The sequence below is a fragment of the Balaenoptera musculus genome, chromosome 17, assembly GCF_009873245.2.
Source record: "Balaenoptera musculus isolate JJ_BM4_2016_0621 chromosome 17, mBalMus1.pri.v3, whole genome shotgun sequence".
NCBI classification, from domain to species: domain Eukaryota; kingdom Metazoa; phylum Chordata; class Mammalia; order Artiodactyla; family Balaenopteridae; genus Balaenoptera; species Balaenoptera musculus.
In genome coordinates, this window is record NC_045801.1 from 13,771,184 (window position 1) to 13,843,272 (window position 72,089).

A 72,089-nucleotide genomic window follows, 5' to 3' on the forward strand; every position below is an offset into this window, starting at 1 on the left:
AGAAGAAGTAAAACTGTCACTGTTTGCAGATGACATGATACTATACATAGAGAATCCTAAAACTGCCACCAGAAAACTGCTAGAGCTAATTAATGAATATGGTAAAGTTGCAGGATACAAAATTAATGCACAGAAATCTCTTGCATTCCTATACACTAATGATGAAAAATCTGAAAGAGAAATTATGGAAACACTCCCATTTACCACTGGAACAAAAAGAATAAAATACCTAGGAATAAACCTACCTAGGGAGACAAAAGACCTGTATGCAGAAAACTATAAGACACTGATGAAAGAAATTAAGGATGATACCAACAGATGGAGAGATATACCATGTTCTTGGATTCGAAGAATCAACATTGTGAAAATGAGTATACTACCCAAAGCAATCTACAGATTCAATGCAATCCCTATCAAATTACCAATGGCATTTTTTACGGAGCTAGAACAAATCATCTTAAAATTTGTATGGAGACACAAAAGACCCCGAATAGCCAAAGCAGTCTTGAGGCAAAAAAATGGAGCTGGAGGAATCAGACTCCCTGACTTCAGACTATACTACAAAGCTACAGTAATCAAGACAATATGGTACTGGCACAAAAACAGAAATATAGATCAATGGAACAAGATAGAAAGCCCAGAGATTAACCCATGCACCTATGGTCAACTAATCTATGACAAAGGAGGCAAAGATATACAATGGAGAAAAGACAGTCTCTTCAATAAGTGGTGCTGGGAAAACTGGACAGCTACATGTAAAAGAATGAAATTAGAACACTCCCTAACACCATACACAAAAATAAACTCAAAATGGATTAGAGACCTAAATATAAGACTGGACACTATAAAACTCTTACAGGAAAACATAGGAAGAACACTCTTTGACATAAATCACAGCAAGATCTTTTTTGATCCACCTCCTAGAGTAATGGAAATAAAAACAAAAATAAACAAGTGGGACCTAATGAAACTTCAAAGCTTTTGCACAGCAAAGGAAACCATAAACAAGACGAAAAGACAACCCTCAGAATGGGAGAAAATATTTGCAAATGAATCAACGGACAAAGGATTAATCTCCAAAATATATAAACAGCTCATTCAGCTCAATATTAAAGAAACAAACACCCCAATCCAAAAATGGGCAGAAGACCTAAATAGACATTTCTCCAAAGAAGACATACAGACGGCCACGAAGCACATGAAAGATGCTCAACATCACTAATTATTAGAGAAATGCAAATCAAAACTACAATGAGGTATCACCTCACTCCTGTTAGAATGGGCATCATCAGAAAATCTACAAACAACAAATGCTGGAGAGGGTGTGGAGAAAAGGGAAACCTCTTGCACTGTTGGTGGGAATGTAAATTGATACAGCCACTATGGAGAACAATATGGAGGTTCCTTAAAAAACTAAAAATAGAATTACCATATGACCCAGCAATCCCACTAGTGGGCATATACCCAGAGAAAACCGTAATTCAAAAAGACACATGCACCCGAATGTTCATTGCAGCACTATTTACAATAGCCAGGTCATGGAAGCAACCTACATGCCCATCAACAGACGAATGGATAAAGAAGTGCTGGTACATATATACAATGGAATATTACTCAGCCTTAAAAAGGAACGAAATTGAATCATTTGTTGAGACATGGATGGATCTAGAGACTGTCATACAGTGTGAAGCAAGTCAGAAAGAGAAAAACAAATATCGTATATTAATGCATGTATGCGGAACCTAGAAAAATGGTACAGATGAGCCAGTTTGCAGGGCAGAAGTTGAGACACAGATGTAGAGAATGGACATATGGATACCAAGGGGGGATAACTGCGGTGGGGTGGGGATGGTGGTGTGCTGAATTGGGTGATTGGGATTGACATGTATACACTGATGTGTATAAAATTGATGCCTAATAAGAACCTGCAGTATAAAAAAACAAACAAAACAACTAATACTAAACTTTCATTGGGTTATTTGTATGGAAATATGTTAATATAAATGTTTTAGACATTACATGAAATTTCTAAAAATCTTATATTTGTATTTGTATGGAAATATGTTAATATAAATGTTTCAGACATTACATGAAATTTCTAAAAATCGTATATGTTCTGGTCTAATGTTATAAGTAATAATCCTAGTTATTACTTTAAAATGTATATCTCAGAAATAAAAAAAAAATGACATATAAAGGAGAAGCATTATAGCAGTCTTTGCACTAGGTATAAGGAAGAGAGATGAATAAATCATAGTCTGTGCCCTCTGGGTTGCTCAAGCATGACCTCCAGGTTCCATTTTATCTTTAGCTTAAAAAGCTCTATGGTCCAGTTATTAAGACTATAGGTTCCAGGGTCTAATCTAGGACACTGTTTAAAATCTGGTTCTGCCATTTACTTAGCAGTATAGCCTTGAGAAAGTTCTTTATCTTTTCAGCTATTCAGGAAAATGGAGACAGTATTTACTCCAAAGTGTCAAGGTGAGATTAAATTAGACAGTGCAGGTAAACTGCTTAACACAGTGCAGGTATATAATAAATCATTACTACTAGTATTATTCTTATTCTAGGATTTGTTTATCAATGGAGACACCACTGGTTAGGGCTGGATAATTCTTCTTTGTGCAAATCTTTCCAGAGTGTCCCTGCCCACTAAATACCAATAATGTCCCCCAAGTCAATGGAACAACCCAAACTGCCCCCAGATATGTTCAAACATGGAGAGAATACTATTGTTGCCTTCTCGTTGAGAACTACTTAGATAGCAAACTTCTTAAGGACTTGATTATTTTTGTGTTCTCAGTCTAACACTGTGACTAGCACATAACTCAATAAATACCCTTAACAGAAATGAGTGGAGAATGAATAAAACAATATGACTTTATAAATGTGCTTGAAATGCCACCATTATATATTTATAACTTTTCTTTTGTATATCATTCTATTAAATTTCTATAATCCCTCATTAAATTGCAAATAGTTCTGAGGGGAAATACTCTCAGCTGTTATTAACTAACATCAAGGTGGGTGGATGCCAGCTGTGACAAATGCCCTGCAGGAGTAGTTTACAGGACAGAGAAAATGGAGATGGAACCGTGTTCAAGTATACATTCAAAAATGTAAAGCTTTGTATGGCCTCTAACTGTGCCTCTGCAAAAGTCTGTGCACAAAAATAAGAAAGTGTGTGACAATGGGAGCTCAATGGGAGACACGTCTCTTACCTCCCGCTTTATTTTAAAAGAAATTGAAACCCAAAGTCCTTTTGCATCTATCATCTGTTTTCTCCTTTTTCTTTCTTACAGGAGAACTCCACATCCCATATTTCTCTTTCCTCAGCAATCAGTCTTCCTGAGAAATTAATCTGAAATTCTCTTCATTATTTATTTAATACCTGGTTTTTAAAATTTATTTATTTTTTATATTTATTTCTTTTATTTGCATTTTATTTTATTTTTCTATACAGCAGGTTCTTATTAGTTATCCATTTTATACATATTGGTGTATATATGTCAATCCCAATCTCCCAATTCATCCCACCACCACCACCCCCTCTTGCTTTCCCCTCTTGGTGTCCACACGTTTGTTCTCTACATCTGTGTCTCTATTTCTGCCTTGCAAACCGGTTCTTCTGTACCATTTTTCTAGATTCCACATATATGTGTTAATATACGATATTTGTTTTTCTCTTTCTGACTTACTTCACTCTGTATGACAGTCTCTAGATCCATCCACATCTCTACAAATGACCGGATTTCATTCCTTTTTATGGCTTAAAATTTGTATGAAAACACAAAAGACCCCAAATAGCCAAAGCAGTCTTGAGGGAAAAATACAGAGCTGGAGGAATCAGACTCCCTGACTTCAGACTATACTACAAAGCTACAGTAATCAATATGGTACTGGCAGAAAAACAGAAATATAGTTCAATGGAACAGGATAGAAAGCCCAGAGATAAACCCACGCACCTATGGTCAATTAATCTATGACAAAGGAGGCAAGGATATACAGTGGAGAAAAGACAGTCTCTTCAACAAGTGGTGCTGGGAAAACTGGACAGCTACATGTAAAAGAATGAAATTAGAACACTCCCTAACACCACAAGCAAAAGTAAACTCAAAATGGATTAAAGACCTGCTTTTTTTTATTAGTCAAATTCTTATCATAATTCCTTGAAAACTCATTCCCCAGGAACTTCAAATATTTTTGTCCTCAACCCTCTAGAAGTTAGTGGTCTCATGAGTACCTTGATTTTCTTTCCAGCTCTCCCAAAGCACTTTACTCTGAAGAACATATCCATTCCCATAGCCTCAACCATGACAACTTATCTTTATCTGAGTGTTTATCATCAAAATCACCAAATTCACAAAGTTTAATTCTGTAAAAATATTTACTACAAAACTGACAATTTATAAAAATTAGTCTCCACTTAAACATCCCTCCCTACTTAACACAAAGATCTCCTAATCCATTGAGACAACTGAGGCAGCATTCACTGGTTATCACCTGTAAACCTCTATTAGCACCATGAAATACAAGAGCAAATCTATTTCAGAATAGAATTGCACATCTTGTAAAAGATGCAGGATTTCATGATGTCAAAGCACAGTTCAAACACTTGCAAAGCCACTCATATGAGAGGATCTGGAAGAGTTACTCCAGTGAACAAATGAAGAAGATAAATTTACAAGGATGATGATACAATAGCGACTTCAAAGACTTCACAGAAAATGATTTGAATATCAAAAAATTAAGATTATTGGGGAAAAAATGATGAATCCTCACATACGTTTTGCACATTTTGCCCTCTTCATAACTGTGTTGTAATGGTAAAACAGAGAGCTTGAATAGCCAAAACAATCTTGAAAAAGAACAAGTTAAACGTCTTTCAAGCTTACCACAAAGATACTACAATCAAAACAATGTGGTATTTGTATAAATACAGACAGCTAGACCAATGGAATAGAATTAGAGAGCCCAGAAATAAACCCTCACAATCACAGTCACTTGATTCCTGATGAGGGAGCCAAGACCATTCAATGGGAAAGAAGACAGCTTTTCAAAATGATTTTGGGAAAACTGGATATCCACATGCAAAAGAACGAAGTTGTACCCTTACCGTGTACCATACACAAAAATTAACTCAAAATGGATCAAAGATCTAAATGTGAGGCCAAAAACTATAAAAGTCTTAGAAGAAAACACAGAGGAAAAGCTTCATGACATTGCATTTGGCAGTAATTTCTAGCAAATTTAGGGGAAAAAAATTTTTCCTCCACATTCTTGGGATCCCTGGCTGGGTTTGAAAATTAAACTGACCAAGACAGAGTAACAGTAGAAAGCATACATATTTATTTAATATAAGGAAATCAAGATCTGAAGAAACAGTTAAACCTGAGTATTTTTATGCTAGGTTTGATGAAGAGTGTCTAGTCATAGAGAAATATAATAGGGCAAGGAGTATGAGGTGAGTATAGTAAACTGGGGGAAACTTAGCAAGGCCTATTTGGATTTTTGGTGGCATCCCGTTGTCTTTGGAGATAAGGATGCTCCTTTGCTTCATATAGGGAAACCACTTCTCACATAAGGACTTTATGACCTACTTCAGGGGTGAAAGGTTAGGGGAGGGTCAAAGTAACCTTCCTACTTCTGCTGTTTTGTCAAGATCCTTCAACTTAAAAGATTAAATATGCCAAGGTGCCATATTTTAGTGTAGCATGTTCTGAACCCCATCAGATATGACACCAAAGGTACAGCCAACCAAAGTTAAAATAGATAAATTGGACTACATCAAAATTTAAAACGTCTGTGTATCAAGGACACAATCAACAGAGTGAAAAGACAACCCATGGAATGGGAGGAAATATTTGCAAACCATATATCTGACAATGAGTTAAAATCCAAAATATACAGACAACTCCTAAGATTCAAGAACAACAACAGTAACAAAAACAACCTGATTCAAAAATGAGTAAAGAACCTGAATAGACATTTCTCCAGAGAAGATATATGAATGGCCAATAAGCACATGAAAAGATATACAACATCTCTAGTCATTAGGGAAATGCAAATCAAAACCACAATGAGTCTCTTGCTGCAGTGACACGAGTGGGAGCACCGGGACCGCAGGCTTAGAGTGACAGTTCTCGGACTGTTTTAAGAAATGGCAGACAAGCCCGACATGGCGGAAATTGCCGGCTTCGATAAGGCCAAGCTGAAGACGATGGAGACGCAGGAGAAGAACACCCTGCCAACCAAAGAGACCATTGAGCAGGAGAAGCAAGCGAAGTGAAATTTCCTAACAACCTGGAGGATTCTCCACCCCCATCATTTTGGAGACCCTAGTCATGATGTGGAGGAAGAGCCACCTGCAAGATGGACACGAGCAACAAGCTGCACTGTGAACCTGGGCACTCCGTGCCGATGCCACTGGCCTGTGGGTGTCTGAGGGGACCCTCCAATCGGACTGCTAAATTCTCGGTTTGCCCTGGGCTATTATAGAAAATTATTTGTATGATTAATGAAAATAAAACACACCTCGTGGCATGGAAGAAAAAAAAAAAACCCACAATGAGACATCCACCTCATACCCATTAAGGTGGCTACTATAAAAAGAAAAAGGAAAAAAAAAAAAAAAAGGAAAGAACAACTGTTGAAAAGGATGTAAAGAAATTAGAACCCTTGCACACTATTAATGAGAATGTAAAATAGTGCAGTCACTGTGGAAAAGAGTATGGTGGTTCCTCAAAAAATTAAAAATAGAATTTCCATATGATCCACCAAGTCTACATTTGGGGATACACTCAAAAGAATTGAAAGCATGGTCTTGAAGAGATATTTGTACACTCATTGTCCTAGCAGTACTATTCACAATAGCCCAAAGGTGGAAGCAACCCAGCGTCCACTGACAGATGAATGGATAAACAAAATGTGATGTATACATACAATAGAATATTTTTCAGCCATAAAAAAGAAAATTCTGACACGTGCTATAGCCTGTTTAAACCTAAAAGACATTATGCTAAGTAAAATAAGCCAATTACAAAAAGACAAATATTGTGTGATTGATTACACTTATAAGAAGTATCTAGGTAGTCAAAGTCACAGGAACAGAAAATACAATGGGGACTTCTCTATCGGTCCAGCGGTTAAGACTCTGCACTTCCACTGCAGGGGTGCGGGTTCGATGCCTGGCCGGGGACCTAAGATCCCACATGCCCTGAGGTGCAGCCAAAGAGTAAAAAAAAAAAAAAAAAAAAAAATACAATGGTGGTTTCTAGGAGCTAGGGGGAAGGAGACATGGAAAGTTGTTGTTTAATGGCTATGTAGTTTCAGTTCTGCAAGATTAAAAATTTCTAGAGATTGCTTGCACAACAATGTGTTAAGTATATACTTAACACTATTGAGCTATACACCTGAAAATGGTTTAGATGGTAAATTTTACGTTATGTGCATTTTACCACAATTTCTTTAAAAATATCAAAAAGAGTTCAGGGGAAACAATGATAAAAATCTAAAAGGACCTTGAGTTCAGACTGCTTGCCAAAAGAATCTTTAAATTTTCACTCCACGTTGACGAGCCCAAGACTGGCTTCTTGGGGGCTTTCCCTGGTGGCGCAGTGGTTAAGAATCCGCCTGCCAATGCAGGGGACACGGGTGAGCACATTCTTATGTCACCACCATGCCTATTAGCATTAGACAAATAGTCTCTAAATTTTAATCCTATACTTCTATTTGTCTGTTTATTGGTTTAAAAATATAGTAATTTATGTATAAATTAAATATATGCATTACTGTACTAATAAATCTTGATTCTGTCACATATCAGCTAATTGTTCCTATGCCAGTTTCTTAACCTACCTTTGCTTCAGCTTCCTGATTCTTTAAATGGGAACACTAGTAAATATATTAGGTGTTGTGAGAGTTAAAATAATTAATATATGTAGAGCATTTATAACAGTACCTGGTAAACAATAAAATGTATAAAGTACTAAATATAATTAGGGTTGTATCTATAAGAAGATGCACAAAAATAAACTTTAAAGAAAATGAGAAATATGAGTTAAATTTTATTTTAGTTTACTTATTAATGACAAACTTTTCTGCCTTACCTAAAAATATTATTAATATCACTAATTTTAGCAAGAGAAATATGATTCAACATGTTCCATTGTTTTTGAAAGTCTGGATATAACATTTTGTGATACAGTGATTTGATGGACTGGTTCTAAATTTATTTTGGTTTTTGATTTTAATAACTGCCTAGTTGAAAAATATACTTCACAAAGAAACCCAGGTCCTTGTGGAAAAAGTATACTCATATATAAGTGTTGATATCTGATCAATAAATTACCATCTTCTATGATGTTACTCTTTTTTTACAAATTAATGGAAGGTATTTAATATTTGTATTTTTCACAAATGGTCTTAAAACCTATCTAAAGTCTTCATTTGGAAGATTTTTAAACAGATTAGAAAATTCAGTTTCACAGCCTTATTAATATTGAAATATGAGAGTTTTATAGGTAAAATAAATTAGTCAATCTCAGGAACAAAAATCGCATAGTGATGGAAATATTTTTAAACATATGTTTTCCAAATGATTTCTCCAAAGCATAAGTTTTCTTCAAAAAGCCGTTATTTTCTCATTTATGGTCAAAAACATCACTTTCACTTCAAAAACATTGGTTAAATGGGTATATTTTGTCAAAAAAAAAAAAATGTTGCTAGATAACATATCACCAATAGCCACTGTTTTTAGCTCATGACATATCTGAAAAAGAATCCAGACAAGGAGGGGGCATGCTGCCCTTCCATTTTTTTGTTGTTATTGTTGGCTTTAATTATTAGGATCATTTTGACCAGCAGTTTCTTCACAGGAAATATTTTAAGTCACTTGTACATTTTAAGAGTGTTAATTTACCATAATCAGTAATGTAGTGCATAAATCCATTTCACCAAGAATATATAAGCTGTAATATGTCACTGTATGTTCAGATGAGGTAGCCACCACCAACTCTGAGTTATAGAGCTCTCATTCCTCTTGCAGACCACGTAACACAGAATCATCTGCCTTACTGATTAAGTGATGGAGCCAGTATCAATCATATTAAATACTAGTAAAGCTTAGTACGTTTCCATTTTCTCAAAATAAAATCTAAATAGAGATTGAAGTTCTAATATTTTCTTCAGCCACCTCAAGGGATAGTCTTGCACATCCCTAGAATGTACACACCCTATTTTGCAAATGACAGCACTAAGCTGTCTCATGCCAACAGTGCCACCACGTGGTTACGAAAGAATAATATGATTCATGTTTTTTCTCAGACCTCTATTCTTCCCATTAAGGAGACGCAAGCACTAACAGCTTTCCTCTCTGTCCTTCACTATCCTTATTATCAAACTCAAACATATTAATACATACACACACTTTTAAACTCCATTTCTCTCTTGTTTCACCCTTATATTCCCCCATGAATGTTCCTCTTCCCCACTCTTTTTCTTTTCTGTGAACTGAAACATTACTCTAATTATTCCTTATAAGCATAAAGATAGTTACTAGTCATACGCCAGAGATAGAAACTATCCATTTTCATCTAAAATTAAACAATAAGTACCAGTATTCTCAATTTCAAAAGTTTTTGTAGATTTTTAGATGGCTCCTTCAGAATTAATATTTTTCACTTAAACTTCTACCCACATCTTCCTCTTCTCCTAATTGTATCTGTTTGCCTTAAGCATTAGCATTCAAAAAACATGTTTCCATCTTTTTCCTATTCAATTTTGATATCATTCTGTTTCAGGAGTTTCCGGTTCCTGGCAAGATGGAGTAAGCACAATCCACTCTGCCTCTCCCACTAAATGCAGCTGTAAAACCTGGACAAGATGTGTGAAGCACCTACTTGAGTACCCTGAGAAGTAAACAGTAATGTGAAGATTGGGAAAGCAGACCACCATCTGAAGTACCACCAAACCAAAAATTACCAAGTGGCAATTTTTTCATTCTTTTTTCCTCTGGTATCTCCCAGCCTGAGCACAGTGCAGCCTGAAACCCAGAAATTAGTATCAGCACAAACAGAGAGCTCCAGAAGAAGCCCTTAGATCTGCCTCAAGGAGTGAAAAGAGAACTCTAACACTGAAATAAGAGAGTGTGTAAATTTTCCTCATCTTTTTTTTTCTTTTCTGTCTTCTCACACTTCAGACCCTAAGCAATGCGATGGTTGTGGTAGCAGCAGCCCCTTTGGGAGACCACTGAGTGGGTAGAGTGTTGGGGGTCCTTCTCCTCTAATCAGTGGAGCTGTAATTCCAAGAAAGTGGGGTGACTCCCCCTTGATTTTTACTCTCTCTGTCCTCCAAGCAGTTGGCCCTGGATGTGTATGTACATAGTCACAAATATGTGCAGCAGGGTAGGATTAATGAAAGCCTCAGCTTTCTAGCTAAAGAAGCAAAAGGAGGACACCCAGGGAACAAGTATCTGTAGATTGCAAAGGAAGGAGACCAAGAAAGTGACCCCATAAAGCTACTCATGAACTCCTAGATGTCACCCCTATCTGTCCATGCCTGGATGTGATCTTAATCAGCATTTCAAAGAATTTAAGAACCAAACATCCGGACAGGCAGCTGCCTACATCACAGGCTGACCCCTGGGTGGCACACATGTGACAGATCTAATTAGAACTGCAAAGTCTTTAAAATCTGAACTGACGTTGGAACTATAGCCCGCAGAAGGCAGATTGGAACTTGTAGCCTGAACCTAACCAGGTCAATTGCCTAGTAAAACAAGAATATCTATGTTTTCAATAGGATTTAAATGAGGTCAAGAGTCTCCCAATGTAACATATGAAATGTGCAGGATACAATTCAAGATTACTCAGCATATGAAGAACCAGGAAATCCTCAATCCACATAGGAAAAGACAATCAACAGACAGCAACCTCAAGATGACACAGGGTTATGATCTCAATTGTGTTCCCGCAAAATTCATAGTTGAAGCCCTAACCACCAGTACCTCAGGATGTGACTATATTTGGAGATAGAGCCTTTTAAAAGGAGATTAAGTTAAAATAAGGCCATTAGGGTTGGCTCTAATTCAATCTAATCGCTGTCCTTATAAAAAGAGGAAACTCAGACACACAGAGAGACACCACGGATGCCTATGTACAGAGAAAGACCACATGAGGCACAGTAGGAAAGCAGCTGTCTGTCTGCGAGCCAAGGAGAGAGGCCCTGGGAGACATCAAACCTGCTAGCATCTTAATCTTGGACTTCCAGCCTCCAGAACTGTGAGAAAATAAATTTCTGTTGTTTAAACCACCCAGCCTATGGTATTTTGTTAGGGCAAACTAAGCAAAGTAATACACACTGATAATATAACTTTCTGGCAAAGACTTTAAAACAGCTGTTTTTAAAATGCCACAACAAGCAATAGCAAATATTCTTGAAACAACTGGAAAAATAGAAAATCTCAGCAAAGAAAAAAGAATTGAATGGAAATTTTAGAAATATAAAGTACAATAACCAAATATATATATACATATATATATAAACTCACTAGATGGACTCTGAGATGACAGGGAAAACAGTGAATCTAAAAATAGATCAATAAAACTCATCCCATCTACACAACAAAAAGAAAAGAGATTGAACAAAAATTAACAGAGTCACAGGGACCTGTGAGAAAAAAAAAAAAAAAAAGTCCTAAAATTAAGGTCACTTGAGTCCCAAAAATAGAAGAGAAGCAAGATGGTGCTAAAAAAAAAAAAAAAAAAAAAAAAACTGGGCTTCCCTGGTGGCGCAGTGGTTGAGAATCTGCCTGCCAATGCAGGGGACAGGGGTTCGAGCCCTGGTCTGGGAAGATCCCACATGCTGCGGAGCGACTAGGCCCGTGAGCCACAATTACTGAGCCTGTGCGTCTGGAGCCTGTGCTCCGCAACAAGAGAGGCCGCGATAGTGAGAGGCCTGCGCACCGTGATGAAGAGTGGCCCCCACTTGCCGCAACTAGAGAAAGCCCTCGTACAGAAACAAAGACCCAACACAGCCATAAATTAATTAATTAATTAATTAATTTAAAAAAAAAAATTGAGGAAATAATGGCTAAAAATCCCCAGATTTAGCAAAAGACAAACCTACAGATTCAATAAGCTAAGCAAAACTCTTATAGGAGAAACTCAAAGAAATCCATACACAGGCACATCATAATTAAACTTTGAAAACTAACAAAGAAAAATATCTTTAATGCAGCCACAGAGAAACGATGCCTTACCTATAGGAGAACAATTCAAATGACAGATTTCTTAACAGAAACCACAGAAGATACAAGAACTGGAGTTCTTAGAAATGATACCAAAAGCATGACTCATAAAAAAATTATAAGGTGAACTTCATTAAAATTAAAAACTTTGCTCTGCAAAAGACATTATTAAATGATTGAAGAGACAAGCTACAAACTAGAAGAAAGTATTTTCAAATTAGATATCTGACAAGAGATATGTAGATATAAAGAACTCTCTAAATTCAATGTAAATTTTAAAAACCCAATTTTTTTAAAAAAATAGACAAAAGAACAGATACTTCCTTAAAGAAAATACAGTTGTGGCAAATATGCATATGAGAAGATGTTCAACATAATGAGGCAGTAGAGAAATGCAAATTTAAAGTATAAGATGCCACACTACATACCTATTAGAATGGCTAAAATTTTTTTTTTTTAATTTTAATCAATAATAAGCACTTGTGAGTATGTGGAGCAACTGAAACTCTTGAATATTGCTGGTAGGAATGGAAAATGGTACAGCCGCTCCGGGAAACAGTTTGGCAGTTTCTTATAAAATCAAGCATATATATATTGTATGACTCAGTAGTTCTACTCCTGGACATTTCCCCTTGAGAAATAAAATATTGTATTCACAGAAAAACCTGTATATGAATGTTTATTCTCAATTACCAAAAACTGGAAACCCAAATGTTCTTCAACCGGAAATTGGATAAACAAACTTTAGTATATTCACACGATGTAATACTACATAACATTAAAAAGAAACAAACTATTGATACAGGCAACAATACGGATAGATCTCAACAGAATTATGCTGGGTGGAAAAAAGCAATCCCCAAAGATTCCATTTATGTAACCGTCTTGAAGTGACGAAATTACAGTGATAAAGAATAAAACAGATCAGTGGTTGTCAGGGTTAGGGAGAGGGCTGTGATTTTAAAGGAATATCACAAGGTCGTTTTGGGGGGCACTGTAACTATCCTGTATCCTGATTATAGAGGGGGTTACATAAATCATACATGTTAAAATTCAAAGAACTATATACCCAACAGTCAATTTTCCTCTATGGTAATTTAAGAAATGAAATTAATCAATGAAAAGTATACTCTTCTGTTTTATTTAGCTATTCATTTGGTAACATTATTACTTTTCCAAAATTTGTATTGCCAGTTATCAGTTACATTGTTGGAAAAATGAGCCTTTGTCAACTAGCCTAGAAAATCTAAACACAACTTATCACACTAGTTTTAGGGGAAAACATATTTTGAGTTTCCATCATTACTTGACAATGAAGGATAACTTCAATGCAGAAGACAGAGAAGCAAGATGAGGGCCAAGTGAAGACTAAGAGGAAGGTAGGCAAAGAGAGTGGTGCCAGAAGAGCATAACCAAACAAGGTGAGCAGGTGTGGGTCCTCCAGGAAGAAAGGAGAGATTTCCTAAGAGGGAAAACATCACACCTGAAGGGAGTTTGAGCTTTCAATTAGTGGCTCATTTACCTGAAAGCGATTGAGGAGAACGTTGCAAAAAGAAAGAGACTGATCTTTCCAGTCACCACATTTCACAATAGTTTGACTACTCTCCCCCACCTGTTCTAGCCAGTTCAGGCTGCTATCACAGAACACCACAGACTGGGGGGCTTCTAAACAACAGAAATGTATTTCTCACAGCTCTAGAGGCTGGGAAGTCCGAGATCAAGGCTCCAGTAAATTCAGTGTCTGCTGAGAGCCTGCTTCCTGATGCATGGAGGACACCTCACTGTGTTTTCACCTGGCGGAAGGGGTGAGGGAGCTCTCTGGAGTCTCCTTAGAAGGCCACTAATCCATTCGTGAGGGCCCTGCCATCATGACCTCATCACTTCCCAAAGGCCCAGCTCCTAATACCATCACCTCCACGGGTAGGATTTCAACATGGATTTGCGGGAAACACAAACTTCAGTGGTTATGGTAAATTCTAGAGATAATGTTTTTTTATCTCAGATATATAAACATATATATATATATGCACATAGACACATAATACATATATTATGTGCAGTTAGGAGTGCAACATATGAATTTTGGGGGGACACCAGCATCAGTAGTTATGGTAAATTCTAGAAATAACCCTTTTTTTTTTTACCACAGATACATAAACATATATATACATATACACATGTACATGCATAATATGTACATATATTAGGTGCAGTTAGGATCTCAACATATGTATTTTGGGAGATCACAAACGTGAGGAGTTATGGTAAATTCTAGAAATAATACTGTTTTCCACAGCTACATAAACGTATATAGGCATATATACATATACACACACATATATATGCACACACACTGTACATAATATACATCTTACGTGCCAGGTGGGTGAGGACGACAGGGCCTGGCCGCGAGCAGAAGCGCGGGAAGCGCGCGGAGGGCCTACCTGTCCCGGGGATCTGAGGGGAGGCGCCTTCTGCAGCGGCTGTTTCAAGGTGTGAGCAGACGCTTGGGAAGAAGCAGCTAATCATTCGGGCGAGAAGATTCTTAGGACGCGGTCTGGCGGTCGTGGTCCAGCCCACAGTCTGGCAGGTCCTTGAGGGCCCGAGCGGAGAATCTGACAGAAACGTGCATTTTGTGACAGGGGTTGTTGTCTAATTCGACGTCGCCGCGGGAACGGCCAACTGCGGCTCCGGCCCGGAAGACAGAGCAAAGCGCTGGGAAAATGGAGCCGATCTCGCAGACCGTCAGCTTCTCGCGGCACCTTGAGGCGGGATCATCCAGAGGTCGTGACCTCAGGTTGACCCGGGAGCTGGACCCGGAAGTGAGGCTCCTCGCCCTCCCCTGGCCTTGGAATGCCCGCCCACAGTTCCTTCCCACAGTGGGAGCCGTTTTCAAGGACGCAGCTTTGAGAGAGTGGGGTGCCATTGAGACCCTTTGGATGGTGTAGGTGACTGGACCCCGTTAAAGCCTTTCTATAAACTTGAGATTCTGGCGAGCAGGCGTGGAGATCTGCTTGCAAGGATGAGCAAGTAGCATGTTATCATCGTTTGTATAAATAAAAATATTTTTAGTTAAAAGAAAAATATATATATATGTAATTAAAATTACGATAAAAGTTGACATTCATTACAAGCCTGTCACGGATCTAAAATATGTTAAGTTCACTGACACTCTTCCATTCAAACAGTGGAGTCTAAATCCCTTCATCTTGAATATGGGCTGGACTTAGTGACTGTTTTTCAACAAGTAAATGTGGTGGGGGTGATGTTATGTGACCTCAGAGGTTAGGTCATTAAAAAGATACACCCTGTGCCCTCCCCCCCCCCACACCCCTACTGTTCTAACGGGGGGGGGGGGTGGAGACAGCCACATGCCATGAGGCTTTTCAAGCAGCCCTGAGGAGAGGCCCACCTGGAGAGGGACTGAGGCTTCCCATCAACAGCCAGCACCTGGGTAAGCAGACCTGTGTGAGATGGCCACGTTCAAGGTGAATTCTCCAGCCACAGCCAAACCTTCAGAGGTCCAGCCAACATCTTATTGCAGCCTCATGAGAAACCCCACGCCAGAACAGCCCAGCCAAGCTGCTCCTGAATTCTGAAGTCACAGAAACGGTAAAGGATAATACATAATTATTGCTGCTCTAAGCCACTAAGTTACACAGCATTAGATAACTAATACAAAGCCTATAGGCATCAGGTTTCACATACATTATCCTATTTAATTCTCATAAAGTAGAACATCTCATTTTACAGATGAGGAACCTGCTGCCTGGAATTATTGAAGAATTTATCACATGGTCATGGGAGCTGGTCCACAGCCCAGCTGGGCTTTATACTCAGGATAGGTTATGTAGGTCATATGACTGCATGTCAGGCCCTGGGGACACAGTCATGGAAACTGGTGAGTGAAGTGTTGATCAGAGGGAGAGGCTCCTGAACAGGAGAAGGGGAAACATCATCAAGTTCAGTTGGAAGAATGGAAGGAGCTAAATTAGCAACTTCAGTAGCAACTCTGCAGGTCAGGTTGAACTTGAGGGTAAGGAATGAGAATTTGGCAAAGAGAAAAGCAAAGAGCTAAATTAGCAACTTCAGTAGCAACTCTGCAGGTCAGGTTGAACTTGAGGGTAAGGAATGAGAATTTGGCAAAGAGAAAAGCAAAGAGCTAAATTACCAACTTCAGTAGCAACTCTGCAGGTCAGGTTGAACTTGAGGGTAAGGAATGAGAACTTTGGCAAAGAGAAAAGCAAAGAGCTAAATTAGCAACTTCAGTAGCAACTCTGTAGATCAGGTTGAACTTGAGGGTAAGGAATGAGAACTTTGGCAAAGAGAAAAGCAAAACGAGGTGAGAAAAATAATATAAATAAATAAAATTAAAAAAAAAAAAAAAAAACCAAAAACGGTTATATCCTTTTAATAGCAAATGAGAGGGTAGCCAGGGACACAGTAGGAATCAGTCAAAGTGGAGTAAGAGTCTCTATCAAAGCTACACTGCTCATTTTCTGTTACTAGTTGCCCTGGCAATAGGATCCCCACCTTATTGTAATGATATTTAAATGAGAAAAGTGCATGATACTCACATGTGTCTAGTTACCTTCACCTTCTCAGGAGGCCCGAGTAAAATTTGGGCAGAGTTTTGTCCCAGAAAAAGAATTATACCAAAAAAGGAAACTTGGAGAATATGACTCATGGTCTGGGGCTCAGCCTCCCAGGAAGATCTTCCAGATACCCCTGATCTGTTTCTTTCCCTCATAACGCTGGTAGGAGTCAGTGTTAAGTAATAAGGCTTGCAATTTTTCACGTCTGGTGCATTCTGGTTTTAATCTAAAGGAAACCCTGTAAATCAGGGCCCCAGCCTGCCCAGCTGCTCCCTCCCAGAACTCTGTGTAAGGGATTAGAATCCTACAGGTGCCCTGCTGTTTGGACAGCTCTGCCAGCTTTGACCATTTCTGAGAGTCGGGCTGGCCAAAAAGAGTATATTTGTTTCCTAGGGCTGCCATGACAAAATACCGTAAACTGGGTAACTTAAAACAACAGAAATATGTTATCTCATAGTTCTGCTGGAGTCTAGAGTCTGAAATCAGGATGTCGGGAGGGCTGTGCTCTCTCTGAAGTCTTGTGTAGGGGATCATTCCTTGACTCTTGCTAGCTTCTGGTGTCTTTCTGGCAATCTTGAGTGATTCCTGACTGCCAGCTATAGCACTTCAACCCCTGCATTCATTGTCACATGGCCATTTTCTCTGTATGTGTCTGTGTCTTCTTATAAGGACACCGGTCATATTGGAGTGGAGCCCACCCTAATGACCTCATCTTAACTAGATTACATCTGGATTACATCTGCAAAGAAAAAAAAAAAAAAGTAAGGTCACATTCTGAGGTTTTGGGGGTTAGGATCTCTACAGGAGAATTTGGTGGGGTAGGGGCACGGTTCAACCCATGGCGGAAAGGGAGTAGGACCCAGAGTCAGTAGAAATAGGCCAAAGGAGAAATGACCCAAAATGAATACCCCAAGGTGATCCACACTTTATATACACCCACCTGCACCCCCGTGAGAGTCCTTCTTCCCTTAGCTCCTCACGTCCCTTGCAGTCCTCACAACACTACAGTTAATCTAAGAGATAAGGTGCCAGGCTGCAATGGTGAAGATTTGGCTTGGCAGGACTCTGCCTCTGGCTGAATGTGTGACTTTTCCAAGTTGCCCACCTGTGCACCTGATCAGTGACCTTCGGATGAGTGTCCCTCAAACATACAGCAGCTCGTTGAGTCACTTGAGCTTTGGTCAGGCATTCATGCTGGGCAGGAGTTTCATCAACACAGCAGACAGGTTACTCCCTAGACAGGCTCTGGGTCTCAGGTGTATTTTCTAGCTCCCATCATCACATCTGCAACTGATCCTTTAGGAAAGGGGATAGGCAAAAGGAACTCTAGTCCAAAAATGCTTAGGGGACAATATGGAAATGGCATGCGTCACTCCTGGTCACATTCCATCGTCCAGAATCAGCTACATGGTCACACTCAGAAGCCAGGGATGCTGAGAAACGGTTTCTAGCTGGGTGGCCATGTGTCCGGTTAAAAATCAGGAATTCTATTATTAAGGTAAAAGGCCAGAATGAATATTAGTGAAAAACTGTCTGTTGCATTCTTTATACATGTTTTTTATATTGTGAACTTCTTCTGTGCCATAATTTTTGAAAATTTTATTTTAACATTTGCATAGTTTTCAACCACATAGTTTTATAATAACATATCATTATTTTCCTCTTGTTAGACATTTAGTGTTAAACTTTTGACATTATAAATAATGCTACAAAGAACAAACTCACCGATCTTTGTGCGATTCTCTGATTATCTCCTTATGATAATCTCCTGAAAGGTTTTCTTGAGGCCCCTTGACCCAGGTCTTTGATCCAGGGACCAAATTAGCCTGAAGAACTGCTGATCTAGGTCATCTTTGAGAAAAGTGAGTTTCCTATGGTCTTAGCACATTCTGCCCTTCCCCCGGGCCACCTTGCTTTGTCCAGCTCTTCTTCTAGGCCCAGGGCTGGCTACCAGCAGCAAGCTACTTACTTGGGAGATAATTTGTAGCCAGATGCGCCATTGCTAGATGTTTTCAGAGGGTTTGATTTGAAGGGTTTGCCTTGAAATTGTGTCCCGTGCATCCTTACTATTTTTACTCATCAACTGTATTTGCACACTGCTTTACAATTTGCAAGATGCTTAACTACACATGACCTCATTGGCTGGATCCAACAGTGATTTTTCTGAAACACAAATCTGATACTACCACTTTCATGGCTTAAACTCTTTGAAGAACCCTTGGCATTCTCCGATTCAAATCTAAATTCCTTAATGTGATTTATAAATCTCTCTGACTGACACATCAATTAGCTTTTACCTAATAATAATAATAACTTAATGGATGAAAACAAAAGCCATTTATTTAGATCATGATTCTGTGGTGCTTTGAGCCAGTCTCAGCAGGGCTCACTCATGCATCCATGGGCAACTGCAGGTCAGCTGTGTGACTCTGTTTCTGGAGATAGCTGGCTGTAGACTGGGGTGACCAAGAAACTGCGGCAAGCATCTCTCTCATCATCCATGAGGTTACCCTGGACTTATTAAAATGTCATTGTAAGTTTCCAAGAGTAGCAAAAAGCTTCCATGTACAAACATTTTTCAAGCCTCTTCTTGTATCACATTTGTTCATTTTTCATGGGCCAAAGCAAGTCCCACCGTCAACTCAGAGACGGGAAAATAGACTTCCCCTGTTAATAGGAGGAAAAGAATCTGTGGCCATTTTTACCATCTACTACTTCTTTCTCGAGTCTCATCTCTTTTTGTCCCTACTTTCATCTCTATGGACTCTGTTCCAGCCAAACGGAACTGTTCACAACTCCCTCACCCTGCCTTGTTTTTTAGGCTTTTGCTCATGCTAATACCTTTCCTGCTCTGTCCTCCCACTATTTACCTAGCCAGCTCCTGCCGGTCCCATCCTGGCGGTCCTTTCCAACAGGAAGCCTTCTCTCATCTCCAGCTCCCTGTGCTTCCTCTTATAATGCTTACCACACTCTGTTACAAACATCTGTTTTCTTGTCCATTTACCCCACAAGACTGTAAGGTACTTGAGAGCAAGATATGTTTTCTGATGCATACTTGGTACCTAGTGTCATACAGTAGGAAGCACAAAGCTATTTGTTGGTCAACTGATCAACTGCATATGAATGAAAGAAAATAGATGTAGGAAAGCCTTTTGCAAATCTGCAGACAGATACTTCACAATGATGGAATCTTTGGGCTGGAAGGGACCTTAGCTTGTCTATGCATAAATCCTTAGAATAACATTGATAAAAATTGCTTCTAAGTCCACTGCGCACATCCCTTCTAAGGGATGAGAAACTCAGCTCTTCATCACAGATAATTCTATTGCTGAACTGTTTTCAGGCTTGAAACTTTTTCTCTCCAGTTGAACCCAAATCTGTCTCCCAGTAACTCCTACCTGTTGCTCAAGACCTTCCATCTGAAGCCTCAAAGGTACAGTTAATCTGTTTCCCATGCATCAGGCCTCTTCATCCGAGATCTAGCAACTGTTACTCTTAGTGTATTCTCACAACCCTCACCATCCTGGTGGCCTTCCTCCTGGCATGCCCAAGTGTGTGTCTGTTTTTCTTGGAAAATGACATTCAGAACTGGACAGGATATTCCCCTGGAATTGGGGGATGCACCTCTTGGTAAACCATTTGTCAAGACCATGATGGCAGCCACGAAGTTTAGGAGTGCTGGGAATTGTAGCTCCCACAAGGATGGAACTCAGCCCCAAATCAAAACATTGGGATGACTTTTCTAAGAAGTGTGTTTAAACTCTACACAGGCACTGGCAGGAGGAAAACCTGAATCTTTTTTACTTGTTCTTGTCATTCGTATCCAGGTCAAGGCCCCCAAAAGGCCAAATTTGCCAGACTTCAAATACCTCTGATAAAAAGAGGGAAGGGGTGTTGAGGTGTGTTCCACCATGAATAGATCACAAGCTTCGGAAGGAAACAGACATGGACTGGACAACAAAATGCTTTAGATGCCTGTGTTAGGAAAGGGAGTTAATCCCCTAGGGTTTGCATTTCCTCATCACCTCCTGGGCTACTGTTAGGATCGTGTGTGTGTAATTAGAGCTAACATTTGTTTGGAACTTGTCATGTGTCAAGCCGAGTGTGTACACACATTTTATACATTTTAACATGTGCCTACCTCTATCAAGAAGGTTCTGTTATTATGCTCATTTTGTAGAAGAGGAAACGGAGGCTCAGAATGTTAAAGTGATTTGCCCAGTGTCACAGAGCAAGTGAATGGCAGTGCTGGGCCATAAACCCAAGTCTTTCCAGCACCAGACTACAGGCACCCAGTGAACCCTCAAGCCATGTTGGTACCTGCAATTCCACATCAAAAGTCAGAGGAATGGGTGATTCCTGTCCCTAGATGGTGACTGACGTGAGCTGCTGCAGCTCAGGGACCACAGGGCTCACACAGCCACCGTGCTCAGCCCTCAGTGGTAAAAGCCTGGCAAAGATGCTCAGCTCAGAACAATATGCCATCAGTCTCTTGGGGTTTGGCAGCAGTGACCAGTTTTGCTGCTATATTGGCACACTTTCCCAGAGATAAAGTAGAAAGCAGGAAAAAAAATTTTTTTAAGGGAAAAAGAAAACCCACCCCTAAGTGTTATTTTGCTAACAGCCTCAACTTTGTAATAAATAAAGACTGCGGGCTTCCCTGGTGGCGCAGTGGTTGAGAATCTGCCTGCCAATGCAGGGGACACGGGTTCGAGCCCTGGTCTGGGAAGATCCCACATGCCGCGGAGCAACTGGGCCCGTGAGCCACAAGTACTGAGCCTGCGCGTCTGGAGCCTGTGCTCCGCAACAAGAGAGGCCGCGGTAGTGAGAGGCCCGCGCACCGCGATGAAGAGTGGCCCCCGCTTGCCGCAACTGGAGAAAGCCCTCGCACAGAAACGAAGACCCAACACTGCCAAAAATAAATAAATAAAATATTTTAAAAAATAAATAAAATAAATAAATAAATAAATAAATAAATAAAGACTGCAAGTGGGAAGAAAATGCATAAAATGAAAATAAGCTGAGTGAATCATGGAACACACTATGTATAATATATAAATATTCATGTTAAATTACCTTTTACTCCAATTCCTGGTTCTCCTGTGTACACTTAGGGCTGAGTGGTTTTGTTCGGGAGGGCTTAGTTACTGACACAATTGCGTGTCACTTTTAGGAGAGCATGAGGAATAACTAAGAATGATTCGCACCGAGTAACGTCAAATCCCAGTGTAAGCCCCAGGAGCTCAAGCACCCTCTCTGCCTTTGGCAAGGGAACAGTAATCCATCTCTTGGTCCTTCCCAGTCAACGGAAACTGAGCTGAGGGAGAAAACAGGGAAGAAAATCCTTAATCTTAGCAACAGCAGGATCTGGTATTTTAGCTGTGGAGCTTAAAGAAAAAACAAAACGTAACAAAAAGCCTTGTTGAAAAGTTCAAGTCTAGGTAAGCAGTTTCTGAAAGAGTCTTTTGTATGAGTGGGGAGATGGGCTGTGCGGGCAAGAAGGAACGAGGGCCAGGCAAGGAGGGGCCCTGCTTTCCTGCCCGGGAGGGGGTGGGTTCCCTTCCTGTGGGAAGAACGTGGCTGCGTTGCTAAAGGCTGGTACAGACTGTCACGGCGCTGATGGGCAGGCCAGCAGAGGGAGGCCAGTGTGCCTGGAGGCTCAGCTGGCTCAGGGGCCAACATTCTTTCCTTTGTTCAGCTCTGGCCTCCCAGTGACCTTGAGGTTAAACTGCAGTCAAGCCCAATGGCCATGATAACATGTATCTTACTCCTCTATGCGGCCATGAGCTGCTTCCCACCAAAGGCAACATTCTAAATGTGAGCTCTTGGAATTTCCAGACCGAGCGATGAGTCGGAATCTCACTCTCTAAGTTATCCCAGCTTGTCCCTACCTGGGAAAGGTATGGTGTGTGTAGTTTGTGTGTGAGTGTGTGTATTTATACCATGTTAGGTAATGGTCTGCATGCCAAAATGGATCCTACATAAACAGTTTTATATATAAGAACAGAATGACTTTAAAGTGTTAAATCTGGCTTTTTCCTGTGCCTCATGGACATAAATTCATTACATCAGCCTTTCCTTCAAACAGGGTCTATAGTCCATGGAGTTAAAACTTTCTAAACTTTCTATAGCTCTGTGCATTTACTCCAGTTAATTCAATAAGTACTTCCTGAACACGTACTATGAGGCAGGAATGCCCACAGCCAGTGTAGAGAAAAACAGAGGCTCTGCAGTCAGACTGGATTCAATTTCTGGCTCTGCTACTTGGACCTTTGAGAACTTAGGTTAAAAAGTTGAAACTTTTGGTGCCTCAGTTTCTTCATCTGTAAAGTGAGGGTAACAATGCCTCAAAGGGCAACTGTGAGGATTCATTAAGATGCATATAGGACGCATAGTAAAACAGTGTCTGGAATCCAAAATTCTTTGCAAGTGTTTGCTGGTATTAAATCTCAGATGCTACCTGCAGAGAGGGCACCTCCTGACAGGGAGCATCTTGGCAAGTCGAGGCCCCATTTCCCACCCCTCCAATAACCCAGAGAACCCTTACTCTTTCAAGAACCACTGCTTTAGTGACTAGTAGCTTAAATCACATTTTCTTCATTATAGCATGGTCACATGCTACCAGAAATGGCAAAGACAAGATGATAGGAGTGCAGAAAGTGCAACAGGGTGCACGAAGTATTTGAGCATTCCTCAGAGAGGAGAAACAAAACTTAACTTTCCTTTTATACCAAAGGAAGCACAGACTTATTACCTGGGCTTGGGTGGGGACCATGTATATAACCCTCTATTACTCCAGACAGGTCCTACTTCATGTGCTCAGCCCTCAGTCATTGACAACTATTTCACTTTTGACCTAGAAAAGAGAAATACTAATAATCTTAGCTAACTTTCGTTAAACACTTGATGCCAAGAACTGTTTTAGCCCTTAATGCCATTTCATTGTTTAATCAGCTGAGCCACACCGTGGACGAGTTTGTGCAGGATGTTTGACCTACACAGCCATCCCCACCCTCCTCCATTTTGCTCTCTGCCCTGGCAGGCTGGTCTATACAGATTATATTGCCTCCTCTCATGTCCTCCAGCTTCTAGTTGGGTTTGGCCAGCAGGGAGCCTTAGGAGAGCAGAATTTTGGAGAAAGGAAGGAAAGTCAAGTCAAATTGCCCGCTGCCTTCCGTAAAGTCATTTCTGGTGAACTAAGGTCATAACTTTTCTGAGACCTTTTTTAAGAACCACTTCCCCATTTTGGTTCCTGCTCCTTCTTTCTCCCCTCTTTCCTAGCGGCTTAGGAGTGGCTTAGCTCTGTGCTGTTAACCTGGGTTCCCTCATTATCTAGGGTGGTTCCCTAAACCTTTCACACATCTATGATTTCTCCTTTTGTGAACACATCCTGTTTGAATGATCCTTATCTGAGTGCAGTACCTATTTCCTGTTGGGATCCTGATACACAGATACTATTATTATTCTCATTTTACAGATGGGTCTAGGGGGGTAAAGCAACTTGTCCAAGACCTCATAGCTAGTCAGTGGCAGAACTGGATTTCAAAACCAAAACTGTCTAAATCCAGAGCCCATGTTCTTAACTGCTGTACTGTAGCAGTGACAAACAGTTCTGGACAAGGCAGGCCAGCTGGGAAGCCTGGGAGATGCAGCCTCAAGCAACACCTCATGGAAACCTGCAGCAGGCAGAACTACATAGTACAGGCAGTTTGAATACCTGTCAACTTCTTTATCAGGCAGGGGGCTAGCGCATGTGAACTGGGGGTGAAAGATGAACATCCTCGCTGGGTCTCCTTGTCCTGGGCAGAAAACATCTGCTGGTGCAGAGAGGCTGTGTGGAGCTGTCAGATCTCACTCACATTCAACTCTTGGCTGGAAATCACACTCCAGGGCGCCTTTGGCCTTTCTCTAATTGTCCTGGCCAAACCGTGAGAGTCTCCCACTGGGTCAGAGTCTTATTTAAAACAGCCAACCAGACCAGGACAGGCAATGATTGATTCTTCATCCAAAAGGAAAAGCAAGGCTACTTTTGCCCCTGAGCATCTAATTCATTCACTAGACCCCAGGAGAATTCATAGCGGGAACTAACTGAGGATGTCATTTGCATCTAAGCAGGACTGCCCTCCGCATGCTGGCTTCCATCTTCCATCTCAGGAAGCTCAATGATCTTTATTTAATGCTGCAATACTGAGGCTTCCTCTGCAGAGTGAGGAATTTATCATCTCAGGCTTCAGATTAAACAGAGAGAATTTTTTAGCTAAAATAGTTACGTATACACATTTCCATAAATGGTTTTATGATAAAATAAGAAGTCTACTTCCTCTGCCTAAAGCATTAAAAAAAAAGAAAGAGTTTAAGCAAAGACTCTCAACCATGCCTTCTTCCAAGGAGTTCTGTTGTCTCTTGTCTCTATCTTGGCCCTCGCTGCCCTGAATCGTGTTTACAGGTCACCCCCTGCACCAGAAAGTGAGATCCTTGTAGGCAGATCATGTGCCTCTTTCATTTCTGTGTCCCCAGCCCAGCACAACACCTGGGACACAGCAGGCACTCAATAGATATAGTGGGATGAAGAGACACATGGATGCCCCCAGAGCACCCTGCAAGGACTGTCATCAGAGTGTATTATCCAATTATATGTTGACTCATCAGCCTCATCCACAAAGGCAGACACCATATTTCATTTAATTTTATACCTCCTATGTTTGGAGCATCATGACTGCTCAAAACATGTTTTGCAGAAAAGTTGGTAACAGAGATGTAGCAAGCAAGAAATACAGCTTCATTAACACTTGCCCTCCTGCATTCCTTGGAGATACTTGTCCAGCTCCTTGGGTTGGTGTCTATGGGCTAAATGGTTGCAATTATATGACATTCCGGAAAAGACAAAAATATGGAGTCAGTAAAAAGCTCATTGGTTTCCAGGGTTTCAGGGGAGGGATGAATAGACGGAGCACAGAGCATTTTTAGGGCTGTAAAACTATTCTATGTGATACTGTAGTGGTGGATACATGACATTATGAGTTTGGCAAAACCATAGAGTGTACAACAAGGAGTAAACTCTAAGGTAAACTATGGGCTTTAGTTAATGTATCAATATTGGTCCATCAATTGCAACAAATGTATCACACTAATGCAAGATGTTAATCACAGAGGAAGCTGAGGAGGGGGAGGAAAGGGGGTTTATGGCAACTCTGTACTTTGTTCTTAATGTTTCTGTGTATCGAAAGCTGCTCTAAAAATGTAGAGTTTGCTAATTAAACAAATTCTGCATCTTAGATGGTCACTCAATATCTAAAATATAAGAATAGAGGGGCATTGGCTCAAGTAGGGGGTGTAGCCCACCCCCCTCCACTTTATATCCACAAACACATCTCAGGTCTCATTTTCCTTCTCTTGGGTTCCTGAGTCATTTGAAAACTTCTCTTGTTTCCCTCCCCCACCCCGCAGCTCCCACCTCCACTCCTGGCACCATAAATGTACCCTGAGTAGCTTGAACTAGCTCCTGGCTCTGTTGCCCAACCTTGAAACCCATGGATTCCTCTTGCGTCTTCTCATGGACCTCTGCACAACTTGCCTGATTTAAACTTTTTCTCATTTTGGCTTGTCCACTGCATTCAATGAGAAATCCCTGTTTGGGCCCAACCATCTCCCATAAATTCCCATTCAGGACCAGTGCGTAGGGGAGATGAGATAGCCAAGGAATGCAGGGAGAAGGGAACATTAATTCTAAACTGGCTATATGTGAAGCCAGACTGTTTTCATATTCCAAAGTCACAGCCGAGACTCCTCAGCAATCCTGCTGATAAACACACCCTAACTGCCAACAAAGAATCTAAAAGAGAACTAAATAACCCCTTAAATAAAATAAATAAAATAAAGGTTAAATAAAAGTGGTGACACCACAATTACTGGCCAATGTTTGCTGGGCAGAAGGGGTGCCTGTGAAACGCCGCAGGGCACCAAGACAGGGAGGAGTGGCACCAAGTAATGAAGTGCTTCCGAGCAGGAGTCGTGTCTAGAAGGTTTCTGAAATAAGCCACGGCTGCACCAGCTAAGGCTCCTGGGAAAGGGGAACAAACTCGCTCTTTGGCAGCAGGGAGGCGAGAAGCACAGCATCGCCATGGCTACCCAGCAGAGCCTCCCTCAAAGCCTTTCAGGAATCTCTACTATTTGTGGAAACTGGGTAGCATTCCCCAAAGGCCAGCGTTCCTCCACTCTTCTGCACTTTCAGTGGTTGCCTCTCAACTTTCCTTCGATCCAGTTAAAAAGCAAGAGTGGGCCCTTACACTCCGCTCATGCTGGGGACCCTCAGTGACACTCAGGTGGAATGCCTCCATCAGAGACCCCTGCATGGCCGAGGTGATCCCAGTGATTTCTGTTTGCCCCAAATCCCATATATTCACAGATCCCGATGTGGAACTTTGTTAGCATGCTCTTAAATTCCTAACAGGATTGGAGGAAAAAAATAGACCCTCATTGATGTGACTGATGTGCCAATTAAGGACGCAAGTCTTTCTTCTTTTGCTTTCTGTGTGCTGTTTTCCCGACACAATCTCAGAGGGAGGTGAGTGACAAGTAATGTAATCTCTATTGTATATTTGCCACAAAGAACACTCAGTTAGAAACCTTCCCATGGGGGCCAGCAGTGGATGTTAATCTGCATTTTTTCAAAGAAAATAAGGAAAATGTGTAGATTGGTTTAATAAGGTAATGTTTTGGAAAACAATAGAAACTGATTTTTAAACTAGCTTAAGTTCTTATTAAATCCAGACTCTCCCAACCACCTAACAAAACAAATAAATCAAAAAAAAAAAATTCTAAAAAGAGAGCCTGTGAGGTTTTCTGTTCAATGGTCCCCAACACTGCACATCTATTTGTCTTTTCTGGCCACTATATCTCCATTATTCCAGAAGGGAATCTCCATTCACTTTTAGAATGGTGTCTCTAAAATTGCTCCTTCTGCAACCTCTCTCCAAATATGAGGGTCTACTGGGAGCTGCCAATGATCGTATCCCAACTGCTTAGGCTTGGGGTGAGCATCTGACCCACAGCAGACCAATCAAAGTTCTTCCTAGCTATTTTCAGAATAGAATTAAAGAGGAAAAGACCTGTTTCCCTTTAGGTGGGAAGCTGAAGAAGTGATTCCTGGATTACAGACTTAGGGGAAGTAGTTTGTGTAAAGGAATGAAGGTGACATGCAGAGAAAGGCAAAGACATGATAAGGAGTACCCTGCAGACATTCAAGTCCTTGGTCTAGGGTATATGTGGTAGATTGTGATACAGTAATGGGCCCCAGTAAGCCATGCCTCCTTGTATACACAACCTTGCACAGTCCCATTCCGCATTGATTCAGGTCTTGACCAAGTGACTTGCTTTGGCCAGGAGGACATCAGCAAATGCAATGCAAGCACAGGCTTAAAAAGCACTTATACGTTGGGACCTACCCTTTCTCTTGCAGCTTTCAGAACTCAGTCACCATGTGAAGAAGCCCAGGCTAGCCTGCTGGAGACAGATGGCCCAGCCAATAGCCAGAAACAATTGCCAGCCATAAAGAAGACCATCATAAACCATTTGGTCCCAGTCACGCCACATGTGAGACACCAGAGATCATCAGAAGAACCATCAAGCTGAGCCCAGTCCAAAACGATGACTCATAGCTCACAGATGAACAAATGAAGTGGTGGTGATTTATTTCACCAAGTTTTCGAGGGTTTGTTTCTCAAAAATAAATAATTTGCTGCTCTCTGAAACTGTTCTACCACCACATGAAGAAGGTGAATGTAGGGCAAGAAACCATGTAGAAAGAAAACCCCAGGTGTCCCAAACATCCCAGCCATCTAGCTAAGGTCACAGCAGTAACACTGTGTCCAGGTGACACCACATGGAGCAGAGATGAGTCTCCCAGATGAGCCCAGTCCAAGTCGTCAATCCACAGATTCATCATCAAATAGATATTTGTCTGAACTTAAACTTTAAATTTAAAAAGTCACTAGGTTTTGGAGTGGTTTGTTATGAAGCAAAAGCTAACTCATACAGCCTTCTTGAAGCCACTCCACTCTTGCTTTTCTCATAAAGGCAATTTATTCCCCATTCTGCCCAATTTGCTGTGCATGATTATTAAGTGCTTTCCTAATATCCAATCACTTCTTTTCCTTTGACTACAAAATCCTCATTTTGTGTAGGGAGGCAATGTACCCAACTAACCACTCACTCTATCCATTTCTCTTGCAGCTAGATATGGTTATGGGACACAGTTGAAGCCTTAAAGAAGGATATGAACAACTGATGAGATGGACCACACCCCTTCCATTTTCCACCTTCTTTCTTACTAGAACACAGATGTGATGACTGGGGCCACAGCAGCCATTTTGAGTAAATGAGTAAAAAAAAAAAAATTGAGCAAATGAGTCATGAGTAAAAAAAGAAAATAAAAAAGAGATGTCAGACCTGATATTGTTGAACTTCTAAAGCAATGCCAGTGACCACCTAACTCCAGAAGTGTTATTGTACAACAAAATCAGAAACTTGGTTCCAAGACACCTGTGTAAAGTGAGCTTCTGTTACACACAACCAAATACAATTTTAAATGAGTGAAGTTAGATTTTTGTCACTTGTGACCGGAAGAGTCCTGACTAGTGATTGGGCCTTTCCTCTGGGGAGTCCTCTGGCCACGTCTGAACTCTACACCTTAAGGTGCACTGCTCCCCCTTACTCTCTGATTTGCCTGTAGACACAAAGTCATTTCCCTTTTTCCCCTTAAAATAGATGAGATAGGTGGATAGTTCCAAAAAGTATTTTATTAAAATCCAAACAAAAACACAAAGGAAATAATTACAAGAAATATAAACAGCATGTAATTGCCCTATTCCCATGTCTGACCCTAAAATCACCAAATAAGCTTTAAGAGCCCCTATTCTAATCTCTTTACTTTATGGCAGTAGTTCTCAAAGTGGAGCCCCCAGACCAGAGTATCAGCATCCCCTGAGAACTTGTTAGAAACACAAATTCACAGGCCCTAGCCCAAACCTACTGAATCCGAGCCATGGGGGTGGGGTTAGCAATAAGTGTTTTAACAAGCTCTGCAGGAGATTCTGATGTAGCCAGTGTCTGAGAGCCCCTACCTTAGCATAATTATTTGCCAGTTTCTTGTAGGTAATTAAGCCCTGTCTCCTTTTCTTCCAGGCAGTGTTGGGTAGAGCCAAAGGTTTGGAATCAAAGAGTACTTGGAGCCACATGTGACTCTGCCATATTATCAACAGCTGTGACATCTTGGGCCAGTTGATTAACCCCTAACTGCCTGGGGTCTTAATTTCTTCACAGGTAAAATGGGATATTACTTGTTAGGATTATTTAAAGATTAAATGAGATGAGACCAGCAAAACACCTACTCACTGTCCGGCTTCATGCAGTACTAAACAAAGTCAGCTAGTTCTTTTAAAGTCTGCATCTCAGTTATGCAGCCACAGGTCAGTCCAGCAAGAAATGTCTGGTGTGTACACTCATCTTATTTTCAAAAAAAAAAAATATATAAGTTCCCTAAATTCAGTTCAAATCTCCCAATACTTATAGCTACTCCCACTTCAGCTAGGTATCGAGACAAAGAGTCCAGCTTATTTCTTAACTGATTTACTGGAATTACTGACACTCATCACTCCCTGGTGGTTAATCTGGCCTTTCCTGGCTGGGGCTGGAGGAATTTCCCTCCTCTAGGGCGTTTCCATCCTCTTCACCTCCAAGGGTCTTCCATCAATCCGCTCCTCTCCATTGAACCATAAACAGCCTCCAACCGTATCATAAATACTCTCAGAATTAATCACATTCAGAAACAATCATTCACTCACAGGAACCAATTCAGAAACATCGGAGTGTAAGACAGACACGGGAACATTGTTTTTGTGTGTTTTTCTTTTAACAGTTTATTGTTTTGAATAAGGAATCCATATCCATGATTAAAAGGTTCAAATATTATAAAAGGGAACGTAATGCAAAGTTACTCTCTTTACCAACTCTGGCACTTAGATCCCTACTCAGAGGCAACCATGCTTATAAGCTTTTTGGGTAAACTTACAGAAATAGTCTATATGTGGAAAAATCACGGGAAAAAAACATGAATATATATATTACATATCTCATCCTTTGTTTTCCATAAAATGTAATACATTATACACACTGTCTGCACCAGGAATATGGAAAGTATGAATAATAAGACTAATTAGAGACTTTAATAATCTGCAAAGTCCTACGTAGGGGAAGCCTGAGAGTCGGGGTGATATTACCTGCAACATGAAAGAACCTTATCCTGTCTCTTGTATCTCTGGCTGCACACAGATGCTCTCTTGATGGCTGTATCCATGCGTGGGTGTGCACATGTGCATGCATGTGTGTCTGGCCTTACTCTCCACACAACTGTGGCCACACACATCTTTGGGGATCAACCTGTTTTCTATCCCACCAGCCTGTTCACTCATCAGTCTTAGACTGGACTTCTGATACCTGGGTTGAATTGCCCCTTGAAGCCCTTGTAATAGTGACTGGCTCTCTGTTAATTTTTCTCATGCCCAAGTCTGTGTGGCAACATCTCGATTTACTGGGGACTCCCACTTGACATTGCTCAAGCCTTAAAGCCCAGCGTCCCGGGCTGCTCACCTTCTTCTCCTGCACTTCTGACACCCACTGACAAGCAGCCTGTGGGATCCTAGTCCATCCCTCCCCCAGTTTTACAAATGGGAAACATGGGGCCCAGGCCTAGGCTCAGGGAAGTCCCCAAAGGAACATGGAGGACCTGGGATCGTTACTCTAGCATCAGCTTGGACAAAGTGGGGTTGGACATCTAACAGTAGTAGGTTTGAATCCTGGCTTCATTACATGAGAGCTGTGTTTTCTTGGCTCTGGACCCTCAGTTTCAATATCTGTAAAGTGGGATAATAATAATTACATATAGATTAATTAGAATTATTTTTAAAATGGCAGAACACCAAATAGTAAATATTATAGGATAATGATAATTTTGCAAAATTTAAGTTACATTCCTGTATTTCTTAAAGAGGTTCACCCTCAGAGCTCCAGCTTTCTTATTTCTGTAAACATTTTTAGCACATATAGAAAACTTACACATAAGGGATATAAAGATTATCAAGACTCTGCGTTTGTCCTCTAGAGGTGTGGTGGAGACAGCTAGCCAGTTCCTAGAGCTCAGTAAGGGCTTCCTTCCCAGGAAGTGTGATGAGAAGCTCTGGAAACTAAGAGCACTTTATCTACCTGCTGTTGACAAAATAAAGGGCAGAGGCAGGTCTAGGGTGGGTATGACTGCTGGACCAAGGCCAAGATGGGCTGAAATGGGAACACATGTTTCCTGGCATATTTCCTCAATCAGCCTCAGGGATCACACAGTTACTCGCTTCCATCCCAGCTCCTCTCCAGGATTTTCCAAATACTATAGCCCCGTGCCACTTTCATTTCTGAGCTTCCAGATGTGCAGGGACAGAAGAGTCCCCCTCCTCTGCCCCCAGGCATGTCCTTCCACCTTTCACATTTGGGCCCCAGTGAGACCTCCAGATAAAGTCTCTTAAAATAAGCCTCTGAGGATAATTTGTCAAGCACACGATTCAGCAACAGGGCAGGGAATCTCTCCTGACTTCTGCAGATAGGGGCTTACATCACAGCATGAAATTTGTTTACCCTTATCTTAGCACACAAGAACAAATTATCCCGTCAGTTATAAATCCATCAGCCCTGCTTCTGTGGGTAGGTTTCTGCGTAAATCTCCAGCAAACTCTACTTAGCTGACTGTTCACTTTGGTTTGCTGCCTTTTCCTGGCTCCGTGCTCACAAAATTGTCAGTCTCACTAGAGGACACACTGGCTTTTATCTGTAGACAGAAGAAAAGAAAGAGAGCAACCAGAGTCACTGCTGTCACAGAAACCACACCAACAAGGGCATGTGTCTTCTCTCCCAGCTGAACTGCAGTAGCTCCCTCCCCTCCTCTCCACCAAGCCCTGGTAAGAAAAGTTCTTAACAGACTGGGAAACCAGAACTTACCAGCTTCCAGGTCCTCCTGTAGACTCACCCCGTTCAGGATGATTAGTACCAATAGATGATCATGAGTGGGGTGAGGAACCTGTCCAAGGGGCTTAAATAGCATCACTAGTCCCAAAGCCAAATGACCAGGATCAGGAAGGGGAAGGGGAAGGGGAAACTTTTCATACAGCTGACTGCTAATTAAACATCAAACATTAAAGTAAATATCATTGGCCTGGGTGCTCATGTCTCAAGGACAACAGTATGGCCTAAGAAAATGTTTTTTAAAAATCGTTAGCAATAACAACAATAGCTATGGCATCCTTACCTTACAGAGTGCTAAGCTCCACTGAGCGCTCTCTCACTTGCCCTTAACCCTCCAGGAGCATTACCTTGCAGGGATCACGATAGCCCAGAAGAGGAGTGTACTGTTAAAACTAGGGAACTGAAGCACAGGGTTAAGTGATTTGCTCAAGGGCACACAGATGTAAGAGATAGAGCTTGATTAGGTGGTCTGACTTCAGAGCCTTTGTTCTAAATCAGTGCTTCCCAAGCCTTAACTGCTCACTAGAATCACCTGGTGATCTTGTTAAACGGCAGATCCTGGTTCAGCCAATCAGGGGCGGAGTCTGAGATCCTGCATTTCCAGCAAGCTCAGCTCCCGCGTGAGGCCCGTACTGCCTGGTGGTAACCACCCTTGGAGAAGCAAGCGTTGCCCTGATCCAGCCCTGCAGAGTGAGACATGAGTACCTCTGCTGATCCAACGACTGCTTGTTACCTGTCGCAGCGGAAGAACGGAAATTGGGGGTGAGCTGCTAGAAATTTTATAACTATTTGGCAGTTATTTTATGTCTGCTAAATGTAATAATAACTTAAAAATTGGGCTTCTATGTCATTGTATTATATTCTTACTTAATTCTTCTAATAATTTATATCTATGTTATTTTACAAAGGTATCAGCTCACAAAAAGTTGGAAGTTATAAACAAAACAAACAAACAAAACAAACAGCCTGGCCCTTTTTTGCAGATAATTTGAAAATCACTTCTCTAAACTACTACACTGTCCTGGCTCCCTAACCGATGGGGTGTCTAGGACCAGGGTACGTGTGTGTCTGTGTGTGTGTCTGTGGGTGTCGGTGAGAGTATCTGTGTATATCTGTCTGTCCCCCCTCAATTCTCATTTCACGTAGGTTCCATTTCCTTATGGTTTTAGGGGCATTCCTGCCTATCTAGCCTCATATGCAGATGGAGACTACCATCCATAAAACTCCGCAAGTAATGTGGATTCTAGTTCATCCCTTCCTAGCTTTGGAATCTCGGCCAAATCATTCAACCTCTCTGAGGCTGATCTGTGAGGTAAAACCCACCCACTGTGTGGCAGGGATGCAACGATATAAAGCACACAGAGTGCTTAGCACAACACCTGGAACCATCCCTAGCAATCAATAAAGAGCAGATATAATTATTATTTGGGGGAAAAAACCCAACAGCAAGAAATAAATTCATATCAGACATTCATCGACTTATCAGAATTTTTGAGAAAATGCCCTGATACTCTGCTAAGCACGGGGTAGGCAAGATGCTGTACTTCTCTCAACAAAATTAAATTAAAATTTCTTCTTCAACTTAGAACAATTAGAGCCCCATTTCTCACAAAAGTCGACAACCACAGTGGCACTATTCTGCCTGTGAAGAGTGAGATGAACATAAACCAAGGACTGGTAATGGCCGAGGCATACAGGGTGATTGGGAAACTGGCAGATAAGCCCAGAAGGATGGTGAAGAGTCAGACTTATGAACACATGCAAAGGCGATGGCTTCATCACCCACAGATGGGACCAAGAGGAGTGTGGAATATGAAGACAGAGGAACTCAGCCATATGGGTTACTGCCTGGGCAAGGTGGGTAGCAGGAGGTTACCCCTACTCCATGGCACTGTCCTGTATATGAATCTTGGCTCTGCACATCACTAGTGGTGTTGTCATGGGCAAGATCCTTAAATTTACTATTCCTCTGCTTTCTCGTCTGTAAAATGAGGATAATGATAATAATGCCTACCTCACAGGTAAGGATTAGAGGAGTGAATACATATAAAGCTCTTAGGGTGGTGCTGGATACAGTAAGCATTCAATAAATATTAGCTGCTACTATCTTGTTTCTTTGTTTAGTACCACCTTTATGAATTCTCTATCATCTGAGGTGAGATCCTCAAGATCGAAAGTTCAGAAACCCAACTCTGCCAACCCACTGAAAATGGAGAGACTCAGCCCACAGAGTCAGACACATAAAACCAGCCCCCTCAGCTTACTGAATGGCGAAAAGAACTGTAATTACTAGGTCAATGTGTCATCTTTATAAGCAGGTCTATAGGGGCAGCAGAAAGCCTCTTAGAAGGTTGCTCGCTTGGCAGGGAGTAAAAGGGAGTAGAAGATGCTCGGTAATGCTAGGGGTGGAGTTCTGGCTCTGTGACAGCCAGCCTTGTCCACCTCCATCAGACTGGGAATTCCTTCTTCACAGACCCCACTCTCAATTTTGTGCAGGGGGCTATCTGCTTTACCAGGAGTTGCTTAAAACACATCCCCCTGGAGCCTACTTTAGCCCATTTGCTTTCTCTGGAGATTTACTGTCCTCCAGAGACAGGCATTCATCTTTAGGTACTGTCTCGGGCAGCTTGGGCTACCGTAACTAAATACCACAAACTGGTGGCTTAAACAACAGAAATTTATTTTCCTACAGTTCTAGAGCCTAGGATTCCAAGATCAGGGTGCTGGTTATGTCAGGTTCTGGTAAGGCCTTCTTCCTGGCTTGTAGATGGCCACCTTCTCACTGTGTCCTCACAAGTCAGAGAAAGGAAGATCTGGTATCTGTTCCTCTTCTTATAAGGGCACTAATCCCACCACAGAGGCTTCATCCTCATGACCTCATTCTAATCCCAATTATGTCCCAAAGGCCCTACCTCCAAATACCATCACATTTGGGGTTAGGGCTTTTACATATAAATTTGGGGGGGACACAAGCAGTATATAACAGGTATATTAATGCTTTTGAGACTTGTTGATGCATTCTGCATATCTTTGCTCTTATCCTCATAGGAAAGACAAATTCATTTCACTCTTGCCCTCAAGGGTCCAAGAGGTAATATACTTGAAGACAGAGACATAAGGTGTCATGGAAACAGCTAGAAGAGCCAAATGCAAGCCACACATGTAATTTAAATTTGTATAGTGGCCGCATTAAAAAAAGTAAAAAGAAACAGGAGATGTTAATTTTAATAATATATTTTGTTTAGCCCAATAGATTTAAGATGTTATAATTTCAACATGTAATCAGTATGGAAACATTAGCAAGATCTTTTACCTTTTTTGTACTCATTCTTGGAAATCGATGTACATCTTACATTTATGACACATTTCAGTTCAGATGCTTAATAGCCACATGTGAGTACTGGCTACCATGTTGGACAGTACAGAGATACAATTTCATGGTGAACTTAGCTGTGTTACATGGGCCCAACTTCTTAAGCCCCCTGAAACTCAACTGCTTAGTACAGTACCTGGTGTACCCTAAGCATTTAGTACATTTTAGAATTCATTTTCTCATCTGTAAATTGACAATATTCCCGCACCATTAAAGCTGTTGTGAGGATGACTAGAGATGACCCATAAAAAGCCTTTTCACTTATTCATTTAACTACAATGTATTGAGCCTAGCACTGTTCTAGGAGGTCGGGAGAACCCAATAAACAAGACAAGGATCCCTGATTTCATAGCGTGTATCGTCTAACAGGGAGAGATAATAAACAAAAATAAATTAATAAAGTATATAGAATACTGAAAGGTGATAAGTGAGTTGAATAAGTGATAGAGAAATAGAGCAGGAAAGAGGATAAAGGGTATTGTGGATGACAAATGTCGCCTGCCGCATCAGTAAACAAAGGGTGTTTCAGCCATCAAGCCCTCAGCCACTGCGGTCACCCTGACTCTGCACCCTGAGGGGATTCGGGATGGAAAAAAAAGAAAAAAGATACTAGCCCTGGATAGTTAAGGTGCACATCAAAGGAATGGTTTCAGTGAGCCCAGGCTCTTGCATCTTCTCATACATAGGAAAATGCTAAATTCATTAATTTGAGATGTCTGGTTTTTCTTTAATTAACAGTAATCTTTTGATGGTCTGACTACCTGGTTTTTGTCGCAAAAGCTCCTTTCTGTCTTGGCTCTTCCTTTACCATTTTTGTAGCCGTCCCTCAGAGATGGCTGAGCAGCTGCCTCCCAGACTTAAGTTCTCAGCAAGCCTGAGGAATACAACATAATTCTCAACTTTTAGGTTGTGCATTTTTCTTTTTCAGTTGACGGTATGTATGGGAGGACATTTGAAATTTTAAATAGGGCTGTTGGGGAAAGCTCACCAAGAAGCTAACATCTGAGTCAAGACTAAAGAGCACACCATGAAGATACCTGGGGGAAAGGCGTTCCAGGCAGAAGGAACAGCAAATGTTGAGGACATGGGGGAGAAGCATGCCAACCACGGGGGAGGAAGAGCAAGGGGACAGTGCATCTGGAGGTCTGAGCGATGGGGCATCAGACGGGTAATGAAGGAGGCAGGCAGGGCTGTGGGGCTATTTTAGGGACTGATACCGAGCAGGACCCTGTGGGGCTCCTGGGCACAAAGCCTTTGTGTGTCCCCCATTTCTTTGATGACAGGAAACAGGCTTTATTCAGCCTCCATGACCCTCCCTGAGTTCCAATGGGCAGGTTCAAGTAGTTGTTAATTAGGGAAAGGAGGGGATGCAGAGACAGGGGAGGAACAAACAGTCAAGAGAAACCATAGTGCAGCCTTGGGACGAGGTCCTGGTTCCCCATCAAGGGATACACACAACAACATCTTTGAGCTGTTTTGCAGATACTGAAACCCCCGCCAAGTGGGAGAAGTTAACAGTTAATGGTTAAGGACAGTCTGCTGCCCACAAGCACGGAGACCCCAGACTGGTTGGAACCAGAAAGCTGATGATGCCGACTCTTGCTTACCTCACCACCAAACCATCAGGAGAATGTCCACCAGCTGATCACACCCTCTTTGAACCATTCCTATAAAACTCCTCACTACCCCCTCTGGGTTGGGACACACAGTTTCGAGGGCATTAGTCTGCTGTGACCCCCTTTGCCTGACAAAGCAATGAAGCTAATTCTTCTCTACTTCACCCAAAACTCTGTCTCCGAGATTTAATTTGGTGTCGGGGTAAGAGCCCGGATTTGACTTCAGGACTTTGGCTTTTCTCCAAGGGAGACAGGGAGCCATAGGAGAGTTTTGAGCAGACCTGGCTAGGCTCGCTATCTCACAGGATTGCTGGGGGCTGCTGTGTTGTGAATAGACTATAGGGAGGTGAGTCCTTCATCAGGATCCCTTGGCCCCAGGCCTAGAAGTGGTTTGGGGAAAGCAGGCAGAAATTGACCAACCAGATTTAGTGAGCCCAATGCCCCAGGTACTGGGTGGGTGGTCCCCCTAATCTGTCCTGCAGAAAGCTGCGCTGAACAAACACTGTCTTCCTCTCTCTTGTCGGAGCTCTTCTTCCCTGGAAGCATGAAGAATGGCCAAGGAAAGAAAAGGACACTGGGTTTGCTCTGCCGAAGCTTCTCTTGTTATTGACAGCCTTGTCTCTTCTCTGAATAGCTCATCCTCCCCTTCTTGCACAAGAAGTGCAAAATAAGATTCTTAGAATTTAGATTTTTTTTTGAAATCCCTACATTTGGATTTGCAGATATGCCAATATTTGGATTTGTAGAGCTGTAATTTAAGCTAGTCTCTCCCCTGGAACCACCTGGTGAAATGCATCTTTCATGAGGCTTCTGCAGGAGCCCAGCTACAAGCTCAGACTCCTGGGCACAAATCAAACTCCGGTTCAACACCAACAATATAATGTCAGGGGCCTCCTAAAACAGCCAGCTTCCGGGAGGCACAAGCCTCGGTGTTTTCCAACTGGTGAGCCCTCTTCCAGGAAAGGGTTAAAAGCTTCCTCACAATTTAGGCACAGGATTAATGCATGGAGAGCTGAAGGTCTGGGGTGGGTGACAGCCCCAGACCACTTCTCAGGGCATCTCCTCCACATCCCAAACCACAGGGCAGACTAGCTCTTGCCCAGCCTGCTTGAGAGAGCCTGTTCTGGGGATCTGAGGGGAAAAGGAAATAAAATGCAGAAGCCAAGGAAAAGGATGACACTCGGCAGCCTCTGTGCTCCCTTCCTTAATCTGAAGATGGAGGAATCATTCAGCCAAAGTGCAAAACTGTTTCTGCAGGTTTTAAAGCCCAAGACAGGCTGGGAGGGTGAAGAGAGAGGGAGCAGCTGCAGGCCAGTCCTCTCAAAGGAGAGACAGGCCCAGCCCTCACCTCCTGGAAAGAATCCAAGTAAAAAAGAAAAAAAAAAAAGAATGAATGCCAAAAGCATGTAATATTTATTGTCTCTTTTACTGGATAACCCAGTTTGCATAGCTGCTGCTGTATGCATAACCTCGCCTGGAGATGGCGACCTTTTATGAGAGTGAGGTCTGGACTAGAACACCTGACTCTCCTTTCTCCCCTCCCCCTTCCCTGCTCCACCCCCAGCAATATCCCCAATCAGCTCAGGGGCAGAAAAAGCAATGACCAGGATAGGGAGCCACCAAGGTAGGGCAGCCAAGTGTCCCAGTTTGCCTAGGACGTGGGACTTTCAGTGTGAAACCAGGATCGTCCTCGGCACACTGTGACAAGTTGGTCACTCTACATCCAGAAGACAAAGCAGACCCCTGGTCCTCAGACTGGCCAGTGTCTGGATGAACAACACACATGCTGGTACTCCTGAGGCAGCTTGACATGGCGTGAAAAGTATGGACTTGGAGCCAGCCAGATTTGGATTTGAATCCAGCTTCTCCCACTTATAATCCATAAGATTCATACTCCTGAGCCTTTGTATTCTTATCTGGGAAATGTAAAGAAACAGGATTGGTATGGAGATTTAGTAAGCTGATGCCCGTAACAAATGGTTATTCTTTGGCTCCGCATATTAAAATCATCATCTGGCTCTAACACGGCCCTAACCTAGGGTTTGGTAGGTGTAAATAACACGTGGCATCTACACAGTCTTTAGAATTTTCGAGGTGCTTCCACATACACTGTCTCATATGACGATTCCCAAGTGAGGCAGATAGGATCATGAGCCCCACTTTAGAGTTTGGAAAAGGAGGCCCAGAGCAAGTAAGGGACGGCTCCAAGGTCATGAACCTGGCAAACAAGACGCCAACCCAGGTCATGTGTTTTCATTCTGCTACCACTCACTTTCTATGTCTCAACAGAACTCCAGCTGTGGGTAACAGGCACGGGGAAGTCTGGAAGTTTCCCAACATAAGGAAGTTGTGGAGGAACCTGTTTTCCAGCAAACTCACTCAGCTATCTGCCGTTGCCGTGAGCCTGGGGCCCGGCCCTGGGAACAGGCAGAGTTCCAGACTGCCTAAGCAGATAATTCTGCCCTCCTGCTCCTGTTTTGTACATTCTTGGGTTGAGCCATTTAAACCGAGATCTCCACTACACCTGCAGAGTCGGGGGCCAATGTCTTGTCAGGTAGAAACATCTATTCTCGATTATTCCCCTCTGCTCTGGACAGGAATACCGTGAGAGTAATTAACTGGCATTCAACACAACTTGTTTTTATTGAGTGCCTCCTCCAAGGAGGTGTGTGGAATGTGACACCTGGGTCACTGCTGGGGGAGGACGCAGCTACAGTATGGCTGAGAATTCAAATCTAACGTTTGAATTGAATCTAATGGCTGCTCTCAGGGAAGGTGACTTGGTGGCTTTATCCTTTGTTCACGAGGCTCCATCTGTAGGGAAGGCCTTTCCTCCCTATGGCGTGGTCATTTATAGGACCTGCTTCCTCTCTCATCCCTTTACAGTCCATTTCCCATAGGGCAGCCAGAGTGACAACCCTAAACCCCCAAAGCTTTCCCATGGCTCTAACTGCACCGCCTTATCACATACCTTCTCACTGACTGTGCTCTAGTCGCAACCTTTTATCCCCCCTTTTTCCTAAACACTCCAATTCCTTCTCACCTCAGGCCTTTGCTCTTGGTGTTCCCTGTGGAGGGAATGCCAAGGCCACCTCCTTCTCATCCTTCAAGTCTCAGCCCAAGTTTCACTTCTTTAGGAGCCCATCTCTGACCATTTTATCCAAAGTAGGCCACCTCACCCCTGCCACCCTCTGTAGCCACAGTTATTCAACCCCATTACCCTAGTCTATTTCTTTATGGCCCTTATCCCTCTCAGAAAGGAATATACAGTTACTTAAACTTGTCAATTGTCTCCTCCTGTCAACACATAAAAGCCATTAAGAGAAAGGACTTTGTCTACTGAGTCTGTGGCTTTTTATCTCTGGAGCCCAGTAAAGCCAGACACTCAAATATTTGTTAAATATTGAAGAATGTATTTGTCTCTATTTAAAACAAAGTGGTTATGAGCACAGGCCTTGAAGTCAAGCAGACCTGTGAGATCTCACCAGCTGGAAGAAGTCACTTAGCCTCTTTAAACTGAATTGTCTTTTATAACAGAATTAGGAGCTCACTCAATGGTAGATGTCATTGTTAATTTTAGGGTTGTGTCACCCTAGTCCAAGCCCCTGATGGCAGGCACTTTAACATTCACCTTTGTATCTACATGTCTTGAAACTTCCCCTCAGCATCCTCTACTTTCCCTTCCTGTAGGACATGTCACACTGTCTTAAGGAGTCTATATATTTCATGGGGACATGAATACCTACAAAACCTAACATAGTGCCTGTTGTACTCGTAGAATAAATGTGTGGTGTTTAAGACTAACAGGTACCTAGTAGGTCTTCAAGAAATATATTTTGAATCAAGTTCTCTTTACTATTATTTTTTTATTGGAGTGTAATTGTTTTACAATGTTGTGTTAGTTTCTGCTGCACAACGAAGTGAATCAGCTATATGTATACATATATCCCCTCCCTCTTGGACCTCCCTCGCACACCCCCCATCCCGCCCATCTAGGTCATCACAGAACACCGAACTGAGCTCCCTGTGCTATACCGCAGGTTCCCACTAGCTATCTATTTTACACGTGGTAGTGTATTTATGTCAAACCTAATCTTGCAATTCATCCCACCCTCCCCTCCCCCCCCACCCAGGAGTTCACACATCTGTTCTCTACATCTGCATCTCTATTCCTGCCCTGGAAATAGGTTCCTCTATACTATTTTTCTAGATTCCACATATATGTGTTAATATACAATATTTGTTTTTCTTTTTTTTCCCCCATCTTTACTGGAGTATAATTGCTTTACAATGTTGTGTTAGTTTCTGCTGTACAACAAAGTGAATCAGCTATACATATACATATATCCCCATATCCCCTCCCTCTTGAGCCTCCCTCCCACCCTCCCTATCCCATCCCTCTAGGTGGTCACAAAACATCCAACTGATCTCCCTGTGCTATGCAGCAGCTTCCCACTAGCCATCCATTTTACATTTGGTAGTGTATACTCTCTCACTTCATCTCAGCTTCCCTTTCCCCCGCTGTGTCCTCAAGTCCGTTCTCTACGTCTGTGTCTTTATTTTTGCCCTACCACTAGGTTCATCAGTACTGCTTTTTAAGATTCCATATGTATGTGTTAGCATACGGTATTTGTTTTTCTCTTTCTGACTTACTTCACTATGTATGACAGTCTCTAGGTCCATCCATGTCTCTACAAATGACCCAATTTCATTCCTTTTTATGGCTGAGTAATATTCCATTGTATATATGTACCACCATGAGGTATCACCTCACACGGGTCAGAATGGCCATCATCAAAAAAAAATCTACAAACAATAAATGTTGGAGAGGGTGTGGAGAAAAGGGAACCCTCTTACACTGTTGATGGGAATGTAAATTGATACAACCACTTTGGAGAACAGTATGGAGGTTTCTTAAAAAACTAAAAATAGAACTACCATATGGCCCAGCTATCCCACTACTGGGCATATACCCTGAGAAAACCATAATTCAAAAAGACACATGCACCACAATGTTCATTGCAGCACTATTTACAATAGCCAGGTCATGGAAGCAACCTAAATGCCCATCGACAGACGAATGGATAAAGAAAATGTGGTACATATATACAGTGGAATATTACTCGACAATATTTGTTTTTCTCTTTCTGACTTACTTCACTCTGTATGACAGACTCTAGGTCCATCCACATCTCTACAAATGACCCAATTTCGTTCCTTTTTATGGCTGAGTAATATTCCATTGTATATATGTACCACCATGAGGTATCACCTCACACCGGTCAGAATGGCCATCATCAAAAAAAAATCTACAAACAATAAATGCTGGAGAGGGTGTGGAGAGAAGGGAACCCTCTTGCACTGTTGGTGGGAATGTAAATTGATACAACCACTTTGGAGAACAGTATGGAGGTTCCTTAAAAAACTAAAAACAGAACTACCATATGACCCAGCAATCCCACTACTGGGCATATACCCTGAGAAAACCGTAATTTAAAAAGACACACGCACCCCACTGTTCATTGCAGCACTATTTACGATAGCCAGGTCATGGAAACAACCGAAATGTCCATTGACAGATGAATGGATAAAGAAGTTGTGAATCAAGCTCTCTTTAGAAGACATTTTAAATATATGAATTAAAGAATAATACCAGATGCTATGTGATCAAGTGCTGACTTGCATATAATCAAGTGATACAATGTATAATATAGAAATTTGATGGCAGAGTTGGCCGACACAGAGGCTCCCAGGGCCAGTCAAGGAACTAGTAGGTGAAGTGGGTAGGACAGGGACTGGGGCCAACTGGAGGCTACATCTCATCTCCAAGGCAACCACTGCTCAGCTCTAGCTTTTTGTTGCCATCCTGGAATGTGGGCCCAATGGTCTCATACATTAGCACTTTCAAGTGAATCTGAAAATCTGAATTTTTATGTGAGATTTCCCAAGTCTCCAAATTATTGACAGTTAATTTAAATTTATTAAACAAGCATTTGAGATGAGCAAAGCATGTTTGGGAGCCATTCTGTAACCTATGACCAAGAGCCCTGGGGGATCAGATGGAGGCTGGGCCCTAAACAGGCATTCATGGAAGAAGTTACACAGGAGACAGGCTATTGATATGTCCAAGAATTCCCCTAAAGCGTCCATCAAGCATTTATCGAGCACTTACTGAGTGCCAGGCATTGGGATATAAAAGACTCAGAGCCTGTTCCCTCTGAGACTTTATAGTTGGTCAGTTCAAGAACTGTTGTTGAGCCACAACCGTGTACCTGAACAGAGCTCATCAAGGCAATAGGCTAGACACCTGGACAACAAGGTGTTGTTTCCTTACTCATTAGATCTGTGCCTCAGAGTGCTGGCAGCAAACTGTCATACTACTGTGTCCTTCTATGGATTCCCCCATCACCAGGCAAACTAGCTAGTACCACCTAGGGGCAAAGTGGCCTACCACAGCTGATGGTAGCAGAGGTTCCCCAGTCTAACAGACATGGGATGACTTGCCATTGCCTCTCTCAGTCTAAACCCCCTCCCTCCCTGTAAAATGGGCATCTACATGAGCTCACATGCTAGTGGCAAATACTAGTCAAGTAAAACAGCAGCTTCCAGAGCACGTGTTATCAAAAAGTCCAGGGAGGAGACTCATCTGGTCACACATGCCTGAGGCTGGTCGGAAAATACTTAATCTATACAGCAGACATACAGAAGTCTCTTTTTGGTCTAACTTATACTGTGATCTTAGACTTGCTGAAGGACTAACTTCCACCACAGCCCTGCCAATATTGATTGTTGGGGCTCAAAAGTATGTAAGTAGATTAATTTCTTTCTTTTTTTTCCCCTCAAACTAAAAAGGATCACAGTGGTGTTAGTATATTCCTGTTTCCACTGGTCGGTATACACACTGAATAATAGTGTTACCTGGAAAAACTGAGTCAAAAGAAACAGTGATGGAAAACAGGGTAGAGGAGGTCTTGAGTTGCATTCTTAATTCCACCAAGAATTACTTTGGGTGTTCCAGTGTTCCAGTGAAAGTCTAAGCTTGTTTATTGTCATCCCTCCACCCCGACTGCAATCCATTATTTAAAAAATAAAAAAATAAAAATAAGAACAACCACTTTGGTAGCTTCCATCTTAGGTACAAGAAACAAAACCAACATAGAGGGGAGAGGGAGGAACTGTCCTCTTGTAGTGGAGGTTAATAGGCAATACTATTCTCCTGTCACTTCCTTCTGTAAGTCAGCAGGAAGGAAATATATCCACCGAGGGCCTCTGCTAATATGTTCTTAAAGCCAATTAGGCAATTCCTACATCCTCTACCCCCAAAATAAACAAGCAGAGCTGAATGCTTTCTTTCACTATCCCATGTATGAACTGGTAACTCTCAAAACAACACTGGAGGTTATGAAATCAACTTTGTACTAACTTCGAGGGATATTATTAAGAGCCCGGGTCTTGGAACAAAGTCAGTAACTAAGTCTTCATTCTGTTTTATACTGTTTCCTTTCTGTGAAAATTTTTTTTCTTTTTCTATCTGAAAGTTTCACAGGGCTTATTCTGGTAATACCTCTAAACGGAAGCACTTCTCCAGCTGTCCTAGTACAAAATTCTCTTCTGTGACCTTTGGCAAGAAATCGGTTCTAGGAAAGAAAAGAAAGAAGCAAAAGTTTGTTTGCTTTCTAATGACTATTCCTCCCTCTCCAGGTACTCTGGGGATGAAGAGGCGAAGGGGAAACGGAACGAACACCAAACTCTTAATCCCTCTCTCCTTTCTACACTGGCAGGTGGCGTTTGCTTTCCAACTCCATTTTAAAGCTCACAGCTCCGAAAGATACAACCTGAGCAAGCACCGAGGACTCCACAACAAGGTCTCGCTCTAAGAAGGTAAGCAGGGATCCTACTGGTTAGGCGCGAAGACCGCCAGTCCAGTCGGCGCGTCAGTTATTTACCGGCGGGATTTAAACCCGCTCTGGAGCGGGGGCGTGGCCTGGGCGGAGCCCCGTGGCCCGTGTGGGCGGGGCGGAGGCGGGGATGCCTGAGGCTCAGTGCCGTGCAGGAAAGACCCGGGCTCCGGGAGCGAGCGCCTGTGTCTTTAAATGCCAGGGGCTGCTCTCCCGCCTTGGGAGACCGGAGCCGGATCTACAATCCCGTCTCTCCCGCTCCGGCGCTTGTTGCTCGCCCGGCCCGTGCGGGAGCTGCCGCCGCGGGGCACCAGGGCTGCTTCCTTCTCCTCCTTCTAGAGAGCCCCACCTCCCCCAAGAACAGGTTGAAGGGGAAAAGCGGCCTCAGGCGGAGGGAAGGGGTGCTGTGTGAAGAGGCGCCGCTCCCCACCTTCAAGTCTTGAGGCGCTGCGTAGCCGCGGTGGCAAGACATGCGCTGCTCCCCCCTGCCCAGCCTCGCAGCCGCTGGCGCCCGGAGAGGAGAGACTGCGGAGCCCACACCTGCAAACTCGCCCTAGAAGTCTCAGGGTGCGGCGGGGGGGCCCCTCCCAATTCCCCACGGCCTCCACCTCTAGGCGGGTGAGTTTGCGCAGGTAACCCGAGCTAGAGGGCGGGCGCGCGGGGGGAGGGGCGGGCAAGACGGGAGGAGAAAGCGCCGCAGGTGAGCCAGGTAGGGCGGTTCACCTGCCCGGGCCGCTCTGCGGGGTCCTAGCCGGTTTCCTCAGCGATGGATGGGGGGGCGTCTCTGGGGCTAACTTAGGACCCTGAGGTGAAAGGAGGGGGCTAGGAAAGGGGAATTAAAGTTTCTTTTCCTTTCTCCCTCCTGCTTGGGATTGGCAGGTAGGGCGCTGGCGGAAGCGGTAGGAGTCGCTGATGCAATGGGCTTTTGCTTGGGCGAGGTGAAGGGATGGGGGCGGGGGAGAGCTGGAGTGCCCGGCCTCCTGCGACCGTGACCCTGGAGGCGGAAAAGTGAGGAAAAGCTCGCCACATCTGAGACTCCCCGTAAAATGGCTCCAGGTGTCCGGCTCACAACCTTTCTTCCTCCTCTTAAGAACAAATCGCACGTTTCACGGAAGGGCTCCTACATGGCTTCCTTGCCTTCCTCTCCCAACAGGTGGTCTGGGCCCCTGTCCGGGGACCTGTGCCAATGACCCTAGTGGTGGTTTCGCTTTCTCCTCTCACGGCGGTGTGAACGTGTGTCCGCAGCGTGATGGGCAACCAGGTGGAGAAACTGACCCACCTAAGTTATAAGGAAGTTCCCACTGCCGACCCAACGGGCGTGGACCGGGACGACGGGCCCCGCATCGGGGTCTCCTACATCTTCTCCAATGACGACGAGGACGTGGAGCCGCAGCCGCCGCCCCAGGGGCCGGATGGCGGTGGCGGCGGTTTGCCCGACGGCGGGGATGGGCTGACGCTGCCCTCGCCGCAGCCCTATGACCCGCGGCTGCACGAGGTGGAGTGCTCTGTGTTCTACCGCGACGAGTGCATCTACCAGAAAAGCTTCGCGCCGGGCTCCGCGGCCCTGAGCACTTACACGCCCGAGAACCTGCTCAACAAGTGCAGGCCTGGCGACCTGGTGGAGTTCGTGTCGCAGGCGCAGTACCCGCACTGGGCTGTCTACGTGGGCAACTTCCAGGTGGTGCATTTGCACCGGCTGGAGGTGAGCAACAGCTTCCTGACGGACGCGAGCCAGGGCCGGCGCGGCCGCGTGGTAAACGATCTATACCGCTACAAGCCGCTGAGCCCCAGCGCCGTGGTGCGCAACGCGCTGGCGCACGTGGGCGCCAAGGAGCGCGAGCTGAGCTGGCGCAACTCGGAGAGCTTCGCCGCCTGGTGCCGCTACGGCAAGCGCGAATTCAAGATCGGCGGCGAGCTGCGCATCGGTAAGCAGCCCTACCGGCTGCAGATCCAGCTCTCTGCGCAGCGTAGCCACACGCTCGAGTTCCAGAGCCTGGAGGACCTGATCATGGAGAAGCGGCGCAACGACCAGATCGGGCGCGCCGCGGTGCTGCAGGAGCTCGCCACGCACCTGCACCCCGCCGAGCCGGACGTAGGCGACAGCGACGCCGCGCGGACTACGCCGCCTCCTGGGCGACCCCCCGCGCCCGCCCGGGAGGAGGGGGACCGAGAGGCGGTGGTTCACTGACCGGCGAGTTGAGAGCGGAGCTATGTGAGGGAGCTGTTGTAGCAGCCGCTGCCCCCTCCCTCCTCTCACTCCCTCCTCCACCACCTTCTGGGCCCCTTCTGGGCTCCTGGGCCGTTTGGAAAACGGAGAGTTGGCGAAAAGCGCAGCCAGCTGTGGCTTGAGTTTGTTATCTTGGACGGAGGAGGAAGAGGGAGCAGGTAGGAGCACTTTGGCCGGGGGCGCTTCTCGGCTTCTTGCCCGCCGGCTCAATCTGTCTTCCTTTCCCGGGGTGAGGCACACTGTGGACTTGCCACACACTTAATCCCTGCTGGACTTGGGTCCAAATATCGACGCTTCTTATGCACTTAGGGGTGGAGAAAAGTTCGGAGTACCAATGCCTGCTGTTGCCTTCCGCCCGCTTCCCCTCCTACCATGGGCTCGGAGGATGCCCTGTAGTAAAGCCAGAGCAGGTTTGTGGTGGTGCTACCTCCAAAGAGCAGTGTGAGGGATCCGGGAAGCTGGGGTGACTTATCTTGTGGTTTTCCTGGGGTGCAAGGCTGGTAAAACCAGGACCAGGTCTGGGAGCCGCAGACTGAAATCAAGCAGCCCCCTGTGAAGTGTAACAAATAGTTGAGTAAACTTGGGCTACAAAACAAAGATTTTGCTATTTTCCCTCTCCCCATCCCCAAGCGATTTGTCTTCTGGAGCTGGCTTCCAGCTGAGTCTCCTGGGCCTTCGCCACTTCCCAGGTTACATGTAAATCATTGTCAGGGCCAGCTAAAGGAAGGATTCAATTTTGGTTCTGTTTTGCTGCCTTTGTTTCTCGCTTGCTATTGTAGGCACTTACAGCTGCGGTATTTGTTATCAAAGGAGGGAATAGGCCTTTGTGTCTCTGATCTAATTAAGCCTGCTTGGCCGTGTTCATCCCCAGGTCACACAGGAGGTCGGCTGCTGCCACCCCGTAAGGTATCCACTACAGAAACAGCCAGACAGGGTTGCCCTGGCAGGAATCAGTTTCCTGTCCATTCCCCCACCTGACTCTCTTCCTGAATAGAGAAGGTAACTTTTTTTTTTTTTTAATTTCAGGCTTTGGTGTGGTGGTCCTGTGAATTTTTTTTTTCCTTCACTGCCTCATCCCCCTCACTCAGTTTTTGCTGGTGGTAAAATCTTAGGCTTGAGGCCTATTTCAGTGGTAGTTGTTTATTTTGCTAGCCACACTCGATGCAATTTAATTCAAGATGTAAAGTCTTGTTATATTGCTGCAGTCTTCTTGTCGCTTGGAGAACAGCCCTTCAGAATGCTTTCTCAATGAAGAGGGGTGACAGCAATCATAAATAAATGCAACCTGGTGTAGTCAGCGCCAGATCTGGTGACAGTCCTAAAGCATGGATTGGTGATTGTGGGATCTGTCCGAAGCAGTATGGCTGATACTATTTGAATCTGCTGCTGTGTTTGCTTTACTCTGAGACTTTAAAAAATGTGTACAATCTGTCCTTTGTTTTCATGTGAGCTCTTTAATGATGTGTGCCCTTGATTTCAGAATCCTTCTCTGCTGCGCATTGGCATTGCTAATGCTGTCTCAAAAGTTGAGTAAAGTTTCTTTTTTTTCTTTTGGGAATCATTATAGGTTACACTGAACAAGTCATTTTGTGACCCAATTCTTACAGCTGGAGTAGACTCATACTTGAATGTTCTACAATGGTGGCCATCTCAGGCCTCCTGCCTGGAGATCTTTACATCAAGGCAACAAAACTTGAAGGATTTCCTTGTACACGTACTTTTTTTAAACTTGGGAATTTGAGGCCATAATTTTTAAAAGCCTAGACCTTTATAGCACCTCAACATGAAATTATTTCATTACAAGGGCATTAGCTATGTTCCCTGTTTTCACAGGAATCCCCAAACAGGTCCTGTCACTGTTAAAGATGAACCACACTTAGCCCTGGTCCAGGGATTTGGAGAAGTGTCAGTCTCTTGCTGGAAATGTTGATCTAGTTTTCTTGTTTAATAATCTTGTAGCTTTGTGTTTGTATTCTTTTGCTCCTGGAAAAGCGGAGCAAGGTAAACGTGGGTAAAGACATTTAGGAGAGCCTTCTAGATTTGGATTGTCTTTTATGTTTAACACAAACAAGGGAAAGTTGAATGTAATGACATTGTGCAGACAGCAAGAGAGAACAGAGCAAGCAGCACTGTCTAGCAGCTCTGGGCTAGCCAGCCAGCTCTTTTCCACTGCCCGGTCTCTGTCTCCCTCCTTCACCCCTCAATGGAAAGTGAATGTCATTGGTCACACCGAGGGACAGCAGTGACTCTGTTACAAACAGCTTTGTGAGAAATCTCAACTTGAAGGAAGAACTCCTATAAAATCTATATCAATAGTAGCATTCTCCCTCTAGAGAAGAGGTTTTTGATAACAGGGCTTGAAAATGATCTAGAAGAGGAAAGATCTACTCCAGATGCTGCTTTATCACGTGTTTTTACAGGGTACCAGAGATGTGAAGTACGTCTTGCTTCGGAACAGTGATTCTGTTGGAAGTTTTATTAGGGTCATCGTGCTTAAATTAAAGCACCAACCAGCCACTGAAGGTTGCAAGGAAGGGGACTGAATCAGCTGTTGGCACCTTTCTTGAGGACGGCAGTGTTGTGGATAAGAGTTTTTCATGTCCAGGCAATGGCTACATCTGGCACTTTAAAATATATATATATATTTAATAATTTTTGTTTCTCCTTAGGACTAAGACTCTAGAACTGTTTTGTACTGTGAATTACGGATGCTCTTTGAAGGCAAGGAATATTGATTCTAATGTTCTTTAGAAACTCTGGCAGGGATAAGCAGGACACCCAACTGGAACGGATGCTAAATGTAATCAGACAAATTATATTTTCTTACTTGAGCAAGTATTTTATTGAGACTGCTTATGTATGGCAAAGGAGCCTACAACTTCAGCTACACAACTTTTTATATTGAAAGAACTCATACTTTTTGTAGTTTTACTCCACATTTCATTTAAAATGACTTTATAGCACTAACAAGCCTAGCAGAAGACTTTACTCCAGACCTTTAAGGAAATTTTTAGTTTTTATGAAAAATGACACTTCAGTAGTTAAATTTCTCATGTCTTTGCTGCTTCTGGCCCTAATAGCACCAGTCGACAACACCATAACCACATGGAAACATATTTTTGGAAGCAAAACTTTAATTTTCTACAACATACACTATGGAGAGTGAAGAAGATTTAAGGATTGTTTTCTATTTTTTTTCTCTTAACAAAATGGAATCCACTGTGTTGAAGACTCTTGATATTCTGTGATTGTCTAACCGTTGTTTTTTTGTAAATTAAAATAAAATCTAGTGTGATCATCATCATTGAAAGGATTTGTTTGGAAAGTTACATTTTATTTGTGAATTTTTTTTTTTTTAAATCAGGGTAACTATAAACTTGACTGGTTTATTCAGCTTTTCATTATGTTTTGTTCTTAACTATACTTGTGACCCATGGAGAATTACATTGGCTAACTTGATAAATTTCATATGTATTTTATTTCCTAGTGAATTGTGTAAACTTTACTTTTGTTGAAGATTGTATGTTAAATCAATGTTATGTTCTCACACCACTTCTTGAGAAGGAGGTTCTGATTTGAAATTGTATCATTTCCTTCAAAATGAAGGGCAAGTGCTTAGATAAATAAAAGACTGATGATATCTTTTAAACCATTTCCTCTTCACTATGTCTTATTACAATAGAATCTGTCAAGTCCTTTTGAAAAATGCTCTGAGGGTTTCCAATAAACCATTCATTAGAGTTAACTCTCTTTATATACGTTTTTTTTTTCCATTTGTATACTTTCTTTTTGCCATTTTTGGTCCAAATCCAAGCTCCTCGGCTTAACTGCAATTTTTCTGAAATATTAAGTGTGTTTCATCTTTGCATTACTCAGTAAACATTTTGATGAATTCTTTTAGTGACTGAAAACCCTCCCTGCATTTACTGTGTGGGAATTAATCACCTATTGCTTCTAGGCTCCATGTTCATGAAGAACGTCTTGTGAACATAAATTTTCAATACCCGTTGATTTTTTTCAGGATCAATGCAAACGTTGCCAGAAACCACACTCACATTTTGTAGTCTGTACTGGGGAGATTTGGTAATAAGATCAGTAACCCATGTTGCGTCTTAGGTGGTTTCAGAATCCCAGACAAAGGGAATGGGTTCGCTGAGTGATTTAATTACAGAAAACAGGCACATGTGATCAAGTGGCACTGCTGACATGATAAAGGATGCAGGTGCCAGCAGTAGGTACAGGAGCAGATGTGTCCTCTGGGACTGGTGTGTGGGAGGCCACCAGCACTCCTTAGACCAGCACCTGAAGTCACTACCACAGTCCTGTGAGGCTCAAAAACCTGGGCTCCATCAACAGGCTCCCGTGAGGATTTTAAATAGGAAGAGTGTTGAATGCTGAAGGTTATTGAGAGCTCAAGCAGCAGTGCGACCATTTTTCCCTAGAGTGGTTGTCCTTAATTTATCATGGTTCTCATTGCACAGGAAAGTAGAGGGAAGGGAGCCTAATACAGAATGTGCATATATTTTGGGGTGATTTTGGTGGAGGCTGCTGTTCCTCTTTCTCCTAAATGGACTGAGTTTGCTTAATGTAGGAAAATGACATGTTTGGAAGTGTTTAAAAGGACCTCCAAAATGAACAGGCCCAAAATGTGTGCAAAAGGGCTTTTATTTCCCTTTACTGAGTTTCCTGGAAAAACTGCTTATTAAACACGATTTTATCTGCACAGTAGATGCAAGAAAGGTTAGTGTCTGATTTGCAATCACAGCAAGGTACTGAGTATGAAGGGCTAAAGGATGCTGAGCCCTAGACGAGATACTAGAACATATAAAGATTACAGACGAACAAAAACCTTAGATAATCTCTACCCCTGAGCTTGTTTCTAAGGGGAAATCAAATTTCACTCATACATGTAGAACAAATATAATGAAAGGTGGTCCTGTGAAGTGCTGATGGTTGATCGGTATTCAAATAAAGCAGATATGTGTAGGTTTAATTGGAGTACTCAGAGAAATTGGAGAAATCAGATCAAAGCCCTGAAGGTACAACGATGATAGAGGAAAGGATGTAACTAATATTCATGAAGTATTTAATGGAGAGTCTCCTAAATTCCATTGCCTAAGGTAAACCAGATCCACAGTGTCCGTCCTCATGTGACTTACTTTCTAATAGGTAAGACAGATAACTACTTACTACCAAAATCTTCACAAGAAGGAATTTAGAGATGTGATAGGTGCAGTGAAAGAAATGTGCAGGGTGTAGGGAGAGACTCTCTCCATCGCTGAGTCAGTAGGCTTCCCTGAAGATGCATTTATGCTGAACTTTGGAAGAGGTAGAGGAGAAAGCCAGGTGCTTCAGAGTGGACACTGATTACATTAATTCAGGGAGGAAGGCTGGGGAGTGAATGAATGAATGGTGAGTGGTCTCAGAATGCCTTTGCTTAATGCTCCAGTGGTAGCCATTTCTCCTTGGGGTCCCTTCTGCAACCTGTTGTCTAATTCAGTGTATCTGACACTTAACACAGGAACAGGCAGAGATACTCTCAAAGTTTGAGTGAATGAATGAATTTGGAGGTTGGGATTTGTTGGTCTAGAAAGCCCTCCTATTAACTCAAGGTGATGTCAGGACTGTGGTTTGAAGAGGTGAAGTCGCGGTGGTCTTTAGGATGGATTGAACAGGGAGAGCAAATGTGACTCTGTCCTCCCCTCTTCCAGAACTAGAGGCTGTACTGCTCATGCTATTGATGGCTTATATTGGCAGCCAGGTAATGATGTGTGTGAATTCGGGCCTTTGCCCAGTGCAAGTGAAAGGGGAAGTGGCCAGGCTGGGCTTGATGGGAACAGAGGTAAGCGGGAGCAAGAGGTTTTATAGCCTGCGCGCCATAGCCTTGGAGCCATGATTGAAATAGAGGCTCTTTTGTACAGTTGGCTAACACAAGCCACTGCTATAATACAGTCTCTCATGCCTTGTCTAGTGTGGCCATAAATGACTCAAAAGATTAGCTCACTGCTCTTTTGGGAAACTTGTGCAACAATGTAATTAACTCCCAAGGTTTGATTATCAATATTCCGTGCCGCCTTTTTAACCTCATAACTTTGAGGATTCTCAGTTGTTAGGCTAAACTGGAGGTAGAGGGTCTGGTCCTAGGCCCACAGAATCAAATAGTTAAGGCTTGACAGTCAAACTACCTGGGTTTCTCTACTTCTGGCTCTGCTGGTAACCTTGGGAGAAATGAGACACCTGCTTGGAAACTTTATTTCTTCCTATGTGCAATTTGGCTTATTGCACTGGTCAATTCAATTCTGAATATCAGTTGTATTTGTAAAATAACATAATATATGATACATGTAATATAATATAGTAATAGTATCAACTTCAAATGGTTGTTTTTGAGTCCAAAATGAAACAATGCACAGAAAGCCCAGATCATTAGCTACTGAGATTAACTAGAGAAAATCTGGGATATTATAGGTGTTCAAAAGCCTTATTCAAAATAAAGATACTGTCTGGGAGAGAGAAGTCTTCCCTTTAGTCTTGGAGAATTTCTTAGCTAAATAACTCTGGTTAATACGTAAGTTGTTTAGCTACTGCTGTAGTGTTTGAAATGTTTCTTGAGCTTTGATCTTTAGTAGAAGAACCATTTAACTTGTTTCTACATTTTATATGTTTACTCATTAATTAAACAAGTTATTTCCTGTGAACTTTTAAGGTGCTAGGTGCTGGAGAGCCAAGAGGGGATAAGAAGGGATTATTGCAATAGATAGTAATATTGACAGTGATGAGGTCACCTTGCCTGCCCTGTCCTATTTTAATCATCACAATAGCCTTTCTGGACAGATACTAATATCTTCATTTAATAGTTGAGGAAACAGGTTTAGAGAAATGAGGTGATTTGTACATGGACACGTAGCTAATAATCGACTGCTTCTGGCCAGGAGCAGGAATGCTGGTCTTCCAAGCCCTAGGCCATGGTTCCTCCACAGAGAGATCATCTGACCACTTTCACCCCTTTGGCCACTCCTCCCTTCTCCTTACCCTGGGAGAATGCATAGAACCTTATTCTGCTCCAACTTTCGGCATGCAGCACGATCTGAGTAGCACACATATTTTCACTCTTGTTGCAGCCACTCTGGAGCAAGTGACTCTGGGAGGCAAAAAGAGGCAGGAAAAAGAGGAAAGGCAACTCTCAGCCATGAGGAATTTTACGTCCCTATCCATCCTGCATAATAGTGACAGGGCTAGAGTGAAATTGGCCAACCCATAATTACACCCCCTTCCCTGTGGCTGGGCACTGTGACAATCCCTCCTCAAACTGCCCCTCTTCTCTCTGCCCTTTGTGACTCTTTTTACCCCTCCAGGCTGAGGTCAGGTCACACAGGCCTGCTCCCAGCTGACCTGCTATGTGACCTTGCCAAGTTAGTAACTTTTTTAAGCCACCTTGACTTATTTAAAAATTAGTGCCTCCAACATAGAGGTGTTCACTGGCTTACACGAGACATAGTAAATCAAGCACATATGGGACACTTAGGTGTGGCATGGTGGCCATATTGGTTGGCTCTGCCACAAATGGCTCTGTTAAGATATATGACCTTGGATTTCCCTGGTGGCGCAGTGGTTAAGAATCTGCCTGCCAATGCAGGGGACACGGGTTTGAGCCCTGGGCCGGGAAGATTCCACATGCTGCGGAGCAACTAAGCCTGTGCGCCACAACTACTAAGCCTGCGCTCTAGAGCCCGCAAGCCACAACTACTGAGCCCGCGTGCCACAAATACTGAAGCCCGCACACCTAGAGCCCGTGCTCCACAACAAGAGAAGCCACCGCAGTGAAAAGCCCGCGCACCACAACAAAGAGTAGCTCCCGCTCGCCGCAACTAGGGAAAGCCTGCGCGCAGCAATGAAGACCCAATGCAGCCAAAAATAAATAAATAAATTTATATTAAAAAAAAAAAAGAATATATGACGTTGAGGAAGTCCCTTTACCCTCTAGGACCCTGGATCTATGTTTCTGTGTGTGGAGCACCCAACTCGAGCAGGAGTCTATGACAAGGTTCCAAGTGCAACTTTGAGATGGTTATAGTAGTTGCTCTACTTAATTATAATTAATTAATACTAATTAATACTGATTTCTTGGCCATAACCCTAAACCTCACCTCATTCATATAAAAAATTAATATGTAAAATGTAAAAAAGTTAGTGATAGTAATAATATGATGGAATTTCAGGGAGTGCTTTTATTGTGAAAAGTAGGAACTGTACACAAAACTTTTTTTGAGAATTGGCAAATTTTTTTATGATCTTTCATATTAGAAGTCCAAATCTGGGCCATGGATAAGGAAAAAGATGATAATAGAAATAAATTAATCCATGTCTCCTTTATTTTGGAAAAAGTGTTTAGAATTTTTGTTTGTTTAAAATTTTTTAATTTTGCTTTTCGAACACTTATTCCTCCCCCCATTCCCCCCTCCCACACACACTCGAGTACATTTCTCTTTGCTACCTGGCTCTACTCTTGGCCAATACATCATACCCATGAGAGAATTCTTCTTTATCTTCAATAGATAGGCGTGATTTATTCTACTTTATTTTAATGGGGTAAATTTCTTTTTGTATTTGAGAAAGAGCAAGGTTGTTCATAAAGCCATAAAACATCACATGGTGGCTGTTCTTTGTGCTGACATCTATTTTACTACTTTAAAAAAATACTAATAGACTTAATTTTTTAGAGTAGTTTTAGATTTACAGAAAAATTGAGTGGAAAGCACAGTATTCCCATATAACCCCCCTCCTAACCACACAGCCTCCCCTTCCATCAACATGGGTATCAGAGTGGTGCCTTTGTTACAATGGATGAACCAATATTGACTCATCATTATCAACCATGGTTTATACTAGTTTTCACTCTTTGCATTGTACATTCATTGGTTTTGACAAATGCATCCACCATTATAGTATCATACAAAGGAGTTTTACACAAGACGTCTTCTTTATTTCTTTCCCTTCCCAAGCTAAGAATTGGACTATTTTCAGCTGCTCTTATCAAACCTTAAGAGACACTTCTCTGCTGGGCCCTTCTGCTTTCTTTGCCCTTCCAACGGACATTCCTGGCTAGAACTGTGTTCATTCATTCTTTAAGTATTTATTGGGGCCTACCAGGCAACGTGCTACTTGCTAGGGCTAGAAATAGGAATGCCGCAGGGTCCCTATGCTACACGTGCCTGCCCACATTCCACTGAGGAAAACGGGCAAACAATGAATGCAATATCTTATGATTAAAGTGTGATGGTGGAGCATAGGTAGGCATCAGGAATTATGGTGGCACTGGAGGGGCAGGGGGTCTGGTGACTAACCCCACCTAGTGGGGTGGGGAAGGGTCCAGGATAGGCTTCCTGGGTAGACTTAAGCAGGTAAGGGGAGGTATTATCAGATAAAAGTTCTGACATAATCCTGCTCACATCTCATCAATCCTGTATTTTAGGAGTAAGACACACATCTGTCTTTGTATGTGGCTGGGGTGGGTGGTGGGGGGAGGGGGTTTTGAGGACAAATACTTTAAATTGCTTAGCAATTCCTTTTTTCTTTTTCCTAGTGCTGATATAGATTTCAGCCAACTAGGGAACATTATCAAAAACTCTGAAAGGATAGTAAGTCAAAGTGTTCTCTTATCTTTAGCACCATTATCCAGCTGACTTTGGGCATAGCCAAGCAGTTCCAACATGGTGAGGATTGAGGCTGCTTTCTCTGTGTTTTGAGGGAGCTGAGAGGCACTGGGGAAAACATTGCCTATGGTTGGAATTAAGCCTGGGCTGACACCCCAGCACCTCCCTTGCTACACCACCTGGACAGATGACCTCCCCTGGCTTGGGAGGCTGCATTGTATTCATTTGTAAAGTGGGTATAGTATGTCACCTATCAAGCAGGGTTATGGAGTTAGTGGTAATATACATAAATCACCCAGAAGTGGTCCTGGCAGGAAGGTATATGCTCAGGGATTGGTTGCTGTCATTATCCATTTTCTCTTTTTCTGTTTTGCCCAGTGTTCATGACTCAATCCCAAAATCTCACAGATGAATTTCAGATTGGAGCAGGTTAAGCCAAACAAACTTAATCAGAGTTAAGATGGTCAGAGGTGGTGAAACATCTGGTTTCGTAATGGTTAACACCATCTGGCCCCAGGTGTTTGGGAGAAAATCATAAATATGTATGTACACATACACACACACACATACATATCAACAACCCAAGTGCATTTGACTCTGGTTTCTACCCAACCTGACAACCGAAGAACTGAAGCTCTGGACTTTGATATCATCACAAAGCTATGATCACTTTCTTACCTCCCTAGTTAATGTCTCTCTCTACCTGCACTTTAAGCTTATGGGTATTTTTATTAATGTAATTTTATCACTTTATATCTTATTTTACTTTTTTGGCTGTGCCACACGGCTTGCAGGATCTTAGTTCCCCGACCTGGGATCGAACCCTGGGCCCCTGGCGGGAGAGGCACTGAGTCCTAACCACTGGACCACCAGGGAATTCCCAACTTTATATTTTAAAAAATATGTGCTTAATATAAAAGAAGTTCAAATACCAAAGTATACATAGTAAAAGTGAAGGATATCCTCCACTGCCTTTTCTCACCCTGTTCCACCTCTAACCAAGGGTTATTGGTATTAAGTGTATTGTGTGTTCCTTCTAGACTTTTTTCTGTAAACATTCAGATATCTTTATCTGCATATATTCTCCCATTTTTTAAAAAAATTTTATTTTATTTATTTTTTATACAGTAGGTTCTTATGAGTCATCCATTTTATACACATCTGTGTATACATGTCAGTCCCAATCTCCCAGTTCATCCCACCACCACACCCACCCCCTGCTGCTTTCCCCTCTTGGTGTCCATATGTTTTTTTCTCTACTTCTGTGTCTCAATTTCTGCCCTGCAAACCGGTTCATCTGTACCATTTTCTAGGTTCCACATATATGCATTAATATACGATATTTGTTTTTTCTCTTTCTGACTTACTTCACTCTGTATGACAGTCTCTAGACGCATCCATGTCTCAACAAATGACCCAATTTCGTTCTTTTTTATGGCTGAGTAATATTCCATTGTATATATGTACCACTTCTTCTTTATCCATTCGTCTGTCGATGGGCATTTAGGTTGCTTCCATGACCTGGCTATTGTAAATAGTGCTGCAGTGAACATTGGGGTGCATGTGTCTTTTTGAATTATGGTTTTCTCTGGGTATATGCCCAGTAGTGGGATTGCTGGATCACATGGTAATTCTATTTTTAGTTTTTTAAGGAACCTCCGTACTGTTCTCCATAGGGGCTGTATCATTTTACATTCCCACCAACAGTGCAAGAGGGTTTCCTTTTCTCCACACCCTCTCCAGCATTTGTTGTTTGGAGATTTTCTGATGATGCCATTCTCACTGGTGTGAGGTGATACCTCATTGTAGTTTTGATTTGCATTTCTCTAATAATTAGTGATGTTGAGCATCTTTTCATGTGCTTCTTGGCCATCTGTATGTCTTCTTTGGAGAAATGTCTATTTAGGTCTTCTGCCCATTTTTGGATTGGGTTGTTTGTTTTTTTAATATTGAGCTGCATGAGCTGTTTATATATTTTGGACATTAATCCTTTGTCCGTTGATTCGTTTGCAAATATTTTCTCCCACTCTGAGGGTTGTCTTTTCATCTAATTTGTAGTTTCCTTTGCTTTGCGAAAGCTTTTAAATTTCATTAGGTCCCATTTGTTTATTTTGGTTTTTATTTCCATTACTCTAGGAGGTGGATCAAAAAAGATCTTGCTGTGATTTATGTCAAAGAGTGTTCTTCCTATGTTTTCCTCTAAGAGTTTTATAGTGTCCGGTCTTACATTTAGGTCTCTAATCCATTTTGAGTTTATTTTTGTGTATGGTGTTAGGGAGTGTTCTAATTTCATTCTTTTACATGTAGCTGTCCAATTTTCCCAGCACCACTTATTGAAGAGACTGTCTTTTCTCCATTGTATATCCTTGCCTCCTTTGTCATAGATTAGTTGACCATAGGTGCGTAGGTTTATCTCTGGGCTTTCTATCTTGTTCCATTGATCTATATTTGTTTTTGTGCCAGTACCATACTGTCTTGATTACTGTAGCTTTGTAGTATACTCTGAAGTCAGGGAGCCTGATTCCTGCAGCTCTGTTTTTTTCCCTCAAGACTGCTTTGGCTATTTGGGGTCGTTTGTGTCTCCATACAAATTTTAAGATTTTTTGTTCTAGTTCTGTAAAAAATGCCACTGGTAATTTGATAGGGATTGCATTGAATCTGTAGATTGCTTTGGGTAGTATAGTCATTTTCACAGTATTGATCCAAGAACATGGTATATCTCTCCATCTATTGGTATCATCTTTAATTTCTTTCATCAGTGTCTTATAGTTTTCTGCATACAGGTCTTTTGTCTCCCTAGGTAGGTTTATTCCTAGGTATTTTATTCTTTTTGTTGCAGTGGTAAATGGGAGTGTTTCCTTCATTTCTCTTTCAGATTTTTCATCATTAGTGTATAGGAATGCAAGAGATTTCTGTGCATTAATTTTGTATCCTGCAATGTTACCAAATTCATTGATTAGGTCTGGTAGTTTTCTGGTGGCAGTTTTAGGATTCTCTATGTATAGTATCATGTCATCTGCAAACAGTGACAGTTTGCCTCCTTCTTTTCCAATTTGTATTCCTTTTATTTCTTTTTCTTCTCTGATTGCCATGGCTAGGACTTCCAGAACTATGTTGAATAGTAGTGGCGAAAGTGGACATCCTTGTCTCGTTCCTGATCTTAGAGGAAATGCTTTCAGTTTTTCACCATTGAGAATGATGTTTGCTGTGGGTTTGTCATATATGGCCTTTATTATGTTGAGGTAGGTTCCGTCTATGCCCACCTTCTGGAGAGTTTTTATCATAAATGGGTGTTGAATTTTGTCAAAAGCTTTTTCTGCATCTATTGAGATGATCATATGGTTTTTATTGTTCAGTTTGTTAATATGGTGTATCACATTGATTGATTTGCGTATATTGAAGAATCCTTGCATCCGTGGAATAAATCCCACTTGATCGTGGTGTATGATCCTTTTCATGTGTTGTTGGATTCTGTTTGCTAGTATTTTGTTGAGGATTTTTGCATCTATATTCATCAGTGATATTGGTCTGTAATTTTCTTTTTTTGCAGTATCTTTGTCTGGTTTTGGTATCAGGGTGATGGTGGCCTCCTAGAATGAGTTTGGGAGTGTTCCTTCCTCTGCAATTTTTTGGAAGAGTTTGAGAAGGATGGGTGTTAGCTCTTCTCTAAATGTTTGATAGAATTCACCTGTGAAGCCATCTGGTCCTGGACTTTTGTTTGTTGGAAGATTTTTAATCACAGTTTCAATTTCATTACTTGTGATTGGTCTGTTTATATTTTGTTTCTTCCTGGTTCAGTCTTGGAAGGTTATACCTTTCTAAGAATTTGTCCATTTCTTCCAGGTTGTCCATTTTATTGGCATAGAGTTGCTTGTAGTAGTCTCTTAGGATGCTTTGTATTTCTGTGGTGTCTGTTGTAACTTCTCCTTTTTCATTTCTGATTTTATTGATTTGAGTTCTCTCCCTCTTTTTCTTGATGCGTGTGGCTAATGGTTTATCAATTTTGTTTATCTTCTTAAAGAACCAGCTTTTAGTTTTATTGATCTTTGCTATTGTGTTCTTTGTTTCTATTTCATTTATTTTTGCTCTGATCTTTATGATTTCTTTCCTTCTGCTAACTTTGGGTTTTGTTTGTTCTTCTTTCTCTAGTTCCTTTAGGTGTAAGGTTAGATTGTTTACTTGAGGTTTTTCTTGTTTCTTGAGGTGGGCTTGTATAGCTATAAACTTCCCTCTTAGAACTGCTTTTGCTGCATCCCATAGGTTTTGGATCATCGTGTTTTCATTGTCATTTTTCTCTAGGTATTTTTTGATTTCTTCAGCGATCTCTTGGTTATTTAGTAACGTATTGTTTAGCCTCCATGTGTTTGTGTTTTTTACGTTTTTTTCCCTGTAATTGATTTCTAATCTCATAGTGTTGTGGTCAGAAAAGATGCTTGATATGATTTCAATATTCTTAAATTTACTGAGGCTTGATTTGTGACCCAAGATGTGATCTATCCTGGAGAATGTTCCGTGTGCACTTGAGAAGAAAGTGTAATCTGCTGTTTTTGGATGGAATGTCCTATAAATATCAATTAAATCTATCTGGTCTATTGTGTCATTTAAAGCTTGTGTTTCCTTATTAATTTTCTGTTTGTATGATCTGTCCACTGGTGTAAGTGAAGTGTTACAGTCCCCCACTATTATCGTGTTACTGTCGATTTCCTCTTTTATAGCTGTTAGCAGTTGCCTTATGTATTGAGGTGCTCCTATGTTGGGTGCATATATATTTATAATTGTTATATCTTCTTCTTGGATTGATCTCTTGATCATTATGTAGTGTCCTTCCTTGTCTCTTGTAACATTCTTTATTTTAAAGTCTATTTTCTCTGATATGAGTATTGCTCCTTCAGCTTTCTTTTGATTTCCTTTTGCATGGAATATCTTTTTCCATCCCATCACTTTCAGTCTGTATGTGTCCCTAGGTCTGAGGTGGGTGTCTTGTACACAGCATATATATGGGTCTTGTTTTTGTATCCATGCAGTAAGCCTGTGTCTTTTGGTTGGAGCATTTATTCCATTCACGTTTAAGGTAATTATTGATACGTATGTTCCTATTACCATTTTGTTAATTGTTTTGTGTTGGTTTTTGTAGGTCCTTTTCTTCTCTTGTGTTTCCCACTTAGAGAAGTTCCTTTAGCATTTGTTGTAGAGCTGGTTTGGTGGTGCTGAATTCTCTTAGCTTTTGATTGTCTGTAAAGCTTTTGATTTCTCCATTGAATCTGAAGGAGATCCTTGCCAGGTAGAGTAATCTTGGTTGTAGGTTCTTTCCTTTCATCACTTTAAATATATCATGCCACTCCCTTCTGGCTTGTAGAGTTTCTGCTGAGAAATCAGCTGTTAACCTTATGGGAGTTCCCTTGTATGTTTTTTATTTATTTATTTATTTATTTATTTTTATTTTTATTATTTTTTTAATCAGTCATCAATTTTATACACATCAGTGTATACATGTCAATCCCAACCGCCCAATTCAGCACACCACCATCCTCACCCCACCGTGGTTTTCCCCCTTTGGTGTCCATACATTTGTTCTCTACATCTGTGTCTCAACTTCTGCCCTGCAAACCGGTTCATCTGTACCATTTTTCTAGGTTCCACATACATGCGTTAAGATATGATATTTGTTTTTCTCTTTGTGACTTACTTCACTCTGTATGACAGTCTCTAGATCCATCCACGTCTCAACAAATGACTCAATTTCGTTCCTTTTTATGGCTGAGTAATATTCCATTGTATATATGTACCACTTCTTCTTTATCCATTCGTCTGTCGATGGGCATTTAGGTTGCTCCCATGACTTGGCTCTGGTAAATAGTGCTGCAATGAACATTGGGGTGCATGTGTCTTTTTGAATTACGGTTTTCTCTGGGTATATGCCCACTAGTGGGATTGCTGGATCATATGGTAATTCTATTTTTAGTTTTTTAAGGAACCTCCATATTGATCTCCATAGTGGCTGTATCAATTTACATTCCCACCAAGAGTGTAAGAGGGTTCCCGTTTCTCCACACCCTCTCCAGCATTTGTTGTTTGTAGATTTTCTGATGATGCCATTCTCACTGGTGTGAGGTGATACCTCATTGTAGTTTTGATTTGCATTTCTCTAATAATTAGTGATGTTGAGCATCTTTTCATGTGCTTCTTGGCCATCTGTATGTCTTCTTTGGAGAAATATCTACTTAGGTCTTCTGCCCATTTTTGGATTGGGTTGTTTGTTTCCTTAATATTGAGCTGAATGAGCTCTTTATATATTTTGGAGATTAATCCTTTGTCCATTGGTTCGTTTGCAAATATTTTCTCCCATTCTGAGGGTTGTCCCTTGTATGTTATTTTTCGTTTTTCCCTTGCTGCTTTCAATAATTTTTCTTTGTCTTTAGTTTTTGCCAACTTGATTACTATGTGTCTCGGTGTGTTTCTCCTTGGGTTTATCCTGTATGGGACTCTCTGCGCTTCCTGGACTTGGTGGCTATTTCCTTTCCCATGTTAAGGAAGTTTTTGACTATAATCTCTTCAGGTATTTTCTCGGGTCCTTTCTCTCTCTCTTCTCCTTCTGGGACCCCTAGAATGCGAATGTTCTTGTGTTTAATATTGTCCCAGAGGTCTCTTAGGTCTCATTTCTTTTTATTCTTTTTTCTTTTTTCTGTTCCACAGCAGTGAATCCCACCGTTCTGTCTTCCAGATCACTTATCCATTCTACTGCCTCAGTTAGTCTTCTATTGATTCCTTCTAGTGTATTTTTCATTCCAGTTATTGTATTGTTCATCTCTGTTTGTTTGTTCTTTAATTCTTCTAGATGTTTGTTAAACATTTCTTGCATCTTCTCCATCTTTGCATCCATTCTTTTTCTGGAAGGTTGCCTATCTCCACTTCATTTAGTTGTTTTTCTGGGGTTTTGTCTTGTTCCTACATCTGGTACATAGCCCTCTGCCTTTTCATCTTGTCTGTCTTTCTGTGAATGTGGTTTTGTTCCACAGGCTGCAGTATTGTAGTTCTTGCTTCTGCTGTCTGCCTTCTCCTCCCAGATTTTTTAAAATTAGATCATGCTGTGCATCTGTCTTTGATGCCCATTGATATCCAATTTTTCCTAATTATAAATGGTACTGAAAGCATCTTGCTACACCTGGTCTGGGTATATATGTGAATATTTCTGAAGGATATAATCATTGAAGTGAAATTTCTGGCTTCAGGGTCATGCAAAATTTAAATTTTGATAGGAACAACCATATAGCACTCTATAAAGAATTGTGCCAATTTACAGTAATACTAATAACTTTCTCAAGTGTTTGAAACTATTTGCTTATTCATAGGTAAAAATTAGTAGATTGTTGTTAGAGTTTCTATGAGAGTTTTATTTTTCACCACCTGAGCTAGTCTTATTAGTATCTCCAAGAATTCAGTTCAGTGGTTTACCAGTTTTATTCTATTACAAACATTCTAATTCCCTCCAAAGCACTTGGTTATTGGATCAGCCTGGCAAATTCTAGAGTCCAATCTATGAACTTGAACAAACAGTAGAAAGGTAGTGGTGGGAGGTATCCAAAGTTATCCTTCTTTTAAAAATGTAGTTCGGAGTATGAAACATACTGATTAACATCATTTAGTGGCTTGCAATAGTGCTTAGAATGAAATCTAAGTTCCTTGCCTTGGCCTGTTGGCCTGCACAGCCTGGCCTCTGCTTATGTTGCTGATCTCACTTCTTATCACCCTCCCTTTCAGGGTATATCCCAGCCTCACAGGCTTATATTTATTTTCCTAAACACACCAAGGTTATTCTTTCTTGCTTGAGAGCAGTATTTTTCACTTTCTGACTATTTACCTGCAATAAGAAATGCACTGTGTATCACAAGTAAATGCCCACATATATGTATGTGTGTGTGTGTGTGTGTATGTGTGTGCATATATATGAAAGTAAAATTTATAAATAAATAAATAAACTAACATTGTACCAAATACCTCCTAACTGTACTATGATGCCATGGACTAAGATAATGTGGTGAGCAGAATAATGCCTCCGCCCCCCACAAAGATGTCTGCACAGGCCAGGGATTATGTTTTCTGACCAGTCTAAATCCCAAAATTGAGGATTTGCTGCACTGGGGAGCGAATACCCAGAGCCTCATATTTTTACCAATTTACAGCATCAATTTGGGCAAACCTTTCATTTTATTGCCTCTCATATCCTTAGCCTTCACTTTGGAAATGCAGATGTTTACGTGTTTGGAGTGTCCACAGCCCTGGATTAGGCACTTTAGGGTGATGTGAATTGTGTTTGGAGGAATAAATAAATTCCATGGTGTGTGCTTGTTGGAGAAATCCAGATTAAAGAGTTAGAAGAAACTTGAAAATAATAAAAACAGAATGAGACACTCCACTGTGAAACATAGTTAGGAGCAAGAGGACACTTGGGTTATGTTGGTCATCTCCAGCAATAACAATACCCATTTGTAATGGGATGCCTTTCCAAAGCATGCTTCACAGATTATCACTTTTGATCTTTGCAGTCTCTCCTTAATAGGTGTGGACATTGAGCCTCAGAGAATGGGAAATAAAATGTTTATTGAGCACATACTATATGCCGGAGCCCATGATTGGAACCTTGCAAATGGTATTTCATTTAATTCCCAGCATAACCTAGGAGTTCCCCACTGTGATTATCATGTTATAGATGAAGTTATGACTCTTCCAGGCTTGCTGAGCTGCAAAATGGACTAAACAAGATTCAGTCCACAGTCATCTGACTCCTGGGTCAAGGTTCTTCCTGCCACTTTGCATGTTACACTCATTCTCATTTGCAAGCTTTTCCAAATCACATAATCACAACGGCTTCTCTTCAGATTTCTACAGTGCTGCTGAAAGTTGAGTAGGTGGAATATTAGACTAAGATTTTCCTTGGTGGCCCCGTTACTCTGAAAAATGAGTTGATAAAGGCAAGAAACTGAATAATCCAACTGAGAGATGACAGAGAACCAAGGAAGATGAAGTTCCATGTGCAAAGGACTTTGCTTTTTTACTTTAACTTTTTATTTGGGCATAATTTCAAAGTTGCTTGAATAAGCAAAGTGCAAAAGAACCTCTGTCTACCCTTTCTGAAGATTCATCTTTTCTTAACATTTTATTTCATTTGTAAGTGCAAGTGGGATAAATGATTTTTTTTTTTTTAGCCTCCATGTGTTTGTGTTTTTTACGTTTTTTTCCCTGTAATTGATTTCTAATCTCATAGCGTTGTGGTCAGAAAAGATGCTTGATATGATTTCAATTTTCTTAAATTTACTGAGGCTTGATTTGTGACCCAAGATGTGGTCTATCCTGGAGAATGTTCCGTGCGCACTTGGGAAGAAAGTGTAATCTGCTGTTTTTGGATGGAATGTCCTATAAATATCAATTAAATCTATCTGGTCTATTGTGTCACTTAAAGCTTCTGTTTCTGTATTTATTTTCATTTTGGATGATCTGTGCATTGGTGTAAGTGAGGTGTTAAAGTCCCCCACTATTATTGTGTTACTGTCAATTTCCTCTTTTATAGCTGTTAGCAGTTGCCTTATGTATTGAGGTGCTCCTATGTTGGGTGCATATATATTTATAATTGTTATGTCTTCTTCTTGGATTGATCTCTTGATCATTATGTGGTGTCCTTCCTTGTCTCTTGTAACATTCTTTATTTTAAAGTCTATTTTCTCTGATATGAGTATTGCTACTCCAGCTTTCTTTTGATTTCCATTTGCATGGAATATCTTTTTCAATCCCCTCACTTTCAGTCTGTATGTGTCCCTAGGTCTGAAGTGGGTCTTTTGTAGACAGCATATATATGGGTTTTGTTTTTGTATCCATGCAGCGAGCCCATGTCTTTTGCTTGTAGCATTTAATCCATTCACGTTTAAAGTAATTATCAATATGTATGTTCCTATGTCCATTTTCTTAATTGTTTTGGGTTGGTTTTTGTAGGTCCTTTTCTTCTCTTGTGTTTCCCACTTAGAGAAGTTCCTTTAGCATTTGTTGTAGAGCTGGTTTTGTGGTGCTGAATTCTCTTAGCTTTTGCTTGTCTGTAAAGCTTTTGATTTCTCTGTCGAATCTGAATGAGATCCTTGCCAGTTAGAGTCATCTTGGTTGTAGGTTCTTCCCTTTCATCACTTTAAGTATATCATGCCACTCCCTTCTGGCTTGTAGAGTTTCTGCTGAGAAATCAGCTGTTAACCTTATGGGAGTTCCCTTGTATGTTATTTGTCATTTTTCCCTGGCTGCTTTTAATAATTTTTCTTTGTCTTTAATTTTTGCCAACTTGATTATTATGTGTCTCAGCGTGTTTCTCCTTGGGTTTATCCTGTATGGGACTCTCTGCGCTTCCTGGACTTGGGCGGCTATTTCCTTTCCCATGTTAAGGAAGTTTTTTACTATAATCTCTTCAAATATTTTCTCGGGTCCTTTCTCTCTCTCTTCTCCTTCTGGGAACCCTATAATGCAAATGTTCTTGCGTTTAATGTTATCCCAGAGGTCTCTTAGGCTGTCTTCATTTCTTTTCATCCTTTTTTCTTTATTTGGTTCCACAGCAGTGAATTCCACCATTCTGTCTTCCAGGTCACTTATCCATTCTTCTGCCTCAGTTAGTCTGCTATTGATTCCTTCTAGTGTAGTTTTCATTTGTTATTGTATTGTCCATCTCTGTTTGTTTGTTCTTTAATTCTTCTAGATGTTTGTTAAACATTTCTCACATCTTCTCGATCTTTGCCTGCATTCTTTTTCTGAGGTCCTGGATCATCTTCGCTATCATTATTCTGAACTCTTTTTCTGGAAGGTTGCCTATCTCCACTTCATTTAGTTGTTTTTCTGGGGTTTTATCTTGTTCCTTCATCTGGTACATAGCCCTCTGCCTTTTCATCTTGTCTGTCTTTCTGTGAATGTGGTTTTTGTTCCACAGGCTGCAGGACTGTAGTTCTTCTTGCTTCTCGGATAAATGTTTTTTAATGTCATTTTTGCCCAAGGACTCTGTGTGTCTTGCAGCGTTTTTATTCCTCATTTGAATTGTCCTACAGCCCAGCTCTCTTGTTCATCCTTTCCTACCCATGTTCTCAAATTCAGTTGTGCATTATTGCCCAGGATTTCCTTCTCTCTCCCATTTTGCATACAAGTCTGGCTCTGCCACGGGTCAGCTTGAATTTGGATCACTGTTCTACCACTTACCAGCCATTGTCACTTTTATAATAAGAGTGTTAGAATTTCCTTATCTGTAAAAAGGGGCTTGAAGTAGCACTTTCCATAGTGTTTGTGAAGATTATATGGAATCATTGGTAAGTTTAGCCATAGTACCAAGCACAGAGTAAGTTCCCCTGGAAATGCATACTCACATTGCAAAGGACCCGTGTTCATTCTACAGCTGTACCTGTTGTTAAAATATTGAAACACTTTCGTTTCAGTTGATAAACAGCTGCTTCCCTGAAACCCACCCCTCACCACCGTAGCACTCTCATCTTCCTGGCCACCAGGCCACTGCCCTGGGGCCACCGTGGATATTCCCACAGTCCAAAAACAGGTACCTGCCTGTGGAGCTGGGGCCTCCAGGACCCTGCTGTAGCTCTGTGTGCAGCATTGTGATTGGTTGATGACTTCTGAAAAATATTAATTTCTGCAGAATATTAGCTTAGTGCCTATAAATACTATGACTCCTGTTTACAAATGACAAAGGAAGCCAGGGGAGAGAATGAGTAACTTTGCCCAAGGTCACACATAATGACTTAAACTGAAACTATTTAATTTCCAAAACCAAGTCCAGTCTCCATGGAGTCAAGTCCCAGTCACTAAGTGTGGTTCAGCCCCTGTGACCTTGGACAGGGGACTACATCTCTTAGAGGGGGCCAGAGTGAGAATGATTCTTCTGGCTTCCCTTTCTCTCCAGGCATTGAAAAGTGCCAATATAGGGAAATTTTCCTTGTCTTTTTGTTCAGGGCAAAAAAGTTGAGCAGTCAGTTTTAGGCCAGAGATCAAACTCCACTCGTTAATTATTCACAGAGTTGATCACTCTGCTCTGTTCTTGAAACTGCTAAACCAGCTGAGACAAACCAGAACTACAATGCTGGTAAAATAAACTTTTTGAAAAGAACTTGTTGAAGCAGAGCATACAAATACTTTTAGAGAGGGAATGTGAGCCAATGAAAGCAAAGACACATAGTGAAAGGAGCATGGTCTTGGGAGCCAGAGAGATGCCACTTAATGAGCTGTGTGCTCTTGGGCAGATCATGTAATAGGTAACCTTGGTTTCATCATTTGGTAAATGAGAATAAGTACCTTGAAGAGTTATTTAGAGGCAGATACAGTAGGTGCACAGCCCCAAGCTCTGTACCTGGCACCAGGAGTGAGAGCCAAAATATCTCCTAACCTAGACTACAGGACCCTAAAGAAACCAGGGTCACTGTGAATCAGCATCCCAAAGGCTCCCGGAGGGTCCCAGCAGGCCAGGAGTTAACATTTACCTTGCTGGATATAGGGGGAAGGATGAGACTATTGACCAACCAGGATGGAAATCTTTTATCTGCTGTGCTCACAAGTCCCAGCTGAAGAGCAGCCCTGCCTGGCAGTAAAAGGAAGTGCTCAGGCACCATCAGGTCCACTCTTCATTACCGGAGAAAGAGGGAAGGACAAGAGACAGCTAATAATTGGGGGGTTGGTTTGTTTCCAATGGTACAGAAGGGGTAAAGAGAAAGTTGAAGCCCTTCTCCTTCCTACTTCCCATGCTTACGCCCAAGAAATAACAATTAGTAGCAGATTCTTGTATCTTTTTCTATAAATGAGTCATTAACCTTCCTTCCTTCCATACAAATGGAATTATAATAATGGTTAATATTTAGCATGTGCTTGCTATGTGCCTCAGAATATTTTAAGCATCTTATATAGACAGTATGTTATTTAACCTTCATGACAACTCTGTGAAATAGGTACTGCTTTTATTTTCATTTTTCAGCTGGGGAAACTGAGGCACAGAGAGGTTAAAGCACTTGCCTAAAGTCACACAGTAGGTAGGGACAGGAAAAAGAACCCAGGAAGTCAACGTATATCTATCTTATTTTGTTTTATGCTTGTATAGCGTCTCAGTATGAATGAATGATAGTTTATTTAACTTATTGTTGGATATCAAAGTTGTCCAAATCTGTTCTAACAATCACAGCTCCACCAAACATCTTTGTGTATTTATCTTTGAAGTTTTAACTCTTGTTTGATGTCTACTTTGTGCCAGGCACTCTGGGACACTCTTGACCTGCGTTTTGTCATTTAATGCTCACACTCCGTGAGGTTAGGAACCATTCATTTTGCAGGGAAGGCTATTGAGACTCCTAGTCATTAAGTAACTTGCCCAAGGTCCCAGAGTTGGTAAATGGCAGAAGGTGAAAATGAACTCAGGCTCTCTGATTTCAGGGTCTATAATACCACAGTTGCTATGGAAATTACACGGTTGTATGTGAAAATGCGCACGAGGAATTCACACATCTACAGGAATCTCCTTTTAATAACATTACCCTTTTATATTTTTTCTTCTGTATTAATCTCACTGAGGCCAGTTTTCATACCTATGAAAGAGAGTTAATAATACCTATTACTATGGACTGAATTGTGTTCCCATAAAATTCATATGTTGAAGCCCTAACCCCTCAGTGTGTTGGTATTTGGAAGTGGGGCCTTTTAGAGGTAATTAGGTTTAGATGAGGTCGTGAGGGTGGAGTCCCCTTGATGGGATTGGTGTCCTTATATGAAGAGACACCAGAAATCTTGCTTCCCCTCTCTCTCTCTCTGTCTCTTTCCACCATGTGAGCAGGCATCAGGAAGTTGTCCATCTGCAAACCAGGAAGTGGGTCTTTACCGGAACCTGACATACTGGCACCTTGATCATAGACTTCTAGCTTCCAGAACTGTGAGAAATAAACTTCTGTTGTTTGGGAATTCCCGGGTGGTCCAGTGGTTAAGACTTGGCGCTTTCACTGCCGTGGCCCTGGGTTCAATCCCTGGTCTGGGATCTAAGATCCCGCAAACTGTGCAGCACAGCCTAAATAAATAAATAAATTAATTAATTAATTTCTGTTGTTTAAACCACCAGTCTATGGTATTTCATTCATTATGTTACCCTGAGCAGATTAATACACCTCCCTTATAAAATTATTTTGAAGATTAACAGAAACAACAAAGTAAAGCAATTGAGAATAATTTCTAGCATGAATTATGGAGTTATTGTATGCTAGGTATTGTTCTAAGAGCTTCAAATGTGCATTAGTTTCCTAGTGTTGCCGTAACAAAATATCACAAACTGGGTGGCTTAAAACAATGGAAATGTATTCTTTCACAGTTTTGGAGGTTAGACATCTGAAATCAAGGTGTTGACAGGGCCAAAGTCCCTTA

At 41.9% G+C, this 72,089-nt stretch overlaps 2 protein-coding genes and 1 long non-coding RNA gene across 6 annotated transcripts; 2 read left to right on the forward strand and 1 right to left on the reverse strand.

Moving 5' to 3' along the window:
• The first annotated feature begins 6,126 nt into the window (after window positions 1-6,126).
• LOC118883640 (thymosin beta-10-like) lies at window positions 6,127-6,419 on the forward strand. The gene has a single exon (XM_036830673.1). The coding sequence runs from the start codon at window positions 6,161-6,163 to the stop codon at window positions 6,287-6,289; it is 129 nt and encodes a 42-aa protein (XP_036686568.1). The 5' UTR covers window positions 6,127-6,160; the 3' UTR covers window positions 6,290-6,419.
• A 24,366-nt stretch (window positions 6,420-30,785) lies between these two features.
• On the reverse strand, window positions 30,786-46,322 carry LOC118883627. 2 transcript variants are annotated; one of them, XR_005017060.1, is made up of 3 exons: window positions 46,222-46,322; window positions 45,458-45,530; window positions 30,786-31,751 (listed from the first exon to the last, which is right to left on the reverse strand). It is a non-coding gene; the product is annotated as an uncharacterized LOC118883627 (long non-coding RNA). The 2 variants fall into 2 exon arrangements; XR_005017061.1 differs by lacking the exon at window positions 30,786-31,751 and adding an exon at window positions 39,485-39,809.
• LRATD2 (LRAT domain containing 2) lies at window positions 45,959-51,670 on the forward strand. 3 transcript variants are annotated; one of them, XM_036830643.1, is made up of 3 exons: window positions 45,959-46,409; window positions 46,671-48,003; window positions 49,045-51,670. In XM_036830643.1, the coding sequence occupies exon 2, from the start codon at window positions 47,041-47,043 to the stop codon at window positions 47,977-47,979; it is 939 nt and encodes a 312-aa protein (XP_036686538.1). In that variant the 5' UTR covers window positions 45,959-46,409; window positions 46,671-47,040; the 3' UTR covers window positions 47,980-48,003; window positions 49,045-51,670. The 3 variants fall into 3 exon arrangements, with proteins under 3 accessions (XP_036686538.1, XP_036686537.1, XP_036686536.1); XM_036830642.1 differs by having other exon boundaries at window positions 45,959-46,423; window positions 46,945-51,670; XM_036830641.1 differs by having other exon boundaries at window positions 46,945-51,670.
• The last annotated feature ends 20,419 nt before the right edge of the window (window positions 51,671-72,089 follow it).

Bases quoted from the DNA above. Each gene is read 5' to 3' on its own strand.
- LOC118883640 (XM_036830673.1), top strand. From the start codon at position 6,161: ATGGCAGACAAGCCCGACATGGCGGAAATTGCCGGCTTCGATAAGGCC.
- LRATD2 (XM_036830642.1), top strand. From the start codon at position 47,041: ATGGGCAACCAGGTGGAGAAACTGACCCACCTAAGTTATAAGGAAGTT.